Source organism: Prosopis cineraria, unplaced genomic scaffold (assembly GCF_029017545.1).
Source record: "Prosopis cineraria cultivar Desert tree isolate PC_DT_omini unplaced genomic scaffold, ASM2901754v1 PC394, whole genome shotgun sequence".
Classification (NCBI taxonomy): Eukaryota; Viridiplantae; Streptophyta; class Magnoliopsida; order Fabales; family Fabaceae; genus Prosopis; species Prosopis cineraria.
This window is the reverse complement of record NW_026555721.1, coordinates 1-52,031: the sequence shown is the minus strand read 5'-3', so window position 1 is coordinate 52,031 and position 52,031 is coordinate 1. Positions and strand designations below refer to the sequence as shown.

Genomic DNA, 52,031 nt, shown 5'->3' with positions numbered 1-52,031 from the left:
CCCTCTAGCCACCAAGTAGATCTGTCCTGGTGACATGTGATATTAATATGAGAAAATCTCAGTTTAGATCCCATAACCAAATGTAATAAAAAAAAAAAGGTCTTTAAAGACTAAAATTTTATTGTAAATCAAGGGCAGTAAAATGAAAATAAAATGTTAAGAAAAGATAAAATTAACCCTCTTTTAAATTGAAAAAAAAAGGAAGAAGCTTCTCCAATCTTCCATTTCATTCATTTAGCAAACAAAAAGCATGCTTACAAATTTCAAAAACTATAAAGTTGAGGAGTTAGATTTTCTCTTTTACAAAGGAGAGTAAAGAAGAGATCAGTGCAGATCTAAACTGTTAAATTAGATTTAAAAATTTAAATTTAATAATTTTTGAAATATAAACTTAATTTGAATGTTTTAGATTCTACTCCCATAGCCATAATTGAGATCACACCTTTCTCTCTCATCATTTTGAGGTTTTATGTCACGTTTCCCCAGAGCCCCTTCATTTGGTTTTTTCTTCTCGCATCGTAGCTTTTGTATTTTGCCCTTCAATCACTTCAGCGAAGATAGCCCCTCGCCAATTGGACTCTGATTTTGTTGGGGGGCTGCTTTCTGAATGTGCAAATGCTTCATGAGAAGGATTCTACAAGGAGGCAAGAGAAAGTATATATAGCCATGTAACTCTATTTCACTCTTCCTCTCGGAGAGTGAAAGGATGGTCCCACTGGAGAGGGATTCAACGGGGGCGTCTTCGAGTTGGATCCCCATTCAAAATCTGTTTTCAAAATACGAAGTAGGGGTGCTCTCATTCTTGTAGTCCTGTCGATAAGAAATAAGAAGGAGATGGATGAGAAGAGAATGACGAGTAGTGCCAACGTGTTTTGTGTGTACGCAGTACAGGTAACAAACCGTGCAGAGAAATAAACAATTGCTGATGGTAGGAAAATGAATAATTTCAGCGTGTTAATTTGCAATTATTTTACTATAATAATAATACTAAAACAAAATTAAATAAAAATATGCACACAAACAATTGTTGTGAAAAAAATAATTACTACAATATAGGCAATAAACAACTACAACATGAGGAATTTATAACTTTATTTGCTATAATATTAGCAGTTTGAATAAAAATAAGTAAAAGTTACACACACCAACAATTTTTATAGGAAAATTAACCATTTAAGCGTGAGAAATGAACAACTTCAATGAAAAATTTGCAAATGTCTTTTAATAGGTTTAAGCCACCAGGGGAGAATGGTAATTTTACTTTGCATTTTAATTTCATTTCATTACCCTTAGTTTGCTGTGAAATTTCATATTTTAAGTGGCTCTTTTTTTCATTATATTTGGTTAAGTGGTCTAGACTAAAATTTTCCCTATTAATATAGTTTTTTTTTATAAACTATTCAGTATTCTAGGATATTTTGGGTTCATTATTTGCCCTACACTAATCCGGACCCCTCGTGAGGAGATTTTACCATAGCAGTGAGATACTGATGGAATAACATTTTTGAGACCATGTTAATTATCGTGTTTGTTACTCCTCATGATTCGAACACTCACCTTGGGAATGCCAGCCATAGTCCTTTCCAACTCAAATGAGCGCCTATTGATTTTGACTAGAGCTAGGTCTGGTCTATATGGGCCTAGGCCAGTAAGTCTTTTTATCTTAAAAGTGATAATTTTTTCAAGCTTGATCTTATTGATTAGGTTTATGGTTGAACTTGAAGCCTCATTCTTTTTTTTTTTTGGACCATTAAGTACTAAGAAAGATGTTCTGAAATTCATAATAAATGAAAGAATTACATTAAAGTTTCACATAATAAAATTAATTACTATAAAGTTCATTGACAACTAAATAAATTGCAGCAGTTTAATTCAGTTGTCAATAAACCTTGTATTAATTAATTTTTCCGTGTAGAACCTAGTTGTAATTCTTCCTAATAAAAATTACAAATGATAATTTTAAAGTATAAATACATATTTTGAAATATAAATTTAATACAAAAACATAAAATATTTCTATTTTCATTTTGAAAATAAATAAGGCTTAACAGGCAGTATGAGCTCATTTTTTTGAGGTTTAAACTGGTTACTGAAATATTAAAACTTTTAAAGCCGAAGCCTTAAAACAAAAAAAGCTTAAATAGGTAGCTTAACAAGGCCCATGTTCCTTAATCTAGTTCTCTGACTTGTGAACGTTTTCACCTAATCGACCTGTGCTATTTTTTTTTTTTCGCCCAAAACTTTTGCTATTTGAAGAAGGTAAAAAAAATAAAAAAAGAATACACCCCACTTTGCACTGGACATGAGCTTCCTTTCCCGTGTGGGGTCATAACTTGCGAGCAGGCGAGACTTGGGCCTACACTGAGTGGGCCTTCCATCTTCTCGCCCTTTCCCATAAATGGGTGAAATGCTTCTCCTTCGCTTCAAGGCTACAAACTCATCCTACATCTCCTCTATTTTAAGGCCCACAACCACCAAAATTGATGAGAGTCACAATCATGTGAAAAGGATAATCAATTTGTATATGTACACATAATGAAACAATTGTGAGGTTATATCAAATAAATATTAGAAAATCATCTTTAAATGTATAGGTTATAGTTGTAAAAGATTTGAAAAACTTTCAACCTTGTAATCACACGATAGATAGCTCGTACAGTTTGTTGTATAGGGTAATAGGGATTTGATGGACAATAGCCAATTCTTATCCAAGGTTGTTTATTGGTTATTTCTCCTTTTCTTTTCTTTAGGGTGGGTCGGATTCTATAAAAAATAACCTAGCACTAAAAATCATGTGATGCTGAAGAATCCTAAAATTAAAAATGGAATTAGAATAGGAATCCTTGTCAAGTATGCTAAGCACAACTTTAAAGAATCTTGATTCAAGCAAAAAAAGACAGAATTGGACTCTATCTAGATACACATGAATTAGTTGGATCTCAAAGAATTAATTTGTATCTCCACTTTTGCCCTCATCATCATCTCATCCACTCTCATCCCATGTTGATAAAATATATAATAAAACTTGTCACAAGTGAAATAAGTCACAATACAAATAGTGGATGCCCATTTGAGCCTTATAAGGTATGGGCCTCGATGAAACTTTAGGCCCAATATGAATTTGAAAAGCCTATAATCATCATCATCCTTGTTCCAGGAAAAAAAATCCTGATCAGAAAAATTAAAACTCAAGACAACACAAAGTATTGTAATGCATATAAATATAATTTCATTACTCTAAATTGAAAATTAAGAGGAGGAATAAAAAAAAGAATAGGAAAAGGGCAGAGGTGGCCTGAAAAAGAAGTAATAAGGGGAGATGAAGGGTCACGTGGGGGCATGTGAGTGGGAAAGGCAAGTTTTGTGGGGAAGACAGGGAGGATTGAAATTAAGATTGAATAGATTCGAGAGGGGTGATTTTGACGTGGAAATTGACCAGCACCATCCCTTAGGCTTCAAGGCTTTGGGCTTTTGAAAACCCAACCAAACCCAACCTCTCACCTCCCCTCTTCACATGATCCCTGACACCCTCTCACGTGCTCCCCGGGTCCCACCCCCAACCCCTTCCGAATTTATTAATTTTCACTTCCAACGACCATTAACTTATAATTTACTCCAATTTATTAATTATTAATGTTAATACTCCTACTACACTAAGAGCACCAGTACAAAATTAAAGCCACTAAACTAAAGTACTCAAATTGAGCGGGTTCTGACGGTGATAATTGGGTGTAAACAAACCTTATCCAGTCACCCCTTTCTCGTTAACCTTGGGATTAGAGCCTCATCCCTTCTCTGTCGGTGTGTCCTTTTCTACACTTGTTTAAGTTTTGCTCACTTCACACCTGTTTATAATTGCTTTTGACATATTTAACCCAGATTAAGTAAAAAAAGAAAACCCATTAATTGGGTTCAAAAATTTAGTAAGTCTTAAAACTTGTCCCGTTTTAATTTTATCCTTATCGTCACATTTCGATTTAATAAGTCTTAAAACCCATTAATTGGATTCTAAAATTAAAACTCGATATATAGGATACTGTTTATCATCACATTTCAATTTATTTTTATTGTAAATATAAATTGATTGCTATTTGTACACTATTTATTCTTATCGCCTTATTTTTAATAGAGGTAAATAAAGTTAGAAATTTTTTCGTTTGAAGGCATATTTATCAAATTAACTATCATTTTTGGTTCAATAAAGTAGTTGAAATCACCTTATAACAAGATTAGAAGGAGTATAATTTTTTCTCTTTTTATTATAAGATAAAACTACCATATGCTTCTTTATTTTTATAAGAAAAATTATAAATTTCAAAAAGCATTTATTATATTTTTGAAAAAAATATCAACTAAGGACTACTGGAGAAAATTTAGATCAATCAAAGATCACTTATTGTCAAAGTCAGAATGAATAATTGTTGATCAAGTTACTCATTTATCAACAAGTATTTATTTAAGTTTTAAAAATAATTTATTTTAAATAAATAGTAGGGCTTTTTTATTTAAATTTTGACAATAATTAATTAATGATTGATATAAATTTCATTTAGCAGTCCTTCGTTGATATTTTTCTTATATTTTTCTCAAATTGCATCTTATAATTAGGTAGTATTATTAAATCATAGAGAAAAATAAACATTAATTACAAGGACATTTTAATTTCAAATTTTTAATTTTAGACACAATTATTAGAATTAATCAACCTTTTAAAACTATGTGAGTGGGTTTAAATTTTCTCATATCTGGACAGAGGGAGTATGCTTTAGAATATATTTTTTTCTGCCCAACATTTAATGGTGTAAAACAGAAAGTTTTATAATAAAAATTGATGATATGATTTATAAATATGAAAAAAAAATCTTCTCCCATGTCCTTGTACATGGGAGTGGTTTATTGATTCACTGCTTAAATTAATTTATTAATTTCACTTTTTTTACCAATAAAAATAAATTAATTTCACTTATTCAATTAATCTGAAATTGAATATATCTAATGTGCATCCTGCCACTTAAAAATGTAAATGCAATCATTTTTGGAATATTATATGTATATAGAAAAATTTGAAATTTCGAAAGTATTTTTGGCATTGCAGGAAAAATCAAAATGGGAAAAGGAAAATACATGAAAATTGGGAATGCTAGACCGTGATCTTATTACCAAGCAAAGTCTTTATTTAAACAGAGAAGAAAGAGGAATGAGAAAAAAAACAGGGGAGGTGACAGGAGAGGTGAGATTAAAGTGAAAATGAGGTGGCCAGCCACGTGGAAGAAATCAGGGCCGTCGACTCCATGAGGTTGAGCTGTAAGCATCGTGCAAAAACGTGAACAAGGGAATATAATAACAGGTAATGATAGGGTAGAATTAGCAAACCCACCATTAATTAATTAAAACCTAATTTATTGCAATAAATCATAAAGTTATTAGGAGGCAACAATTTGCACAGGTCCCGAAGCATTAAAATTATTAGGAGCAGAGGAATCCTAGTGTAAACTCAGACACTACAGGAGGACTCGCAGCGGCAAAATCTGCAAAGAGATGGTAGATCATTGTAAATTAATTACAGCTTAATCATTGTTAATTAATGTGATTATTGAATAATTACTGGGAAATCTTGTTGTGTATGGACGGGACTAAATGGTAGCACAGTTCAATGGATGATATACTAGTTGCTGCTTTTTTCGGGATCAGAAAACTGATTTGTTAGAGAAAGCGAGTATAGTGTGGAGTATGGTGTTATCTTTCTACGTGACAGCCCACCATTGTGCTTCTCACTCGCCAATTAGATTCCTGATTACCACGCCACATGATCGCTATTCATTGCCTCAACTACACCTTCCCTTTTTGTCTTTCATTTTTGCTTTCTATTCAAGCTAGTTACTTGTACATAATGTCTCTCTCAAGATACACAAAATAATAAGTAGGCTTTTTTCAATTAAATTATTACATAAAAGTGGTAATTTATGATAAAAACCTCTACTGCTTACGTCAATTGTAATTAATTTAACATGGTACATGTAATTGATATAGTAACCAATGAAACAATTCAATTTTTTTTTCACACAACCTTCTTTTATTTATGGTCATATCTAATTATAAGAATTTTCTTAATGTGATTTTTTTCCTATTAATAAAATTTGAATCCTTTACTTTACATATACCTAACTTGATCATCGGCATGGCTTGTAAATGGTAAGATAGCTTATGTTTTATAAAAATTCAAAACACAACTCCCCCCCCCCCAACAAAAAAAAAAAGCACATGTATATGGATATTTAAATGGAAATGTCTGTTAGTTGTAACATATTGAATGATCCTAGTATCTTTTCATGTAAATTAATTCTTATTTTTTTTCCCCTTGATGAAACCTTCAAATTCATTTACTTCTCATGCACATAATTGGGGCCACCTTAGATTTGTTGCTCACTTGCTTAAATTGGATAAGCATTGCATATGGTTTCCCATTAATTCATCATGCAACGAGAATTAAACACATTATTTCTACTAATTTTTTGTCATTGAATTTTGAAGTAAATAAAAAAAGTTTTGAAAATTTGAAAAGATGGTAGTCCTCCCCCAGGTGGGGGGCAACGATTACTTGTCCAAAGTAAAAGAGGGAAGGGAAAAAGGGCAAAAAAGTAAGGAGCTAAATAAAGAAAAATAAAAGTGTTTAATTAACTTTACAGAACTTGCAAGTCACTTCCTATTATTATATCTATATATTGCCTGCATGAAAAAAGATGCTCCAGTGTCCCGTATTTACATTTTTGCCCTTCCATTCCTCCTCAAAAACCCACCCCGGCACCCCAGCTTCCCTCCTGTCTACTCTCTCTCTAAGGGACGCCATACTTCTCCTCTCTCTCTAAATAACTGCACTCTCTCTCTCCAGCTCAGAGTCAGTCTCTCTGAACGAACGTTATATGTTAATGGAAGTGCCGGAGTACTTTGTCGGTGGCTATTTCTCTGCCGGAGGAGATCAATTCTCGCCGGAGAAGCGCCATGGTGCTGACCAGAAGCCTGGTGAGCCCTTCGCCATTGACGACCTCCTTGACTTCTCCAACGCCGACGCTATGATCATGTCCGACGGTTTCTTCGACAATGCCGCCGGCAACTCCACTGTCACCGCCGTTGACAGCTGTAATTCGTCCGTTTCGGGCGGTGACAATCATTTCTCCTCTGGCAACGCTGGCTCCCGCGGCTCTGGCGATCCTCAATTATCCGGAGAACTCTGCGTTCCGGTAATTCACGGTTTTCACGTTCACTAACTTTTGGAATTTAAATTTAAATTTAAATTCCATTTCTTCAACCGTAAATTCCATTTCTTCGTAGTGCTGATTTTTAAACGAAATCATTTTATTTTTACACTTAAAACTGACTACAATTTTCGAACTAGTTCTACACATTGATATAACTCACGACGTACGAGCGTGATTTCTACCAATTCGGTCATTAAATTATAATTTATTTAAGAAATGAAGTTTCGACTAGTTTTAACTTTGGCGTGATAATTTAAGAATTGATTTGGTTCTTCTTGTTCGTGATTCGATAGCAGTACGACGACTTGGCTGAACTGGAATGGCTATCGAACTTCGTGGAAGACTCATTCTCGGTCGAAGATGAGCTACAAACACTCCACCTCATCTCCGGCACCACTTCTTCCGCCATCGGCACGAAGCCTCAGACACCAGAGTCCTCCTCTTCCTCCGAAACACTTCAACACTTCGCCGCTGACACCGCTCGAAACGCACCGCTTTTCCATCCAGAAACTCCGCTTCCGGGTAAAGCTCGCAGCAAGCGTACAAGAGCTGCCCCCGGGGATTGGTCTACTCGCTTCCTCCACCTGATCACCCCAACGGTCGTGCCGGAACCGGCTCAAGCGAAGGCGGCGGCAAAGAAAAGAGAGAGTTCGAATTCGGAGTACTCTTCGGGTAGGAAATGCCTGCATTGCGCCGCCGACAAGACTCCACAATGGCGGACGGGACCAATGGGCCCGAAGACGCTGTGTAATGCTTGCGGAGTGCGTTACAAGTCCGGAAGGCTGGTGCCGGAGTACCGACCGGCTGCGAGCCCGACTTTTGTGTTGTCAAAGCACTCTAATTCGCACAGGAAGGTGATGGAGCTGAGGAGGCAGAAGGAAATGCAGAGGCAGCAACATCAACAATTGGTTAGCCACAATTCAATTTTCGGCGTTTCTCACGGGGAGATGAGTTCCTGATCCCCCGCCCCACTGGTCCAGATTACAGGCACATGATCTAGTAAGTTCCAGAGACTGAGTAGTGTAATTTAGGATTATTGGAGAAGAATTAACAGAGCTTCAGGCTCCGCATTCAAAAAACTTTTTTTCTTTTCTCTTTTGAAGTGAAAATTTTTGTCTTATAAATTTGATCAATCTGTAGTTTTAGCAGTACAATTCAGTACAATTCAGAGAAGCAAAATGAGATTAGGTTTGAAGGACATGGAAGAAAATAGAGGAAGCTAAGATCAGCTTCTTTTGAATGCAGAATCCATCAATGTCTTATATTTGATTTGTGTTCTTTGCCGAATTTGGCAACGTTAAGAAATGTCAAAATTTAATCTTCAAATTCTTAAGAAATCAACAAATAATTCTATCCATCACAAGTGAATAAACTCTTCAAGAGCTTACGCTTTTATAATTAGAAAGTGTAGCTGAAATGTCAAGCCACTGATCAGCTAGAAGAGAGCTAAGAAATAAATAAATATATATACTACCTTAATTTTATTTATAAAGCATTTTTAACATGTTTTACTATAATTAAAAAAAATTTTAAAATTAATTAATTTATTTAAATATTTAATAATTTCTCAACTTTACTCTTATTAAATATATATATATATATTAATAATATATTTTCTCTTTCTAACATTCATTGAAGGTTAAATGAAAAAATTCATAATGAAAATTTAATAAAGTGATTTACAAATAAGATATAAAAAAATTCTCTCTCTATTTTATAAATAAAATCAGAAAGAGTATACATACAAGATGGTGGACGTAGATTTTTGTTCCCCCCTCGTGGTTCTGAAATCACAGAGCTTCACAAAAAACTGAAAAAGAATGAAGCCAAGGATTGGCACGCACCGTCGCACTAGTATGGGCGGTCCTTTTCTTTTTGCGTGTTATATTTAAAAAGGTGGTTGAGTTCACATAATGTCATAATGTGTGATCAATTGGTAGAAACGAGACAACGCATATGCGGTAGCTCATGTTTTAGGAAAACAGGGGTTTTGAAGTCATTATCAATAACTCTCTTAGAAATGAGTAATTAATTAAGGAAATGAACGCATTATTAACATTTCAATATACATTGAAAGTTAAACCCACATGACCACCACAGATGAACATTCATTCATCGATTGGATGGATTACGGAAAGATGAGTAGCCAAATTAACCGGAAACACACACATCAAAGGAAATGATGATGAGGACGAAGAATATGAAATGAAATAGAATGAATGTACATGGGAGTGCGTAAAAGAGAAGCATGTAATGATACACACTCTCTTGGCTCTTATCCCAGGCACTCTGCATCCTGGAAATAAAAACTTACCTAAATTTTAAGGTGCCTAATTAAAGTATCAAATTGTATTCTATTTTTATCCTATAAATTTATTATCTTTCATGTAATTTGAACAAGGTAAGATGATGCTCCCTTCAATTATTAATGATATAATTACAATATTATTAGGATGCTTTTGAACAGACAAAGTAATTAATCTAATAATTTTTCTTAATCCACGGAGAAATTGCTTCAATCACCTTATATACTTTCCCTGTCCTATTAAAAAATATTTTTATATTATTAAATTTGTTAAAAGCATTCATGATTTTAATTTTTACCCTCATCAAATCCTTCCTTCACAGTTCACAAGGTCAGTAAATAAAAGTACGGAGGGATAAAAAGCAAAAGCTATTATTATATAAGATTGCAAAACATATTATATTTTAAATCAACCAAAATCTTCTTAAAAAAAAAATTCTCTCGCCGATTGTCACCTTTTAAAAGAATTTTATTATACTGAATATAAGTATTTTCACAAGAATTTGTGTAACGTTTATTGTTTTATTTTAAACATGACTTTTTTTTTCTCAAGTTCTAACAAGAAGATAAAAAATGTCTATACTATTTAAAATTTATAATATTTATTAGAGATGAAAATAAAAATAATTTTTAGACAATTTTAATAATATAATTAATTCTTTGAATTTATGTAAATTAGTTATAAATGACTTGTATAATAAGAAAATGAGTGAGTACCTTGGTTATAAACTGGATAAGAGGCAGTACTCCTCCATCTAAGGAAAATTTGAAGTTTTCAGATATAAAATACTTTAATAAAAATAAAATTTTATTAATAATTTTTTTAATATTATCCTTTACATTATATTCTTTCATTAAATCGACTATTAAATAAATAATATTTTTAAAGTTAATATTTTTATTTTCAAAAAAAATTTATAAAATATATTTAAATTTTTTTATCAATATATATAATTTTATTTAAAATATTTTATAAATTGAGATTAAGGAAGTAATATATAAGAAGGAGATTAAGAGGCAATGGAACGTGGGAAGGTGAAGAGAAAGAAGGGTCATGTGAGAGCGAGCGAGCGAGATTGAAATAAACAAAGGGAAGAAGTAGGTAGACATCGAGCGGTGACATAACTGCCCACCCCATCCTCGACGCTTCCCCTTCCTCGTGGGCTCCATTCATTCAGTACTATTTTTCTTCTCTTTTTTTGATTTTATTAATATTTCTCTAGTTTTTTTTTTTAAATATCCCTCCTTCCTACCACCACCTCATACATATATATTAATTGCAATTGCAGTATATTTAAAATTAAATTAATCATTGGACTCGTCAATATATTAGTTTAGAAATTAATAATTAAAATTATAATTAAATTATAATTAAATTAATTATAAATAAAATATTTTATTAAACTAATTAAAATATTGATTTCATGATTCAATTGAGATTTTCATACTACGATTAATTACACTCAATCATTGAACATTACTATCCTCTCTTGCTTTTCCACACCCTTTCAACGCTACAAATATGTGTCCTCACACCTAAGTCCCTTTTTATACTTGTTTCTTCATCAAATAGAGAACCAAGTGTAAAAAGTACATTCATTTTACAATAGCTTACTAAGCTTTTGAAAATTTCTCTCTATGCAATTACTCTATACTTTAATTTTCTCATGCCATGTATAAACACATTGACCTCATATCATTACAAAAAATTGACTTTTTAAAGTGAAAAAGTTGTCGTTAAAATTTTTCAGTGACAATTTTAAAATAAAAAAACTACTACTAAAAGTTTTTAATAGTAATAAGAAGTTATTGTAATGTTGTTGTGAGAACTTTTATCACTAATTTTTGTACGATAACAATAAAAGTTATTGTTAAAAGTTAAACATTGACAACAAATGTTGTTGCAAAAATTACCTACCAACTATGTTACTTATCGTATATAAACTTTACCACATGGCACCACATCACTATTGCATGATGCCTTTAGCCCCCTACCTTATGACTTGTGTTGTGAGTCACCCCTACATTTTTGTTTAGCATATTGCTTCAAATTGCTCTTTCCACAATTGAAATTTTGGCCTCCTTCATTTGTATCTAACCATTTTGTTATTGAATTAAAAATGGGCCTGTGGTTTGTTATTGCATAATATTATATGTATATATATATTACAAAACCCAACAAACACACATACACTCATATAAATAGATATCATTTATTATATAATTAAATCATATGCATATATTTTAAATGTTAAATATTGTAAAATATTTTTATTGCTATTGCTAGATACTTTAATTTAATTTTTCAATATAATAAAATTTTAAATTATAATTTTTACTTATATGAAGTAAAATATGGATATATAATTGATACAATACCATTCATATTATTCATTTTAATTTTTGTCTTGTACTTATTGAAGTTATTATATTATTTATTTTAATATTTATATTTATAATTATAAATCTTAAAATATATCTAATAATAAAAAATAATATAATTATATATTAGAGCCTAATTATTTAGTTTTCTAGCTAGGTTTAAAATTTTATGTTTACTTTCAATCAATAATAACTCCCAGGTAAAGATATTGACTTGGTTTTATATTGCATTTTCATTCTTAATTAAATTTTATTTTTAAATTATGATTTTATAAGAAATTTATACACTATATTATCTATTTTTTTATATTTATGTTTTAAGATAGTATCAAGCAAAAAAATCATGTAATACCACATAAATATATTTCATAGATAATTTGAATGTATAAATTAAACGTGTAATTTGAATTAAAAAATTAGATTAGTTCAAATATTATAGATAGATAAATAAAATTAACAATCAAGTGTCTAATTAACATAAACAAGTAATGTTATTATTTAAAATATAAATTTAATTATAAAATGCATGAAAATAGAAAATTATTACTACAATTTATGCATTCCAAATTAAAAGTTATACTAGAAATTGGTTTTTGGACGAATTTATTATTTTATATAAAGGTATGCATTGACCAATCAATTTGTTTTGGTGTTGAATCGACCAAAACCAATAAATCAAACTAAACCTAAATAGTTGGACTGAATAATTTAGCTCAATATTTAGTCCCACTTATTATCATTAAACAATACAGCATGTTTAATGTCTTAAAATATTTTCATTATTTTTTTGTCTTATAAAAAATAGTTTCATTTATTTAAAGTGTCAATTTAATCATAAAATATATAAAAATGGAAACTCATTATTTTATTTTATTTATTCATCATAAAATTACAGTAATATAAAAAATTGATGTCTTAGTTAAATATTATATTAAACAAAAGATAAAAAAAATATATTTAGGAATGAAAAAATGATGACGATGAAGTCTAATTACTATTAAATATCACGCTCTTGATGGAATTAAAAGTCAAACTTTTAATGGTAGAGTCACTTTTAAAAGTGTATTAATTGACCTTTTGTGATAACATTTAGAGTTGTCATTGAAATTCAATCGATTAATGGTGACTTTTTAAACTTACTATTAAATATAAAACTTTTAGCAATGACTCTGACAATTTGCTGTTGAAAGATTGACTTTCAATGACTATTTTAAATATCACCTATCATACTTTTAGGCTTTTTAGTTTTTAGTATTGTCATTGAAAGTTTGTTTTTTGGTAGTATTATTCTTGATTATATTGATCTTACTAAATTAATTTCTTTATATTGATCATATTATTTCTTCATGCGCGTTAAATGAAACACGTTGTATTTAGCACGTATTAAACGAGTTTCAATATTATTCATATGTTTAGCATACATTATTTAGGTTTCCAAAAAATTGATGCTTCTGACCTCAACTTCAGCAAAGAAAATGAGTTTTATCCCATATTTTGAAACATTTAATTATATTTCACCCCCTTTTGCATAAAAACTATTTTACCTCCTCTTTTGAATATGAAAAGTGCAACTGATTAATAATTTTATAAAGCAGTATAAATAATAAATTTGATCACTTGCAATATATTAAATTATTAATTTCTAAAATTAATTATTATCATATAATTATTTGAAATTCTCCTTCCTCACTCCCTCTTCCTTATCTCCTGAATAATTGATTAAATACTACCAACTTAAACATGAATATATATATATATACTTAATATTACCTTTAGCCTGGTTGGATTTTTAAGTCCCCTCAAGAATTGAAGGTGAAAGCATAAAAATAATTATCAGTGACAACTCATGAACAGCGGCAAATATGTTGAAGTTTTACGGTTCTTTATTAATTTAAAAATAAATGCATCCACCAGTGAAGTTAAGCATTAAGATTTACGAATCAATCAATCAATCAATTATTGAATATATAGATCATTCATAAATTTTTCTAAGATGTATGTTTGGAGTTAGAGAGGTGGTAAACATAAAGTTAATCAAAAAATAATAAAAAAAATTGGACAGAGATGAAAATGCTTTAATAAATATTTACTATGTAACAAAGTAAACCCTCCTCGAAACTGTAGCCGTTGAATCATTTGAACGAGTGAGACAAAACAAGGATTAATTAAAATATGAACGAAGGAATAATTAACCTGCTCTTTAGTTTAGCTTGCTCCTCCTTCCCTTCACAAGGCCATGTGACTCTGCGTGTTGGAGTGTCTTTCAAATAAATAAAGGAAAAACAATTAAAAAAAAGTAAAAGGGAAAGAAATAAAGCTCGTGAAGCTTTATACATTACCATGTATGTGTGTGTATAGCAATGTATATTAATAATACCTTTTTTGAAAAACAATTTTGAATTTGATATTTTTTTTAACTCCACATAAATAAATAATTACCTTTTAGGTCGCTTTCTAATTTTGTGCTTGATCTTAATTTTGGAGCTTTTAAATATAGAATGAATTCCGACGTTCGCAGGAGGAAATAGTGTGAATTAATTGTATTTTTTAAAAAAATTAAATAACAATACTAAATGTGCTTTTTTATTATTATTGCAAAGCAATATACTTTTTAAATTTTTTGCTTTGATATCTCTAGTCTCTTTGCAGGTTAGAACTTAGGGTCCGTTTAAATTTCAGTTGGATATAATAGATTATAAAAATAATTAATTAAGTGGTAGATTTTAATCATAATTGATTATGTTATAACGTAATTTGTTTGGATATTGTTTTTTTAAAATTGATTTTAACTTAATATATGTTAATAACTTTTTTAAAGATTTAAAATTTAAATTTTACTAAGAAAAAAAAAGAGAAGAGAAGGGAGTTTGATTTTTTTTTTATAAAATTTTGTGCTTTTTTATAATTTTTTTGGACTTTTTTATGTAATTTCTTCAGTATTTTTTTATCAGCGTTTCTGGAAAAGCTCAAAATATTAGCTTTTGAAAAAAATCAATTTTAAGGATTAGAATCGATTTTTTACTTTTTTAAGTGTTTGGTTAATAAACTAAATAATTAATTTTTTAAAAATAAAATCGATTGAAGACGTATCCAAACGGGCACTTAACCGTTCGTCACACCCGCGTGCTCCAGGCAAAAGGAAATGGTACAGTTCCCACCCACAAAGCCAAAGCCCAAAGGCAAAGGCACCCGCAATTGCGTACATTGTACGTCTATGTACACGCTCGTACAATGTGTACCCTAAAACCTCAACATGAGTAATTATATTATACATTTTTAAATTACTTTATTTCTTTTATGAAATAAAGAATAAATACTTGCATTCGCTGGTTTTTGCTATAATTACGCAAGAATCTTTTCTTTTTTCAAGAAAGATTTGTCAATTTCATTTTCGTATAAAATAGCACTTGAAATTTCAGAGTAACAATTTAAAAAACTATAAAATTATTATTCATTATCTACAAAAAATATAAAAACTGAAAGAATATGAGAGCTTTGCGCTTTATGCATGGGAAATATAATCTTTAAAAATACGTATATGTTACATGCATGTGGGAAACAAACCAAGCACATGCACTGTGAGTTTGTGAAAAAAAATTTAAAAAAAAAATGTGTCTCTGGTGACCCTAGGGCTATTGGTAAGGGATCTTTCCATGTTATGTTTTATTTATATATTTATATATATACAGATAATGTTTTTATTCATTCTTGTTCCCTGCACTTCATGTGGCCTATCAATTATTGCTCACATACTGATCTCTAACTTTGTCCCCTGTTATATACTTCATAGTTAAGCATTCCTTTGGTTATTTTTTGGGCCAGTGCATTATTAATTATTAATTAATTAAGTACAAAAATTCATATGAATGTATAATTGCCTTTTTACCAAAAAAAAAATGGTGATGTTTCCTGGTGTGGTGAAATAGTGTAATTGTGGGTTTGGATTGGGTCATTTATAAACAACGACAAGTCGGAGCGTCTTTATCGATCGGTAGGTGATTTTTTTTTTTAAAAAAAAGACGATCAGATCAACAAGAAGCAACATATGAATTGAATTAATTGTAAAGTTTAAAGCTTTGTGCACAAGGTGCGTATAGATGTAATTGTTAGGAATGGTAGTGACCATCAAAAAATGAGAAAAGAGAACAAATTGGTGAAGAACAATGAAAGAACACTGTATCTTAAAATTTCAAAATTTAAATTTATGTCGATTTTTTCTTTATTTTATATTAGATATATATTAAGTTTAACTTTATTGGTTTACTCACACTTAGATAACTTAATAGTAATTATATATTCACACTTGAGTTCCTTCATTTAGTGATTTGGCTCCAACCTTCATTTTTGTGGATAACGTTCAAGTCGCTGTCCTTAGCCTCTTTCTTTTCATTCATCAACTGCATATGACTCTGATCTTCACCGGTTCAGCAGTATTCAAAACCGAAAAATTAGCGACTAAAAAGGTCGGTTTCACAATCAATGTAAGAACATGAGTTCAAATTTTACTATCAATATTATCATAATCTTAACGAGTCTCTAAAACTTAAGTAAACAAAACATAGATAAAGAAACCGAGGATATTTACGTGTTGGTATTAAAAATTAGAAAAATGAGAGAAGATAAATTATTTTCTCTCTCTAAAATGTGATTTTATTTTTGGGCCAAGTCAGGGCCAGAACACGTGAAAGGAGGGAGCCAGGTGTTAGTATAACATAGTTTGCCTTTATAGCGTGGAATTTCTTTTCCGTGAAGGTACCGAAAAATATCACACAGGTTTGGTGATATTTAATTTTCTTGTGTTGTTGGTAACTGGTAATTAACTATATATAAAAAGACGAGTGTATGTGAAGAAGCTTCAACGATATATGTATCTATATATAGGAAGAGAAAGTGATGAATGTTTAGCATGCATGTTGATGGATGTGGATAATAGGTGGCTAGGGTTTTGCATGCATATTCTTATACACGATGTCGTCGTTGTTGGCAAATATGTGTTGCTCCTTTGAGATGGAGCCACAGACCTTGAGTGAAGTCCAGCTCACCCAAGCAAGGGTGTGTTTGATTCACCGACATTTACAAACTTAGAAGAGAGAATTTAATGATGTTGTGTGCAATATTGGAGGCTCATGATGTGATGTTGCTCATAAATTTGTATTGTCCATGTGCAGGAAGTTGCTCAACATCAGGATCCAAGTGAAGCCACCGCTACTATATTATTCAACCAGCTGGTATTCTATATTACTTCACAATTTCTTATTAGTTTTTGGTTGGGGCTCAATTTTAATTTCATGAGTTTCAATCGCACTATGTCGACAGTATATATAGGCTTTTACACTGCGGGATTTTAGAGTCCGAAAACATGCTTCCGGTGACGACTAAACTTTTCTTCTCCCACACAGAAATCTCGGATTACAGTCTCGAATCTGGGATATAATGTCACAATATAGATAATTAACTCTGTTTTTGAGAGAGAATGAGAGTTTTTTAATTTCCTGAGCATATTGCATGTCCCGATTTCATGCATAGACGTAATGGGTAGTTTACTTTGTTTTTTTTTTTTAAAATTAACTGTTCCCTTCAAATAATTATGGCAATAGCCATCGTTGGATAATAAAGTAATTATTTAATTAATTAATTAATCCTATTTGGCCCTTTATACTCACTTGGCTCAATTCATTAAGGGTATAATTAATCCGATAGTTGGCATGCTAAACAAGTGCTAATAAAAACAAGAAATACCCATCAACAAAACCTAGTATTTATTTATTAGTGAGGATTACATTTAGGCCAATGACAACATTATTAAATACTATAAGGTTTATTACCAATTGAGTATTAATAGGATCACAACTAAAATAGTTAATGTTGGGACCAAACATAAGTTCTATTAAATAGTTGTCGTTTTGCCATATGCATATATACATACTCCGTTGTTACTGAATGTTATAATATTTAATAGTGTTATGAGAGAATTTGGGTGTAATAATCCCTTGATTTGTTCAGAAAAACAGGGTTGATAGAAAACCTAGGTGAGTGATTGATAATTTGAAGGAATTATATGTGAATGAAGGGACACGAGGGTGAAGCAAGAAAGAGAGAGAAGGAGACGGGACGAAATGGAGAGCAAGTTCAGAAGAAGATGGACTTCTCTGCTGCAGAGAAACACAAGGATCACAAAACTTGCCTTTGCATCTGCACCACTACTCCTTAATACTTGTTGTATGCATGTATGTATATATGTAAATAAGACCCTCTCTGCCTTTCTCTTCATGTATCTTGTTTTCTATTTTTGATATGTGAAAAAAAAGACCAGTTATTAGCTAGCTTGTTTACTTTAGTCACGGTTTTCTGTAAATCCATGTATTATGTTTTTTTTATTAATATGGTCATCTAATTATATTATGTCTGAGTATTGTTTGATTCAATTAAAAATAATTTTTCTAAACGTGTTTTATGCATTCACGGGATTTTTTTTATTTTTTTAGATTTTTTTTAAATATATTTAAATATTTTAATCTCATACACAAAGTACTTTCTAAGCGGATGTGTTAATTATTGAAAAATCATATCGCATTTTACATGCTAATTCTTCTTCTTCTTCTTCTTGTTGTTATTGTTATATTTAATATTCGAGTTATTATCAGATCACATTTGACTATTGTGAGGTTTAGTTAGGGGTAATTCTTTCAGGATGGTTTTTCATCTACAGGGCATAGAAAATTATTATTAGGTTTATTATCCTAATAACTCACTCATTTCTAATTAAATGTTTACAATTTATTTTTGAAAAAAATATAATTTTAAGTCCCTACGTTATACGTATGTTTTGCTATTGGTCATGCATTTTTTTTTGATATTTTAAATCTTTATACTTTTATTTTTTAATTTTTTTATGTCCTTACATATACTTTATTTACAGAGGAATTTAAAATATTAAAAAGTAAAAATGTAGGAACCTAAAATATTAAAAAAAAATGTAGGAACTAAAGTAAAATATGAGCAAAATATAGAAATTTAAAATTATATTTTTTAATTGAATTAATCTTTAACGTTTATCAAGTGTAAATATTGTTAGTTGGGCAGTTCGTCACTTCGTCATGACCATTATTTTCCCATTGCTGTACTAAAAGTTGTTAGCAAGAAATGACTATTGACACTTGTATTTAATTATAATATTAATTTATTCACGTCATTAAATCCGTATATACTCCAAGTAATTTAATAAAAACACATTTCATTATCTTTTGGGCCTCTAAACAATTTATTACATAAAAAAAGTTATATTAAAGTGAACTAATCAGCAGTCACCAAACGATAAATGTAATCCAAGTTTTTCAGGTAAAAAAAATTGCTCCAAGTTTTTCGCCCCTAATGTAAGGGCAAGTTTTTTGGTAAAAATGGACTGTTTCTTTCAATCACTGCTTATGATCACTGGACTATTGATTTCGGGCTCAAAAAAACGACTATTGATTTATGACCCGTATTAGCCCGGCTGGCCAAAAAGGCTTAGTTTAAGGCCCACTTGGAAATATGGACTCACATTTTAAGTCCATATTCTTTTTTTTTTTAATTAATGATGAAAAACAAGATAACTTTATGCATTATATGAAATCTAAAAAATAAATCTTATTATTCACCATTTATTAATATTATATCTTGCTTTGGATTTTATGTTTTATAGATCATTACGTGAAAAATTAAGAAGTAACCTAGCTAAAAATTAATTCTATACATATATCAATTTATTTGATATTAATCTTTCATGTTACCGATAATAAAGTATAATTATACATATTTTAATTGAAATATTTATTTTAAAAAATTTATCAAATATAATTTTGAATTTTTTTACTTCTCATGATATATGTTACATATATAATCATTTTGCATCCGTGCTTGGCCATTTTGTTAATAGTCCAAATGGTGCTTAATTTGCCATTCATTTCAATTACTTTATTGATTACAATTTATAAATAATACATTTAATATTTTACATTGATGATGTTGAAAGGATTAGACATAGAGAAGGACTTGGCAGCTAGAGATTAGATTCACGGGCATTGGTTAAAGTGTGCAATTAAAAAGGAATTAAATCTCATTTTGTATTACCAATCACAGCTTCAATTAAATAATAATAAAACGGAAAAATTGCCGCCACTCTCAATCCGAAACAACAGCAGACAAGAAAGACAGAGAAATGCAAAATATATATACATACATACATACATATATATATATATATATATAAACGCGATTAAAAAACTTTGTATAGTTGTGTTTGGATATCCATTAAATAAAATTGATTATTAAAAATTAATTAACATGATTGAATTTTAAATATATATATATATATATATATTTAATGTTATGCAAACTAATAAAATTCTCTAAATTCGAGGATCTCAAGATCAAAGCATTCGTTGCATGCTAACTAGTTTTACAAGAATGCGATAGCTAGGGAAATATTATTATGTGCGTGTGATGTGGGTGTTGTATGCTTGTGTGTAGTGTGTGTTTTTGCATGTGTGTGCCCCCTTCCCTTTATGATAGTTTAAAAAAAGAAAACATATATGATAGGAAAAGTTAATGTACAAGTTCTTATAATTTTATGTGATTTTGAATCAGGTTCTTTTAATTTATTTTGTTTTAATCAAGCTTTTGTAGTTTAATTGATTAAATATGTTAGTTTTTAGTTGTTAAAATTCTTTAATCTTTCATTTTAAGAAAAGAAAGGAAAAATTAATCTTTTAGACTTTAAAATTATAATTCACTTATAATTCAATCACTGAAATATGATTCAGTGTAATTCAATTTTTTAATTTTTAACCTTTTTTATAACTCAATCCTTATCATCCACACCTCATCCTGAGTCATCATATGTGGCAAAAAATGTCATGAATAAGTATCCGTGTCAACAACACATAAGACAATGCATCAACATCGGTGAAGGAAAAAGAAGAAGAAGAAGCAACTTGGATTTTCAGCGGACATGAAAAGAGGATTGAAGAGGAGAGAAAATAAGGGCTCTGGCGTCGATGAAGGAAATCAAAGAGAAGAGGAATCATACGTTTCAAGCCAGATGTTTAAGAAAAGAAATTCTGACATACAGTTACTGAAAACAATCTCGACGTTGTTGAATGGTAATGGAAATCAATTTTTTTTTTTTAAGTGTAGGGTGTACCTTATCAGCCACAAGAGACTACCCGGTTTCTTCAATTTGGCAAATGCAATTTTCAATTTCAATTACCATGCCTTGTGATTCCTAAATTGAAGAAGCCTCCTCCCAGCATCCATATCCTCATTCCCATTGAGAAGAAGAGAAGCAACTTTAGCCACCCATATCTACATGACTTGGGCAAAGAGAAAAAAGAGAAGCAATTTTCAACTCATTCCAAAATAGGAAGGCGATAGTCGATAGAGAAGCAATTTTTAACAACCCATAACTAGAATGAGAGGCGAGCAATGAACTTCAAACATGCAATCAAAGGAAAAGCGAACCACGAATGGAGATCACGATCTTGATTTTCTTCTTCAATCCACAACACTGAAGCCTCTGCATCTGCTTCACTACTACAAAATAAGTTTACAGGAGCGCTTTTTTTTTACTTTAGGGAGCGCTTTTGAAGCGCTCTCGTATCGAGCGCTCCGAAATGTATAGGAGCGCTTAAAAAAAGCGCTCCTGTATATACGCTATACGGGAGCGCTTTTCGAAAAGCGCTCCTGTAAGGGAGCTACATACGGGAGCGCTCTTGTAAAGAGCGCTCCCGTATGCAACCATACCGGAGCGCTTTTATAAAGAGCGCTCCCGTATGAACCATATAGGAGCGCTCTCTGGAAGAGCGCTCCTGTATGTTACTTTACAGGAGCGCTTTTCAAATGAGCGCTCCCGTATATTACTTTAATTTTTTTTAAATCAGATTTTTTGAAATTTCTCCTTTTACGTCTCTTTAATAATGACAAATCATAATATCAAAAACTAATTTAAAAATAATATTAACATAAAAATTTATATACAAGAAAAGAATTTGAAACTGATACAAAAATTTTAATTTCCTAACTAACCTAGTTTAATTTCTAACAAGCCTAACAAATGAAACTATTGTTATTTTTCTAACATTGAAATCTAACTTCCTATCACAAACAGCCAATAATATATTCTGACAACTCTTCAACTAAATCTTCTATTTGCTCCATAGTAAAATACGAACATCTTACTCCAACAAAATACTACACAAGATATGAAAGCAATATATAAGGAATTAACATTATATCAACTTAATTTTAAAGTTTTTGACTTACATTTTCAGGAATGATCAACTCTTGTTGTGTGATTACTTCTCTCGTAAACTTCATAACATAGTATCCACACTCCCAACCTTGTAATTGTGTAGGTACCTATAAAACAATAAAAGATGTCATTATCAAAATATGGTGAAAATAAATTCTAACTTAATTTAAAATACTTCAGCGATGAAGTTATATATATGAATCATTTCATCAAGACGGTCAACATCATATGTCCCACTATCACGATCAAATGTTGAGTAGCTCGCACTATCCCTCCAATCATTTGCATCATTCCTTGTCTCCCCATGCATGGTTCAACAAGTATAAGTTGGATCAATCCCATTACAGATTAAATGATCTTTCAATTTTATTGGCTTTACTCTTTTTCCATAGCAACATTTCAAACAAGGACATATGACTCCAAGGGGGTCTTGATCACAACAAAATGCAAATTTAATGAATTCATCCACACCATCCCAATATTCTCTAGATAGTTGATTAGCCGACATCCACTTATGATCCATATCACTAATATGATTATCAAAATTCAATAAACAAAAGACTTAGATTTCTATAAAAAAAATTCAACAACATCTTCCTTAAAAGAAGAACCTCCCAAATGATCAAACAATCAAATTCCACAACACAATACATTTAAACTCAAAAAATTAATTCATCCAAATAAAAATTTAGTAGCATAATGCATCTAAATTCTGTCAATCAATTGTAATTTAATTAATAACAATAATCTCCCTTAAAAGTATATTTCATAAATAAAATAAAAATGTTCAAGTAGTTTCCTCAACTTTAATCTAATTATCAACTACAAATACTCCATAATTCTAATATAAATAACTCCAATTCATATATTATCTATAATATTGATTATTAAAAAATATATGTGAAATTTATTCTCAAATATATATAAATATATCAATATATTACATTATAAATTAATTATTAAAAAAATACCTTCACAGTGTAGTCTTCACGGCAGAAAATGGAAGTCTTCACGGCAGTAGCGGAGGTCTTTGCAGCGTTGCTTCCTCGGCTGTACAGCAATGACACACGGCTACAACGGAGGTCTTCACGGTGTCGCTTCCTCCGGTGTACAGCAGCCGCACAAATCTGGAACAGCAATGTAGATCTAGAATAGTGATGCAGGAGATGGCGGTGACGGCGACAGCAGCGCAAAAACAGAGACAGATGGTGCGACATGACACAAAAATGAACAAACAGTGATGAACACTAATCTGGAACAACGAACAGCAGCAGACGATGATTTGGAACAGCGAACAGTGGTGAACGACGATCTGGAACAGCAAACAGCGGCGGACGACGATCTGGAACAGTGAACAGCGACGGAAGATAGACTGATACAGCGATGATCTAGAACTCGTTGGGAACGCACAACCTCAGCAAATGAGAGAGAGGTTTGAAAGAAACTCATAAATAGGGAAAAGAAAACTGACGGGAGGCAGAGATATAAAAGACCACCTCTTCCGGAGCGCTCATGAATGAGTGCTCCGGAAGAGGTGGTCTTCCGGAGCACTCTTCAAAGAGCGCTCCGGAAGATCTCTCTTTCGGAGCGCTCTTTGACGAGCGCTCCAGAAGAACAACTCTTTCGGAGCGCTTATTCCAAGAGCGCTCCGGAAGATAGTCTTCCGGAGCACTTAACTACAAGCGCTCCTGAAGGTCTTTTTAAATTTTTTATAATATTTTATTTATATTAATTAGGAGCATTATCTTATTGAAAAGCCCTAACATACAGGAGCGCTTTTCTAAAAAAGCGCTCCGGTAAATTCCGCATTTACATTTTAGAGCGCTTTTTAAAGAAGCGCTCCTAAATACCCGCTCCTAAAGATATATTCTGTAGTAGTGCTTCTTTGATTTCCTTCTGTATTCTCGTTATCTTCCTCTCTTCGATCCCCTCAAAGTCCTTAGTTCCCTTCTGCATTCTGCCGTTCTCTTCTCGCCTTTTTTTTTGTGGTGATTTTCTTTCTGCTGATTCATAATGTAATGTGGATGTTGATTTATTATTTTTTCCACATACAATGACTCAATGATGGCTCATAGCTAAATTATTTATGATAAGGGCAAAAATATAAGCGGTGTAAATATTATGAAATTTTTTTAAATAAATCGGGTACATCACCTTATCTGTGGTCTATTTAATTAAAACATGACACCTCATTTAATTTTAATCTTACCTAGCAGCCTACCTATCATTTACTTTATTTTATTTTATTTAAAATAATGATTCTAAAATCCAATTTGTATAAATTATCTTAATCAAAATTTTTCATGGAAGCCCTCTTTCTTCTCTCTTCTTGGATTGAACCTTTTTTCTTCTCCAACTTTTTATCGATGAAGCTCTACCAGTGAATGAACTTGCTATTGATTAGTTTGGGAATTGATAGTGCGCATCACCTTCGATTATGCATGCCACTTGCACAGTTGAACAATTCCGATCTCTTCCTCTCCATCTTTTTCCTTTAATCATGGGTTTTAACATATTGTATTATTTGTATACGTTTTAGGATAATTTAAAAAAAATATATTAAAAGACATAAATTCTAGGTTGTTCATAGAAAAAGAGATAAATACAAGGTTGTCATGTTTGGCAACCAAGGAGGTTAGAAATGGCATTGTATCTTAAATTGAGTTTCAATTATCACCTAAGACTTTGCACACATGCTTTGATATCTTTTGTGTAAATAATTTCAGGTGCAAACAACAAATTAAAAGAAGATTAAATAGCCAAAAGATTAGATTATAAAGATAAACTACAAGGCAAGAAAATCTTAAAGTGACACGTGCAATAGTTGATTCAATGAGCTTCTAATAACTCTAAGTTGTGAGAATTTTGACCAAGCAACCCTTAATCACCATTTGATAATCTTTTTAGAAGTGCTTAGTGAGTTCTAATTAAATTTGGAGCATCTTACAAGAGTTTTAAATGCAAAATGCTTGCTATTTGATGATAGAATGACTTAAAGCACTCTCACTATTACACCTTAGTTTTTTAGAAAAGTTTTACATGACTAAAGCTTTTCAAGTGTTAAATATGATCAAGGCAAGAGTTAAAATAGTTTCAATAATTGAATCACAAATTGGTGTAACTTTTAAGGTGGTTTGTGTTTTGGATTTTAAGTGATTATACCAAGTTTAAACACTAGCATCTAGTCTTTATAATAATTGAGACATCTTTACATATCAATTGAACAAAGCAATTGAATTCAAATTAAGGTGAGGAAGAATAAGGATAGAAATGGTAAAATCTAACCTTGAAAAGTTACCTTAACACTTAGTTGATTTCTACACATTTTCTTTTTGTTTATGCACGTTAAAATTGAATATAAATATCTAAATTCTTTCTTAAACTCTCAACCTTTATTTGAAATTTTAATTTTTCTTGATTATTGTTTTGAAGTAGTTGCAAAATGCTTACTCTCTAAAGATAAAAAAACCTAGGGTGCTTTTATTGCTATACTTTAGTTTCTTTGAGAAACTTGATATGATTTAGGGCTTTTCAAATTTCCTCTTACTAAACCTAAATCTCACGCAACTTCCTTCCCAAATAATTCCCAAAATGTTGTCACTAATTTAGACATGGATTTTTTTTTTTAAGAGTTAGTATTCTTCTGGAATTTGGGAGCGACTGAAGAATAAAAGGTTATGAGCTTGGGATCATCAGTAGTTGTGGTAATATTGGATGAGGAATCATCATCGCTATAGAGATGACGAGGGCAAATCTAAAGAAGTTGAGAAGGATTCTGTGATTGACAATAAGCCACCAATAAAGAAGAGAGGGTTGATGAAAAAAGATCAAAATAATTCATTCAAATTGAACTTAAGTTATTTTTCAAAAAAACAAACAAATAAAATAAATTTCAAGTAAGTGCCAACTTAGATAAAAATCTCATGAGGTGTCATGTTTTGATTGATTACACTATAAATGAGATGATACATTCAATCTATCTAAGAATTTCTCCCAAATATTAGTAATTGAGTTTTAAATGAGTTAATAATTTAAGGACTAACTTATATCGAATCAAACTTGAGGGACTGGGTTTTAAGTAAGTTTAATATAGAGAGACAAAAAGATTAATTTTCTCACAATGAAATTAAGGACCTTTATATGTTTATTAAAAGATTATATAATTTTAAAATAATTATGTAATTTTTATAATTGAAAATTTATATAATTATATTATGTTTTCTAAATAATTTTCATACATACAAAATTTTTATAACAAATTAATAAAAATATAAATATTGTATTGAATTTTTTTGGGCTAAAAGTATTAAATCAGATTTTCTATGAATTTTAAAAATATTTTTATTTTAAAATAGTCAATCATTTACTCATAATTTTAATCTTCATGGATTAACATATTTAATCTCCTATTATAAGAACTTGATTAAAATAAAATAAACTACAATTAATTTAATTCAAAATTAAGTAAAACTAGGAAGATCTGTATATTAAATTTTCCATTACATATAATAAAAGGTGTCAAAAGTTCAAAGAGCTCTACGAGTCCAAGAGAGATTTAAAAAAACGAGATGGCAAAAAAAATAAAAAATTAAAAATTAAAAAAATGATAATAAAATTTTTCTAAAATATATAAATAACAATTTGATTTTTTAAAATGTCATAATTCTCCTGAAATTTTTAAAAATTTTTTCATCATTAATAAATTTATATAAATTATTAAATTGTCTTTATTAAAAATAAATGATTAACAACTTTTTTTTATATTTATAACAGTGTAATAATAAATAAAAAATTTAACATGTAAAGTTATAATTTACTATTTTATTGTTGTGAATTTAAAAAAAAATTGCGAATAAAAAAAAAGTTATAAATCATTTATTTTTAATAAGAATAACTTTTTAATTTATATAAATTTATTAATAATAAAATTTTTAAAAATTTTGTAAAAAAATATAATATTTTGAAGAATTAAATTATTATTTTTATATTTTATATTATTATTTTTTTTAAATTTGGCAAAAAAATAATTGAGGGAAAGAAACTTGGCCGACAAAGAATGGGGAAAAAATAATAGGATTTTGATTTTAGGGTTTTCCTCCTTCCTTAACATCGAGCGGCTCTGCGCTCAGGTTTTGGGAGGGAAACTCTCAAACATTTCAAGCGTATTACGAGAAACCCTTCCTTTTCAGAAGGTCAATTGATCTCTCAGGGATCAACACTATATTTTTGACTGGTATTTTCTTCTCTTTTTAACTATTTTTCAACATGAGTTTTTGTTTTTGGACAGCAACTTCTCTTTTTAATTATTTTGATTCTGAAACAAGCTCGACCTTGCTATATACTTGTTCTTTTACTTCGATTTTAGTCAGGGAGCTCACTTAGAAATGCTTTATCACGTTTCTGTTAACTTTCACATGTGCAACGTACTATATGTAGTTGATAGGGGAAATGAAATACAATTTGACTGATGCTTTTGGTTACTGTTTTATGTTCTTCAAATTCCCTGCACTTGTTCACTTTACTCAGTCATCCTACTTTAAGCTCAACGCTGATAATAATTGGGAGTGTTGTGCAAAGAAAACATTGGCTTAACTATCTAATTGCTGATTTGCAGATTCATTTTTATTCTGTAAACACTTGAGAGAATATAATGAGTACTACAGTACAAAGAACTCCAAAATCCGGTAGGCAGTCCTTATTTTTCCAAGACTTGGCTTCACCTGTTTCTACTCGGAGAGGAAAATTTTCCAATTCAGGTCAGGCAGCTGCGGTATCTGCTCTACGGCGAGAGAACTTTGGTGGTTCAGACCTTCCGCCACCTCCTGTTTTCACCTTGGAAGACAGATCAGACTTTTCTCCTGAATCAGGCATACTGGATTATCAGACATCTCCAGAACCTAAGTCAGACCCTAGAACTCCCATTCATACTGCAAGTAGGGAATTTTCTTCTCCAGTGAAAAGCAAATCAGAGGCCAGCACATCTTATGCTCTAAAAGGATTGCAGCAAAACCAACAGGGATCAACAAGTTTGAGTTGGTGGTCACCCACATCCGCGAAGAGTGGGGGTGAACAAGATGAAAAGGGAAAGAGTTCACCAGTGGAGGGTGTGGTTCAACATGGTGCTTTGATCACCCTTCCTCCACCAAGAGAAGTTGCAAGGCCAGAGATTCAGAGAAATTCCTTGCCTGCAGGAAATCTCAATGAGGAAGAATGGGTAACTGTTTATGGGTAAATGTCTTACCTCTTAATTCTTTACTTTTGTACCAAACGTTATCTATTGCTGCAAACGTTTCTAAATTTTGCTGGAAAGTTCACTAGGATCTTCAATATGATAAATTGGCATCATTGATTCATCGTGAAAAGTTTTAATGATAAAATGAAAAGCCAAGTCAACAAGAATTACTGAGAGGTCAGTTGCATAATCAATCTTAAGATAACAAAGCTGTAAACAAGCGTAGGACATTTTCTTTCTTGACGTTTTAATGAGAAAATTGCCTATCATTTCTTTAGAAGGCAGTGAATAAAATTTCCGACCATGTTGGCTCTAATTTGAGGAATGTAATACTAGTCGAAATTTCTTTTATTAATATTTTTTAACATAATGCGTGCGCTATTATTACTTGAATCTTATGCTTAATTTCTGAAATCAGGTTAGGCTGTATTGTAACATGACTATATCTTATTTTCTTGTACTCCTTTATGTCCATTGGAATTGAATGTGTGGAGCTGTTAGATAAGAGTTGAGAAATACTTATACCTGAGAGTGTAGCTACATTAATTTACTGTTTCCTGATATATCCTACAGTTTTAAATGAATAGTTTAGAAATGCCGAGACTGAGTGCAATACATGGTCCATGATCGAACCTTTTACCGTGAAGATGCAAATCAATAATACGAAAGATCTAATTTCCTTTTGAATATGCCAGTATGCAGGACTCTTCTAATAGTGTTCTTATTGTGCAGATTTTCTCCAGGTGATACCAACTTAGTCTTAAGGGAGTTTGAAAAATGTGGTGTAATTTTGAAACACATTCCTGGTCCTAGTGATGCTAACTGGATGCACATATTATATCAGGTTCCCCTTCCTTCCCTTGTTGAAACGTATTGAATAGGATTTCCTTTCTACAGCATTAGTTGCAAGTAGTCATGTATCTATCAATACTAGAAATCAAGTACTAGTCACATTGCTTTTAAATCTTATTATGCATAAGATACGTTTACATATGGGATACGTCCTTGGAAATAAAATGAGATTTGAGAGCCCGGGAAGCACAATTAGGATATATATATGTATTTTGCAAGACAATGTGATATTATTTATTATGTGCTTTCTATGAAAATGACACGGGGCAATTCCTGTGGACTCTTCTTTCCTCTCCCATGGTGAACTGACTTTTATCTTTTAAAATCAAGGATCTTGTTCTTGGATTTCCCTATTGATTTTGCCAAAGTTCCAATGTTGTTTAACTAGGACCTTCTTCTACTTTGAAGGCATTTTATGCAAGCCTGATTGTGCATTAAATTTTAAAAACAGTGCTTCCTTGATGTGTTATTGGGATGAAGCCTGAAGGTTAAATAGACCTGCATAGCATTATGTTGTAATTGCTGTGTGCACGTAGTTTTAACAACCACCAAAGTTAATTTTAGTTGTTGCTGATGCAGAATCGGTCTGATGCTCATAAAGCTCTCAACAAGAATGGAATGCAACTTAATGGTGTGCTAATAGTGGGCGTGAAGCCTTTGGATCCCATACAACGTGAGGCCTTAAATGAAAGGGTGAACAGGCAGGGATTTATGCCCATACCCCCACCACCTGCAAGAACTTCAGAAGTGAGCACGTTGACAGCTCCTTCTCGACCCTATTATCTTCAGAATGGCAGCTCAAGTACACGGCAGAGCGGAGGTGCAATTGCTTCCCCAACAAAATCATTGGTGTCCAAAATCATGGATTTGATGTTTGGAGTCTAAATTGCCTTTTCTTGGGAACCATACTAAATCATATGGAAATTTTTGTGAGCTGTATCTTTCGGCTAATTTGCGCATCATCAAGAGCACAGGCAAGTCTTGTTACTCACAGTTGAGTTGAAGATTTGGAATTCACTGAGAGCTTGTAGAACTTATAACTAAAGCATTATTTTCTCCTTTGATTTAAAAGCCAAAGCATTGATTTTCCATGCTTTTGTACTTGGAACAAAAATAGAAGATACATTTTCACACAAATGTTCAAATGGAGAATGTATCTCTATAAATATTTTGTAATAATACAGGGCATATGTTAAATTTGCATTTTCGCTGCCCTTATGCTAGAATTCATTTTAGTGTTTTACTAATAACTATACGCTGATAAGCTAATGGAAGTTTGAGATAACTTGGGGATGCGTAATGTTCAATGCATGTGGAATCCAGCGGCAAATGCAGGAACATGGCATGGCACAGAAATGAAAGGTGTTGAACATCAAATACTGCATGAATTAACTCTGCTTAAATTCCCTTCGTTTGAATGTATTTAGTTGAAACATTCAAAAGTAGATAACTGATTACTTTTAAACCAAAGGAAAACGGTTATAAACAACATGAAGTCTTGAACTAAAAATGAAACATTGATCTGAAAACAGCCGGTTATGTATTAACAACAACACGCGCAAAGCTGATGCTAAGGAGTGTCGCCGCAAGCGCTTCACAATCGCCAACGATGTAGACAGTGACAAAACCAACATGAAAGGAATAAAATCTGAACATCAATGCTACGTAAATTTCAAACATCTCAATACCAATTACCATCACTTGGATATATGAATTGAGTTGAAATCCTCAAGGGGTAAAAAAAAAAAATCATCTTTTATCAATCAACAAAGCTAGAAATGGTGCTTGCGTCGGACTTGATCCTCAGACATTTACTTTTGAATCACCATGAATTGCAGAAGGTCCACTTGATCATCATCTACATTCCCGAAGATTCCCCAGCTTCTTGCACATCTTTCATACCGGAAGAATTCCCTGCTCCTTCATCATCTTTCTTTGCCAGCTTCTTCAGCTTGTCTGAACCAGCAGTTTCTTGATCTTCTTTCTTATTACCATAAGTAACAGCAGCTTCTCCAACACCTTTCATATCCAGAGGAGCACCGATTCCTTCATCCTCTTTTCTAATTATGCAAAACCCATGCTCATCTTCATCTTCTTTTCTAATTATACAAAACCCATGCTCATCTTCATCCTCTTCTCTAATTTCACAAAATTCTGAGGGCATTCTTAACGTGGCCTGGCTTTCTTTCTTAGGTCTGGGATGAGATTCATTATCTGGTTTTGTTCCAGTGGTCCTAGCTTCACGAATTCCTTGTTCTTGTACATGACGATTCTCTGGTAAATTCTCCAAACCTTTCCACAATGTAGGTATAACATCCCTCATCTTCTTCCAGTAACGAGGATTTATGTTCTTGATCATCGTTTCAACCCCCTGCATGTTGTACAGAACAGACCCAAGAACACCCTGAATCCTTATTCTTGCATCATTCACTAAACCCCTTTTCTCAGGCAAAACATCAAAGCTCATGATCCATTCCAAATCCATCACTGCCTGGTAGAAATGCGTGATCGCAGTATCATACGAGGCTTCCTTCCCGGCAGAAATCTTCGAAAACATGCTCTCTTTCAGCTTCATCTCTATCAGTGCATTTTCTGCCATCTCAATCAGATTCACAAACCTCTCAGCGACTCTACACTTCGTCATGGGCATGTTCTTTATACTCTCAATCCTGGATTTCAAGAGTCGAAGAAGTTCTTCGTTTGATGCCAAACAAAAGATGAACTGAACCATCAACTTGGAGACCAGCTTCGCGGTTCGAATTGTGCTGAGCCAAAGTTCATACACACGAGTCCATTCGAGCCCAAAATGCGCACGATAATCTTCTACTTGCAAATACTCCACCAGCGTCGTCTTCTTTGATTGGCTTATTTCAAGCTTGATTTGACTCATCAATGCCTTGGTGGTAGAGATAGTTTCGTCGAAGGCCCTTTTCTTCACGTGTGACCTATTGATTGGATCCACGACGTCTTCGTCTTCGTCTTCGCCGGCTGCGGCGCCGTCTGGGGTGGTGAGTTTTTTAACAGTGTGACATATGTTGTGTCCATATCCCGTTTTACGTCCCTCTGAAGACATGAGAGAGCGTCGTTGCTACTGGAAAACACAGAGAGCAAGGCGTCTTTGAATTCTTGGAGGAATCGGTCACTTCTTTGTCTCCATTGTTTCAGATCAGTCAACATGCTCTTGGAATCTTCATTTTCCCTCAGGAAAATGGCGTGTATTTCCATGTCCAACCCCTCCAGCTTCTTCTCAAGCTCTGAGATAGTCCTCATCGTTGCAGAGAGAGAGAGAGAGAGAGAGAGAGAGAGAGATTTCAGGGGCAAATTTTGTGGAAAGAGAGAGAAGGAGAATGTATAAAAATGCGCAGAAAGAGAGAGGCGAGAGGCGGCTTCTTCCGTTATTTTCAGTTGCGATGAATCATGAATCAGGTGCGCGCGTTCATGCTCATGGGTTCAACCCATGCTTCTTCAGCTAATTGAATAGTACAATGAAGATTTTTTTTTTTTAGGGGCTTAACTATTTATTTGGGTTACTTTTGAGGAGTATGACGATTGAAGATCAGAAATTAATGTAAAATAAATACTTTTAAATTGTAAAGTCCTGAAATATTTTTTAGGGGTTCTTATTTACTCATTACTTTTATTTTAATTTAATCTAACTTCCTTTTTATTTTAATTTAATCTCTCTTACCTTTTTATTTAAAATTATATCAAAATATATTAATGGAGACCGGAGAGTTTGTGTATTCCATTATTTCCATGAAGCCCATATTACTCTAGAGTGTTCACCATTTCTTAATGCAGCATTCTATATATTTATTGTGTGTGTATGCTCTTTTCATTTAAAAATATAATGTATTATTTGAGAAGTTAGATGTTATTTTTTATATTTTAAGATATAATTAATGTGTTTTTTTAAAGTGCTCATAATAAATACATCACTTTATATTATTTTAAAAGAAACCCTCTATTAAATAAAGGCAAATATAAAAAGATAGTGTTAATTTAAAAATAATTAATTAATTTATTAGAATATAATTCAATTAATAAATATTTTAACTATCTGTTAAGGATCATTTTGACACACGAAATTAAATAAATAGATAGATATTGAACAAAATAAAAGTTAAAATCTTGAGAAGCCAACCACTTCAAGGCCAATATATGATTTATACCAACTATACCTTTGAAATAAAATTTTAGGAAATATAGAAAATATAAAATCATATTAGAGCAATGAAGCTTCACTTCATCTCTTTGACAAAAATAAAGAATAAATAATAAAGAAATGTTAAAAAAATCTATATATATTATATGAGGTCCTTGATCTTCAAACAACCATCATTACTTTCTACCCTCTTCATGTACTCAAATTCAATAATTTACCGATGATTCCAAAAATTGCATCAGCTTTGGTTAACATATTCACGAAACTTAATATCAAGTTTTTTTTTAATTATTTTTTTTAAAGGAGGGCCAACGAATTCGTCACTATTACCCTCCAAGTGAGGGTAACTGCCGAGAATATAACTACCACCATTACAAAACTACCCGTAACTGCCACGTCCCACCACGTCTTCATTCACAAACACAAATTCGGACACTCCAACTATAACATCTCTTCGTGCATCTCTTGTCTGTAACTAGCTAGCCCATGTCCTTATATACACATGCACACGCACACTCTTGCCTCTCAAGTTTGAACCTCTACATTCTTCGCTTTCACATTACCAACATATATGGCTTCCCATGTGAGTTTTCTCTGTACTCTCACGGCCATCATCTTCTTGGCTTCCTCCATGAATGGTTCAGTCGAAGCTTCAACGCAATTCAAAGTTGGTGACGCCTTCGGCTGGCAACAACCTCCCCCTAACAACTCAGCATTTTACACCCAGTGGGCTTCGATGATCCGTTTTCATGTTTCAGATTCTCTGGGTGAGTTTCACTGTCCTTTATCTCCAAGCAAATATATATCATGAACTAAAACACATACACTCAATGCACAGTCTTCAGCAGAAACTATACTGAAACTGTACTGATACTTCTTCAAAAGTGGAACCTATGCATATGCATATGTTTTGTTTTGTTTCTTTCTTTCTTTTTTTTTTTTTTGGTGCCAAATATTTTTTGTTTTGTTTTGTTTGGTGCAGTTTTTGAGTACAAGAATGACTCAGTGGTGAGTGTGGACAAATGGGATTACTATCACTGTGACGCGAGTGATCCAATCACTATGTTCAACAATGGGAATAGCAGTATCAATCTGGACCAGCCTGGTTCCTTCTACTTCATTAGTGGGCTGTATGATCATTGCAGCAACGGCCAGAAACTGATGGTCCAAGTCATATCTCCCATGTCTGTTTCTGCTCCATCACCTTCTCATCGTCGTCATAACTCAGGGACTTCACTCTCATTGCACGTTCTCACCCCTTGTTTTAACTTCATGATGTTGATTGCTTTAGGCGTCTCTTCTGTCTAGGAATTATTAGTTTATGAACGAACTATAGTTTATTAACTAACTTCCCTTGTTTTAGATCATTTAATTATTATCGTTGTCTTGTGATTCTTGTGCTGCATTAATTTTAGACCATGGCGTTGATTTTTCTTTTCCCAGGCGTAATTTTACTTTCTGATATCAAGTATTTACTCAGCATATATAAATATGTGTTTGTCTATATGTATAGTGTCTATATGAATAGGTATATGTATATGTATCTCTTAGAGCATTCAGCTTTCAAAAATTCTGCTTCTAATGCCAGAATTTGATGGAGACATGGTTATATATAAACAAAGTTTAAATTTCTCATTCATGGTTATGTAAGTTACAGGAAATTAATATACTCAAGTAGACCAAATATTCCTATCATAAAAAAAGGACGGATAAAATAAAAATCTTTAGAGTTTCTTCTGTTTTCTCATCTGAGTTGGTCCCACAGTACTATAAGATTCCACGACGTTAGTTGATTACCAATTTCAACGTAGAATCATACGAAACTTCATGGATTAAAATCTGAGAAAGATGTTCAGCGCTTGGCCTTAAAAAAGAAGAAAGAAAGAAAGATGTTGAGGGAATAAAAATAACAGATTTTTGGGCGTCACATAGATTCAGTTATGATCTTGCTTGGCAATTAACAAGAAAGCGTATAAATTACTCCATATATCTAAAGAATCTAGATCCTCTATATTCATAATATACGTATATAATGCATTGAGAGATACATATTAAAAATACAAGTGCTAATATGATATGTGAATTAATCCATACATAGCACTCTTACCTAAATCTAGTTGTTAGTTTGATGTCTAAGCATGGATGTGTCGATCGCCAGAAATTATAGCTTTATTTTTTTTTCCTCTCTGACTTAGCCATTAAAGAATCCTTGACAGATTCGTCAAGACCTAGTGAGAGATTCTTTGTCAAACTGAGAAATATTAATTATATCACCTTCTAGTCATGTTTCCGTGACACGAGGAGGAACTAAATCAAAGTCTTCTGGGTTCTTATTCAATCTGTTGTACCATACCAGTTGGACAAAATGTTACAGAAACAAAGAAGACTTTTGAATCCAAACAACAAGCTGTACATGAACATAATTAATATTGCAAGACTTTTCTTTGAAAGAAAGCTTGATTTATAAAATAGAAGCATGGTTAAACTAATTACAGAGAAATCAAGAGAACTAATGTATCAGAATGAATGATAACCCTGGAAATAAGCACTCTCGACATCTGAGTTTTGACTTTCCTTTTCAGAGCCAGCATCTCCTTCCTCCACACCTTGGCTTCTTCTCTTCCTCCACTTTGATTTTCTGTAACAGTGCTCAATCAACATCATTGTCAAACCAATGAAGACCGTGCCTAGAGAGCCACCTCCTACTGCTATGAGCACCACAGATAGCCATTGAAGCCCAACTCCATGAGGCAAGATCACCCATGTGGCTGCCACATACCCAGTTGCAGTAAAAGCCACTGACACCCACATGGCCTTGTGAGCCACCACCAGCAACCTCATATGAGTCCTTCTTCTGAATGGAATCACACTCACGAGCACAATCACTATTGATAGAGATGTGAACAGTGCTATGTTGTTTGCGATTGCAAACACTTTAAAAGCTGTCAAGTTTCCCACCATTGACTTCCCTTTCATGGGTCCTTCTTGGTACACTCCACCAGGTGGATTGACACCAGCAGCGAAAGTCACAGTCGCTATTAAGATAGCTACTAATATGATTGTGTTTCTTGCATTTAACAACGCCTCTTTCTGCATCTCATGGCTCTCGGTCGCATTTTTCCTCTGTTTTCTGCTCTGATTTTTTTGTTTCCAAGCGATTTTTGGAGGGAAGTCATCACATTTATAAATTTGATTCTCAAATCTGTTCAGAGTTTGAGGGCGAGGGGATGTGTTTTTGCTGGCTTCTGGAGGGGTTACGGATTCGAAAGAGATCATTTCATAGCTGTGAAGCTCAAGCTCGTTTGATTTAGTATCATGGGTTCGGGACTGAGAAAGCCTGGAAGCTATGGGTGATAGAGAACTATTATTGGAAGTTCCTGGTGGTTCCAGTGAAGGAGATGGGAAGTGGTTGCTTCTTTTGGCGCCGGCTCTGATGAATATTGCTTGAAGCTGCCTGTTTTCTAAACTGTCCTTGGCCTGCTCCAGGATGTCAAGTGCTGTCAGTCCTTCCCTGTTCCGAGTATTGATATCCAGATTTGTCTTGTTGATCAAGAACTCAGCTATCTGTAAAACAGCATGAAGCTCTAAGAAAAAATCATACAAGCTTTCTCACTCTTACAAATACAATCCTTCTTTTATATATTAGTTTTATCAAGAAAACAGATTTTATGCTTATAGTTGTGATGAACTTGGATTAGGAGTGTTTGCTGCCTTATTCCTAGTGCCCGAAATTGCAACCCTTCTTTTCATCTAATGGTAAGAGAAATTTCAACTTACGAGCAAAATTAAAGGCTGCGATTTTGAGAAGGCAGCAGATACTCCAAATCCGATCAAACTTGGGTGAAGATTCTTGTAGTATTTTCATTAAGAAATATCTTCTGGAGTTGTAATCAACTTTGATCAAAGTTACTACTATTATACAATATTGGCATATCAGCAACACACTATTGCCAGACCAGGCTCATGCCATTTTTGAAGATTTTGACAAAAGTTTACCACAATTATAAGAATTAGTACCTGAACACATGCATAAATCTATACCAAAAATCATGCTTTCCCTAATTTATCTAACCAAATCTGCTAGCTTACCGCATGGCGCCCAGCAGTAACAGCAAGATGCAAGACAGTATTCCCATATCGATCCTGACAGTGAAGAAGGTTGGTGCCATTAGAGACCTGAGCCAAGAAGACCAGAGCATTGTAGTGCCCATATCTCACAGCCAGATGGAAGATGGTCTCTTCTTCTGCGGTGAGATAGTGAAACGACGCCGCATTGCACGACACAAAGTCTTGCAGGACAGAGACCCTACCATTCATGGCTGCCAGGTGAAGTGGGGTATAGCCATTGTTGTTGTACTGAAGAGCCACGTTCTGGTCTCTCCTCAGAAGCATCCACACCATCTCTTTGTGACCTCTGTAACAAGCATGGTGCAGTGGCCAGTTCCCTTCATCGTCTACCACCTCAACAAGATAAGGCCACTTGTTTGTCAGCTCTCTCACCACATCTGCATCATAGTAAAAAGTTATGTGACGGTCTCAGAAACGAAGCAGAAGATATAATTCCGAGAGATATAAACCTACCAGTGTGTCCTCTTGAAGCAGCGATGTGAACACATGTTGCATCAAAACTGGGTTCCTTTGGGTCCACAGTATCATCGGGAAGATTCAGAAGAAGATTCACCATGTCGAGGTGGCCGTAGCTGCAAGCTTCATAAAAGGCACTTTTACCGCTAGAGTTGAGTTTCATTACACCTTTGGCATTCACCCCAAGAAGCAGCCTTAAAACCTGCACGTTCCCTTTTTGGCAAGCCTCGTGAAATGGAGTGTCCTGGTTCTTGTTCTCTGCATCCACCATTTCTGGGCACAACCTCACAATTTCTGATACTGCTTCTACGTTCCCATGCCGACAAGCAACGTGTAAGGCTGTGCTCAAGGATTCGTCTGTTCTCTGATGCAGGATTGCCTCGTTCTCCTGAATCAGCCTCAAGAATGTGGGAGGGTCGTTCTTCTTGATTGCATCTAACAGCTTCTGATCCATCATATTTAATTTCTTGTATATATATACTTAGATAACGAAGTTAAGTTGGGTTTGTTCCTCTTCTTCTATCCCGTTTTATAAGTGAGCCGGCATTACTGTTCTGGCAGAAATGAAGAGAATTTGCTGAAAACTTTCAGGGGAAGATTCCCAGTGGATGATATTTGAAACAAAATTCTACGGAAACTGACGGTGATAGATGTTATTTCAGCATCGTTAATGTTACAAGAAGGTTCCGTAGAGAATAATTTGGGTGAACACGCACGAGTGAACGTTGATGGCATGAAATTGTAGTGTTGTTTCGGGGATGTAATGATGGAAAGCTGTCCTTGTGTTAAAAGTCAGCGTGACATGGGCTTGCGTAAGTGCTGGCTACGTTCGAAGACTTCGAATATTGTCAACGGAGACTACAAATCAATTAATAAATTAAGAAGACTATATAATGAACTAATAATCACTAATCAGAAGTGTCAATGTTTAGCCCTAAAATAATCTCTGCTTAAGCACGTTTCGTTCAAGTCACTCAGTTCTTTATTCTTCTCAGAATTAACTCTTTCGGGAGAAAATTAAAATGATAAATAACAAGGTAATCATGCAACAGAGAAAACTCTTTGACATTTCTTAAGAAAAATTTAGGTTCAGAAATTGATTGAAGTTTCACGCGTAGAAACACTGTGCAAAGTCAAGTCTGAAAAAAAATTTCCCCTTTTAAATGGTTAGCCTTCCTCTATTTTTTAAAAAAATGATTCATGTAATTTCTCTTTCATATTTTTTCAGACAACCGTGTTTGAAACTGACAAAAATGTAAGTGTCCAACAAGGCCCAAAGTAGTTAATGAGCCCAATCAATCTTTTGGGCTAACCTGTTTAAACTTCCATTATGAGTGTATTCTTTTTAATAATACAAAATTTGTTTTTATGAACATCAAGAATTAAATGAATATATATTGCTCAATTCACAAACAAAAAATAAAATTAATGAAAAATACAAATAAAAAGAGAGAAAATGATCTGTGTTTCGTCCATACTTGTGTGATAAATAGACGAAAAGAAGTATATACAAGATCGAAATCACTTTTTAAAAGCAAAGAAATATTAGCAAAGTGACATTACAATAAGCAATGGCAAAAACACGAGAACCCACCACTATATAAAAAGGGAATGAAACTGTGCTTTTAGATGAACCTGAATTCCATGTGATATGGAAGATGAAGTGACTCAAGAGATTTAATCTAAAGAAAATATTTTATTTTCTGACTCATAATCACACGCACTTCTTTTTCAATTAATAATACAATTGCACTTCCATATGATTGATACGACTCATACCTTATCAAGTAACCACTCATCATCTCCTTTACTTTCAAATTTATAAATCATTGGGAATTTAATTCCTTATACAATTGGTCAATTTTTAAAAGTTGGCAAGTTCTTTGAAATAATTCAACTCAAGAGCTAGAGATGTCTTTTTAATTTATGTTTAATCTAATCACCCTGATTATCATTTTTAAAACAAAAGTTCTGGAGACTCGTTTGATAATTTTGTGAGATAGTATTTACATTGAACCGAAAAAAAAAAAGCAAAACAAAAGGTGATAAAACAATGTTTGAATATCTACAGAGAAAGGTGTACTCACATTTAACATTTCACTGAATTTTGAACATGACTATTTTTAATAGAAGGACATCTATGTGCAATAAAAAAAAGCTAAAAATCATGTCTTTATTTTAAAAGAAAGTAAAAAATTTTGAGACATCATTTTTGAAGCATAGCAATATATTAAACATTAAAAAAATCATTTTCTTATCAAAATATTAAACAAGGGTTTACAACTATGATGTAATAGTGCACTAACAAGCATTAGTTATAATTAGAGCTGGGAATTTGGGCGGGTCGGGCCCGGCCCGAATAGGCCCGGCCCGAATAAGCCCGAACCCGAACAAGCTCGCTTCCTCGAAAAGCCCGAATAGCCAAGCCCGGCCTGAATTCCTTCGAGCTTCGGGCGGCCCGAATACCCGAATTTAATTTTTAAAATTATTTTTAATTATTTTTTTTACTTTGAAATTAATTATTTTATTTTATAAAAAATATAAAATATATTTTTTTAATACTTAAATGATGTCTAGGGCTCAAATATATGGTATTTTAGTATAAAATGATTTAAAACTTAAAGAATTAATTAATATTTATTATATTATATATATTTTTTAAAAATATAATTTTTTTATTCGGGTATTCGGGCCAAGCTCGAACCCGATCGGGCTTGGCCCGAATTTTTTCGGGCCCGAACATAAAAAAATACTTTTTTTCCTAAGCCCGGCCCTAAAATTTTTCGGGCCAATTCGGGCTAGCCCATCGGGCTTGGCCCGAATTACCGGCTCTAGTTATAATGGAAGGAGTTATGAATGCTTAAATATGAGGTCATAAGTACATGTGTGAATACGAGAAAAAATATTTTTAAGAGATATACTTTTAATTGTACTTGACAATTTTTTTTGGCCATGAAAAGAAAACAGCCATATTTAAAAAGAACAAAGAGTCAAAAACAACAACAAAAAAAGCACAAAAGAAAAAAGGTCCAAAAATGAAAACGGCAAAAACTAAGTCTTTAATGTCCTAGCATAATTACATGCTAGGATACATGCCGCATGGGAAAAAGGTATTGAAACCCACTAATTAGAGCACTAGAGGCTGCACAAGCGATTCAGTGGATAGCAACAATAGTATGTTTTGGGATCCATTTGAAGCTGCAATAGCTCATCGATAGTCCAAAATTAACGAAAGGCTCCCCCAGTGTCAAACTATTCCATTCAAAACAATTGAGCATCAAATTCATCATCATGAAGGTAGGAGGTACCAATCGGAAATCCTCTGATCCAATGATGCTTGTGGAATGCTCGTTCATCAAAAGAAGCCTAGGCACCGCTGCCAGTTTATCCTGATTTTAATTGGGCCCAACAATATGCAAATAGTGATAGTCAAATAGTCATGTATATTACTCCCTCTATTAAAAAATATAAGATATTTTTTGAGAAGTTAAATGTTAAAAAATATAAGGTATTTTTATTTTTAATCTTTTGAGATATAATCACTGCTTTTTTTTCAAAAGTGCTCCTATTAATAATGATTTTATATTTATTATAGGGTGTTTAATAGGAGTAAATATGAAAAAATAAGGTTAATTAAAAAATAGGTAACTACTTTATTAAAAAATAAGATTCAATTAAAAATATTTTATATTTTTAAATGGAAGGAATAAAAAAAAATTATATCGTACTAGTACTTGAAATAGACATACTCATGTAAGATTTCAGATATGCCATTCCAATTCCATAATCGATATATGCATTTGCGAACAGGCATTCATCATACCATTTGGTACGTGTCAGTGTCATAAAATTTTGAGTAAAATACAATGGTTTTTTCTCGTATTTTCAAAAGTTGCAAATTGTTAACACCTTTAATGATATCCTATTAAAGATTGTAAAATACTTACTTTTTTATTGGTGTTTATGTTAAAAATTTTAAAATTATTATCTTACTCTTGTAATCTAATTGTCTACTCTTTCTTCTAATTTTAGGAACTTTAAATAGTTATGTTGATATTTAAATAAATAATTTAAAATTTTGTGTTAAAATTAATAAAAATAAAAATAAAAAAAATATTGAATTAAAGATTTGAGTTCTAATATTTTCCTCACCTTATTCTGATATCATATTAAATTAAAACTTGTCACTTACATCAAAACAACTTAACCTATTTTTGAAGAACTTACCACATATTTATATAGTTATGATCTGTCCTCTATCACTTGATTATTTGACTATCACACATCTAATAAACAGTAACATACTTACGATTGATATATATATTTTTTGTTCCAATATAATAAAAATGTTGGATGAAGAAAAAAATTTAAAAAAAACAAAGAAATTAAAAAAATGGAAATAGACCAAGTGCATGACAGCCAAAGTGGTACAGTGACAATACAATCATTTGAAGAAATCAATACACCGATTCCTTTATAGATCATATAATCTCTACATGATATCTGCCTTCTCGACCACAAATCCACAATAAAGTCTTGTCCTGCAATTTTAAAATGTAATATAAAGTGATCATGTCTTATGCAAGTTTTTCATAATAAATTATTCAATATATATCAGATTCAAAATAAAGTTAACTTCATCTATGTTTAGGAAAATAAACAGATGGCAAATTGTTGGAAAGAGGAAAAAAGTGGAGGCATTTATCTGATGTCGAAAGCTTAAAGTCATCCACTCATTATTGTTCTTAATTACTTGTTTCTTAACCTACTTTATTTAACGCGTTAATTTTTTCACCTAGTATCCCCCAACCAACTATAAAAGTTCCTAATTAATTAAACATAATTTTGTAACTAATACCTTTCATTAAGAGTAATTTTGAAATTTTATAAAAAATAATTTTAATTAGTTGCTTTAATTTATGTAAAGTTGTTAATATGTGCTGCTTATTAAGAGGACAGAAGTGAATAATAATATATTTATCTCGTAAATTTATACTGCCGAATGTCCATTTTTATAATAATTGACGAATGTCCATTAACCATTAACAATCCAAGTTAATTATATTGAGCTTAAAATTTTGCAGCTTACATTTGTTAACAAATAACAATAATTTAGTATTAAACACTATCAATTAAGGGATTGAGAGTAGTTGGTTTTTTTTTATTTTTTGAATAAAAACACAAACAAAACCGTGCAAGGATTGTAAGAGTCAAAATATATTAGAATTCAAAATGATCCTACATCTCATAGGTGATTCGTTGTAGATAGAGAAGTCATAGTTTTTATGGAAAATTTTTTGTGTGAGCAAGTCAACATATTTATTTGCCTTTCTAAAAAGAATAGTTGGGTTCAAGATGAAGTTACTTTTTTAATTTGTTTCTTTATATATATATATATATATATGTAATAGACTTGTGTATTCAACTTAATATATTTAATATATTTTTGTCTAATGAAATCAAAACATGTTAACTTTAATATAGTAATAACAACAGCAGCAGCAGCAATAGCAGCAAGAATTTGTTATTGAATAAATAATTTATAAAAGATATAAATATCTTGATTTAATTAAAAACAAGTACATTAACTATATAAGGTTTTTACATATAGTATATACATGTATGACACTATTATCAAATAGCACCAAAATTAATAAAAATTAGATTTTACAGTAAAGTGCAGCCTAGGTTATTTCTCTAAGAGCCTATGGAGTAACTATTTGAATTATGATTATAAAAAGGTAAATAATAAGAGAATTTTTTTTAATGATGCAATTAATTTTAAAAAAATTAAATTTAAATTAAATAAATAAAGAAAATTTAACTGAAAAAAATTATTAAGAACAAGCAGTGCAATCAATCACAACCCAATAACCTAAACTTAATTTTCCTTATCTATAAAATAAATTAATTTTATTTAATGTTATTATTCTGGTTTTATTATATATTTTTTAAATTATCATTCAAGAATTAAGTAACAAATTAAATTATAGATTAATTAAAATCTCTCTTAACTCACAATTTAATAATTGTTTTATGTTAGCCACACTAAAAACAAAGTACGAATAATTACCCAAGTCAAGCTAATTTATTTTTATATTACTATATCAATCGATTATAGCAAATAAAACCTGATAAAATTTATAATTCAAAAATTATGTAATAAAATTACTTTAATTAATAATAATAATTAAATTATAAAATTTAAATAGAGAGAAAAAAAACAAATTAAAATAAAATATTTTTTAAATATTTAAAACTTTAATTAAATTTTAAAATTATAATTTGTGATCGGTTACATAAAAATCAATTTTTCTTGGGACTTGAAATCACAACTAGTAAAAATGAAATCAGAGCCGCGTACGTCTGCCTTCTTGTTTCTTTCCTCCATTTTCCAGTCGTGCGTCCCCTACTCCGTTCTTTTTATATAAAAATTTGTGCGCCTCTCACAAAAGTAAAACCTAATAATTTAATAAAATAATTAAACTATTTTAAATAATTTTAAATGAAAACTATACTAAAAAACTTAAAAGAAATTTAGATAAAATATTTAAAATTTAATTTTTGATTTGATCTGTAAGCATGTTCATATTTTTCTTATCCAAAATAATTTTTATTAATATCTTTTAAATTAAATCTAAAAAATCTGCACAAATAAAATAAAATTAAATAGTAACTATGTAAAAATATCAAAAATATTATTTATATTTTAAAACTCAAAATTTAGTTAGTTTAAATTCAAAAGTTGAAGATTGGCTAATAAAATTAAATAATATCTAATTAAACTCAATTAGTATCAAATAAATATTTAAAAATTAAATTAAAAAGATAAAAATATATAAAAGTATCATTTAGCAATGTACAAATAAAAATTGAAGAATTTATTCAAAAGATGCTCCCTCATGTCCTTTTTATATATAAGGCCTTATGAACTACTCTTTTATTTCAAAATATAAGCAGCTTTTAATAATAATATGCATACCAACAAAAATTTTTTTCTAATAAAAAATACATTATTTTTTCTTTCTACCTTTAATAACTATTTATAATGAATAAGAAAAAAGTCATAAATTCAAAATAAATACAAGAATTCAAATTAATAATATAATGGGTAAAATGAAAATTTCTACAAATATCAAGCTGATTATATTTTTGATAAAAATTATCCAGGACAAATTGACTAATATTTTGGACGGGAATAAGTACTTTCCTATAATTAATGAAATTAGTTAAAAAAAAAATAACAACTTTTGAATCTTACCCTTTAATAGGTAGGTATGGCCCATTACTCATTAGGGAGAGAGGATGGAAAATCCATTATAAAGAGACAAGAAGCGTTTTGGAAGATTAGTTAATGTTTAATTAAAATTTGTAAAGGATCTTGTATTAAGGATTAATAATTAAAACCTTATAAATAGGATTCTAGGAAATATGATTTTTTTAATTATTTAAAAATTAATTCCTTTCAACTGTCGGCAGCGCAGCAAGTTTCTTAGTTTAGATGTAACACACATTCTAAGTGACCCAATTTTGCTTGCTTCACTTTCGGAGGGACTAGGGAATTAATCATTCAACCTTTCTTTGGTTTTGGCGCATATATGATAGTATTGCCACCTAAGGCAAGACTTTTTCCTTTTTAAATTTCAACCATAATTAAGCACTGAAGCATAATCAAGCAAGACTTTATAGGGTTCTGTCTATAAATATCTTTAAATTCTTCACACATGCATATATAGGCTGGCGTTGCAAAGTCATGCAAGTACTATCAAGCGCATTATATGTGAAACATAAACTATATCTTCAATGAACTTGGTCTTCAACAAACAAATCTATTGAATTGAATTGAATTGACATTTCTTTAATTCGAAATCTCATAGTCTTCATTTACTAAGAGACGTGATCCATCTAACAAGCATGCAACAATTTCTTATGCTGTGCTTGGAACGGCAGGGATTTAGCTTCTATTTTAATATATAAGATTTTTTATTATAATTTTTTTATAATTTCAAATTCCTTTCATGCCTTAATTATTTAAAATTTTAGCCACTATTGTTGGAATATTTTTCAAAATAAAAAGATATTCTTCTTGAAAAGTCATTTTTTTAAAAGCCATGTTCTTATAAATTAAGCAATCATGCCTTTATAAATTAAGGAATTTTATGAGGGGCACAATTACAATTACTTAGGTCAAGTCTCTTTAAATTCTAAAGACACATTTGGAGGGTTATAAAACTAGAAAGTAAGTGTCACTTGGTAAAAAGAATTGTATTTCAAAAACCATCTACATATTAAAATTAAATGATGTTACTTTTTTAAAAAAATTATAAATAACCTAGTTAATATTAATTATTAAATTATATCGTTCATAAACTCACATAAAGTTGTTTATGAACCAACAAGGGTTAACACTTTTAAGGGGTGTTTGGCTGGAGGGGAGGGAAGGAAAGAGGAGAGATTTTGTTCCCCTCCTCTTGTTTGGCTTGAAAAATTAGAGGGGAGAAAATTTTTTTAAAATCTCGCTTCCAAATTGGGAGGAATGGAAGGGAGAGGTAAAATTTTTAATAACTTGACCAATATTCCCTTCATGATAAGTTTAAAAAATACAAATATATTTTTTCAGTATCTCAACACTAATAAAATGAGGGTAAAATTATTCATCTATAATTATTTTTTCTCCTCTTTCCTTCTAAACCAAATAAGGTAACATTAAATTCCTTCCCTCCATTAAAATTCCTCCCTTTGAGCCAAACGCACCTTTAAGTAAAGAGTTTCATCACTTCAAAGCATTACTTCTTTATCTATAGATATCCCTTGCCATTATTTATTGTGATCATATATCTAAAGACATCCATCTATTGAACCTTATTGCCTTGTCTTTAAGTACACTAAAGATAAAATCAAATTATCACTTTGTAAAAATTATTGTTGTTTTGACTTGAATCTCGGATGTACAATCCATACTTGAGAGTTTTCATTATATCCTGAAAGAAATTCACTATATCAACCCTATTTGCACCCTAGAAATTGGAATACATGGAAGTGAATTAAGTCTAAAGGAAAGTATTGGTCACGTCTGGAATACATTGTGCAAAACATAACTTCCTTCTTTATCTCTACTCTTTTTATTTTTCAAAAAGATATTCCAACCAACAGGTGTCTATCACTCTCTCTTCTTTGCTCATCTCTTTTGTTCTTGTCTCTCACCAATTGAAGAATATAGGTAAACTCATCACTTTCAATCTTTCATTTTTGATTTAAATCTCAACTTATTGCTCCTTTTTTTTTGAATTTTTTAAACTATTAAGGCAAATGATTTTAAAAATATGTATTTTAAATGTAAGATTTAAATACAGATTCATCAATCCAAATTCTACTTAAAGATTTTCACTATGAATTGTGGTGGCTTATTTTAGGAGGAAGATGATATCCATACATAAAATAAAATATTAATTATTCTCTCTCTCTCTCTCTCTCTCTCTCTATTTTATAAAAATTTTAAGAGGCCCAAACTCTAGCCTATATAGTGATGTCATTTTGACAAACTATGTCCCTTCTTTGTTGCTAGCAAGCATTAATTAAGAAGGAATGTTGGCTTCTTATGCATTCTAGACTTTTCTTGCAAAGAGAAATTCCAACAATTTAAGTTTTTTGGTGGATCATTAATCAAATGATTTCTTCTCATGAATATAATCAATTAAAATTAATGACTTAATATTAATACTTTATAATGTTATAATTCAATATGCATACATGATTGAACATTACAACGTCTTAATGAAAATTAATTTATTATGTTGAACAAACAATATTTAAATGGAAACACTCTCAAATTTCACACAAACAATTTAAGTATATGAAAGTCTTGTCCCTTTCAGGGACATCCAATAAAATTGAAACAACACCGTGAAGAATTGAAGATTAGCATGGCCCATGTATAAGGATGACACGCATAAATCGAGAAATATATAAAAGTCACATGAAAATAACAAGATTACTTTGAAGTCTCATATGTTTTACTAAAATTATCCATTTATTATATTGAAGTTGTTAATTATTTCTTGTTGTAAGTAGAGTTATTCAGTTGACAGCCTAGCAGCAATAATTAACGACTATCAAATTGTAATCCAGAGCTTCAGTTACATAATATTGGGCTTCAAAGTAATTTTGTGATTTTATGTCACCCTTTTAATATTTAAATTTCTTGTATGGGATCTGAGAATTATTTCTCATCTAAATGGTTGTGCGGATTTTAAAAAAAGTGTGAAATATAATTTGAAAACAAAAATATAATGGAAATACAAGAAGACATTATATTAATTAGTATTACACGGGTCTGTTTTTTCTTACAATATCATTATCATCTTCATCATCTCTTCTTCTTCCTCTCACTCCCCTCCTCCTTCTCCCATTTCTCTCTCACTCTTCCAGCACTATTCAATTATTGAAGAAAGCTAATTGGCTGATTTTAATGGAGGAGAAAGATATATAATAAATTAGGCAAAAACCAACAAGAAGCGGCATTGATTTTGGGAGTTGTACTTCTCTTATGTTTTATGTGTATTAAACGTTCATGTTACTATGCTCCCAAAAAGGCTGACCCCATTCATGCATTACAACACACTTGGACCTATTTAATGTCAGATGCTTCTATTCAACTCTGCCACACATTTCTACTTCCTCATGTCCACTTATTCTAGCGCTCATTTTCATGTTTATCTTTTATATTGAACTACTATATATTCAACACCTATATGATTATTACATGCTATCGTGAGTACGATAAAAGAGTGTGTATTTGTTGAAACAAATTAAATTAAACTCAAATGAAATTGGACATGTTGAATTAAGGGTTAAGGATTATTTTTATTCCTAAACTTACATAAAAAAATCACAAATGCTTTTAAACTTAGTTATGGGGCAATCCTATCTCTTAACTTTAAAAATTTATTCTCATCACTTTACTATTTTTTCATCATTAGTTGATCGTTAGTTGACTTTACATTATATTTTTAATATTTTTTATTATAAAATATTTGAGTTGAGGAGCGAAAAAGACCCCTAACCTGATAAAAAATATTAAAAAATAGTGGGACCATGATGATTAACAGACGTTAAGTATTTTTAACATTAAAACAATGACGAAGGAAATTTTTAAAGTTGATGAATTAAATTGACCCATAGTTGAGTTTAGGGTAGTTGTGACTTTTTATATACAGTTTAGGGATGAAAATGACCATTAACTCTTAAATTAATGAACAATCATATCACAGAAATTAAGGAAGAAAGTGTAGGAAGCAAACAAAGAGTTTGTTTAATTTCCACAAAATAAGAGAGGAAACCAATGATTAAGAGCTACTTAGTTCAACTAATCAAAAATTGAAATTTTTTTGGAGTCTCAACTTTGATTAAAAAAAATTGCAACTGTTAAAAAAAATGAAATATTCTTTTCAATAGTTTTTTCGTGAAAAAATGCGGAAAAAAATTTACTTTTAAACAATTTTCCATATTTTCCTCACATTTTTTACAAAAGAAATCCATGTTTTATTATTAATCTTGCAAAAACAACAAGAGGTGGGTTGTGAATCAGTCCCAGTTAACCTGTACCTGTTTTGGTCATGTCGATGCAAGTTAATCCTGCCTCAAAAAGATGTGGAATGGGACACGGTGAAATCAGAACAATTTAAATCTTGTGTATGTGTATGTATATTTTTTTTAAATTTAATTTTAGAATTAACAACCATTAACTTTTTATGTTTTTATTTTCAAATTCACTCTCTTTCTTTCAGTGTTTTTTAATAATTATAATTTCATCAATATCAATGGTTTCTTTTGCAGGGGAACTAGAAATTATTGCAATATTTATGAGTAGGGTCTGATATATATATATATATATAAAAGAGGCTCATTATTGAGTGAGATAACATGTGTCCAAATAGAATGATTCAAAACGTGACGAAAACAAAGCCATGTTACAAGGCTTTATTGGATCACTCAATATTAACTGGAGATTCTCTCTTGACTCTTCTCGATCTCAATTATATATGATGGATAATGAAAAACAGCTCTGCATCTCATTTCATGGTTGAATATTATGAGGACCATTGTTGATATCATCGATATATAAGTAATAAATCAATTTCAAGTTTTAAGACTCATTATTAGCACGACGAACGTGATGAAATTCCACATTGTTAAGCTCTTTGTGTAATAGGACATTTCGATATCATTATCATCATAAAATTTCAAGTAATTTTAATCTAATTTTCAATAGTGTGTAAACGATGGGATACTGTGTCTGTGTAGTTATATGTAAGTGCTGGTTTTGAATAATTGAGATTAATTTGGAGGAGAAAGTTTTATAGTTTACATGTTCAAAACTATAATATGGAAACGATTTTATAAATCTTTTCTTCAAATATGTATCATTTTGTAGTTTTTACTTCCCTTCAAATAGTTAGAAGATATTATTTAGAGTTTTTTGTTTAAAAATTATAAGTTTTAATAAATTATAGCAAATGATGGATGTGTGGTTACAGGTTAAAAAAAAAAAGACGCGATCTGAAATGATTATATTATATACCAAAAAAAAACAATTGGTATGATATTTATTGAGGAGAAGATAGTACATTTAGTTATTTGGACATGCTTTCAAATAAGGCTCCTAAAGGTATTATATATTGAGGAGGGTGGACAAATTGTTGATATAAATATAGAGGGAGACCAAAAATGACACCTAACAAAATTACCAAATAGTACCTTATGGAAATGGTGTAAATGAGCAGCTAGTTATTTGTTACGCGAACAACTTCAAGGAAAAAACCCATATTAAAAGATTAGTCTATTGGCTCTCTTCGATATTTTTGACAACTCTACTCTATGATGTATTACTGGATCTCCTATAACTCGATCACTTATAAGTTATATAGCCCAGACTTGTCATGATAGATAGCCCTTAATGTGACCTTCTAGCGGAAGTTCTAATATTACGAAGCATAATTTTAAAAGAAAAGCTTATTCCAAAATTCAACAAAAACACTAATATTACGAGCACAAGTTTAGTAAAAAGCCTATTCTAAAAAATCAGTGTTTGTAAAAAATAATCAAGTATGGTGTTGTGAAACGTGCCAGAGATGTGTGATCTTAAAAAGATAGAAAAACTTGATTTCTAATCAAATGCGGGGAATCCAGGCTCCCTTACTACAGTTCACCTGGGTGTGAGATGCGAAATGAAGAAGAAAATTAATGTAGATGTAGAAAACAAATATACATTAATTAAAGAAAGAAGTGGCGGGTTATGTCGACCGTATAACAGAAAGATAAAGACTAAGCTATATGATAAAAGGAAAAAAATAAATTTAGTAGTAGGCAGGAGGCATGGAGTTTGAGAATTATTGATGCTGATCTTGTTGTTGAGAGAGGGCTTTTTTATTTATAGATAATCCTGGTTTGGTGCTCAAGCCCATGATTGTTAGTTTCCTTGAATTTAGGAAGTACTTCTTCTATCATGGCCACTTATCATGGGTGGAGTGCGAATGGTCTTGACTTAGTGACTAAGGTTATATATATTTTTTTAATTTTTTTAAAGCCAATTACATTGAGTTAAGCCTGGGTCTCCAAATTCATAATTTGAGTGCAAACAAAGCATATTGAATGAGAGAGATTTTGATAACACTATGGTAATAAAATTGTTTGTGCCGCACAACAAATGTAATTAATCTCACTTAACAGGATAAAGCTTATAATTACAGTGTTAAGGACGAGAAAATATACTCCCTCTCATTCAAATAATAAGCAAACTTTAAACTATAATCCCATAACAATGAAGTTTAATTATATCTAAAATTTCCTTTTTATCATTAGCCCCCTTAAGAATGATGAATTAAGTTAGAAAGTATTTAAGTCAATATTTTTTTTAATGATAGAATGTCACGTAAGAAAGTCAAAATATGATATAAAGTTGGCCAATA

At 31.4% G+C, this 52,031-nt stretch overlaps 4 protein-coding genes and 1 pseudogene across 5 annotated transcripts; 4 read left to right on the top strand and 1 right to left on the bottom strand.

Moving 5' to 3' along the window:
- The first annotated feature begins 6,816 nt into the window (after positions 1-6,816).
- Positions 6,817-8,496, top strand: LOC129296906 (GATA transcription factor 9-like). Of its 2 annotated transcripts, none has more exons than XM_054935303.1 (2): positions 6,817-7,238; positions 7,550-8,496. In XM_054935303.1, exons 1-2 carry the CDS (start codon positions 6,921-6,923, stop codon positions 8,213-8,215), a joined length of 984 nt encoding a protein of 327 aa, XP_054791278.1. In that variant the 5' UTR covers positions 6,817-6,920; the 3' UTR covers positions 8,216-8,496. The 2 variants fall into 2 exon arrangements, with proteins under 2 accessions (XP_054791278.1, XP_054791279.1); XM_054935304.1 differs by having other exon boundaries at positions 6,818-7,238; positions 7,553-8,496.
- Positions 8,497-27,315: 18,819 nt separating this feature from the next.
- On the top strand, positions 27,316-30,518 carry LOC129296905 (nuclear pore complex protein NUP35-like). The gene is made up of 4 exons (XM_054935302.1): positions 27,316-27,464; positions 27,846-28,459; positions 29,196-29,307; positions 29,895-30,518. Exons 2-4 carry the CDS (start codon positions 27,882-27,884, stop codon positions 30,198-30,200), a joined length of 996 nt encoding a protein of 331 aa, XP_054791277.1. The 5' UTR covers positions 27,316-27,464; positions 27,846-27,881; the 3' UTR covers positions 30,201-30,518.
- Positions 30,519-34,035: 3,517 nt separating this feature from the next.
- On the top strand, positions 34,036-34,788 carry LOC129296907 (mavicyanin-like). Its single transcript, XM_054935305.1, has 2 exons — positions 34,036-34,247; positions 34,463-34,788. Exons 1-2 carry the CDS (start codon positions 34,052-34,054, stop codon positions 34,786-34,788), a joined length of 522 nt encoding a protein of 173 aa, XP_054791280.1. The 5' UTR covers positions 34,036-34,051.
- Positions 34,789-35,892: 1,104 nt separating this feature from the next.
- On the bottom strand, positions 35,893-38,518 carry LOC129296908 (ankyrin repeat-containing protein At5g02620-like). The gene is made up of 3 exons (XM_054935306.1): positions 38,062-38,518; positions 37,570-37,985; positions 35,893-37,044 (listed from the first exon to the last, which is right to left on the bottom strand). Exons 1-3 carry the CDS (start codon positions 38,516-38,518, stop codon positions 35,998-36,000), a joined length of 1,920 nt encoding a protein of 639 aa, XP_054791281.1. The 3' UTR covers positions 35,893-35,997.
- Positions 38,519-47,928: 9,410 nt separating this feature from the next.
- On the top strand, positions 47,929-48,040 carry LOC129296909 (U6 spliceosomal RNA; annotated as a pseudogene).
- The last annotated feature ends 3,991 nt before the right edge of the window (positions 48,041-52,031 follow it).

Bases quoted from the DNA above. Each gene is read 5' to 3' on its own strand.
- LOC129296905 (XM_054935302.1), top strand. From the start codon at position 27,882: ATGAGTACTACAGTACAAAGAACTCCAAAATCCGGTAGGCAGTCCTTA. The intron at 28,460-29,195 runs GTAAATGTCTTA...CTTATTGTGCAG, and splicing joins GAATGGGTAACTGTTTATGG to ATTTTCTCCAGGTGATACCA. The intron at 29,308-29,894 runs GTTCCCCTTCCT...TTGCTGATGCAG, and splicing joins GGATGCACATATTATATCAG to AATCGGTCTGATGCTCATAA.
- LOC129296907 (XM_054935305.1), top strand. From the start codon at position 34,052: ATGGCTTCCCATGTGAGTTTTCTCTGTACTCTCACGGCCATCATCTTC. The intron at 34,248-34,462 runs GTGAGTTTCACT...TGTTTGGTGCAG, and splicing joins TCATGTTTCAGATTCTCTGG to TTTTTGAGTACAAGAATGAC.
- LOC129296906 (XM_054935303.1), top strand. From the start codon at position 6,921: ATGTTAATGGAAGTGCCGGAGTACTTTGTCGGTGGCTATTTCTCTGCC. The intron at 7,239-7,549 runs GTAATTCACGGT...GTGATTCGATAG, and splicing joins CCGGAGAACTCTGCGTTCCG to CAGTACGACGACTTGGCTGA.
- LOC129296908 (XM_054935306.1), bottom strand. From the start codon at position 38,518: ATGGATCAGAAGCTGTTAGATGCAATCAAGAAGAACGACCCTCCCACA. The intron at 37,986-38,061 runs GTAGGTTTATAT...ACTATGATGCAG, and splicing joins TGCTTCAAGAGGACACACTG to ATGTGGTGAGAGAGCTGACA. The intron at 37,045-37,569 runs GTAAGCTAGCAG...GCTGTTTTACAG, and splicing joins TTACTGCTGGGCGCCATGCG to ATAGCTGAGTTCTTGATCAA.